Genomic DNA, 71,767 nt, shown 5'->3' with positions numbered 1-71,767 from the left:
ACGATAAGAATATGGTGATTGACAGAGTCGAAAGCCTTGGCAAGGTCGATGAAGACGGCTGCACAGTACTGTCTTTTATCGATGGCGGTTATGATATCATTTAGTACCTTGAGCGTGGCTGAGGTGCACCCGTGACCGGCTCGGAAACCAGATTGCACAGCGGAGAAGGTACGGTGGGATTCGAGATGGTCAGTGACCTGTTTGTTGACTTGGCTTTCGAAGACCTTAGATAGGCAGGGCAGGATGGATATAGGTCTGTAACAGTTTGGGTCCAGGGTGTCTCCCCCTTTGAAGAGGGGGATGACCGTGGCAGCTTTCCAATCCTTGGGGATCTCAGACGATATGAAAGAGAGGTTGAACAGGCTGGTAATAGGGGTTGCGACAATGGCGGTGGATAGTTTCAGAAATAGAGGGTCCAGATTGTCAAGCCCAGCTGATTTGTACGGGTCCAGATTTTGCAGCTCTTTCAGAACATCTGCTATCTGGATTTGGGTAAAGGAGAACCTGGAGAGGCTTGGGCGAGTAGCTGCGGGGGGGGCGGAGCTGTTTGCCGAGGTTGGAGTAGCCAGGCGGAAGGCATGGCCAGCTGTTGAGAAATGCTTGTTGAAGTTTTCGATAATCATGGATTTATCGGTGGTGACCGTGTTACCTAGCCTCAGTGCAGTGGGCAGCTGGGAGGAGGTGCTCTTGTTCTCCATGGACTTCACAGTGTCCCAGAACTTTTTGGAGTTGGAGCTACAGGATGCAAACTTTTGCCTGAAGAAGCTGGCCTTAGCTTTCCTGACTGACTGCGTGTATTGGTTCCTGACTTCCCTGAACAGTTGCATATCGCGGGGACTATTCGATGCTATTGCAGTCCGCCACAGGATATTTTTGTGCTGGTCGGGGGCAGTCAGGTCTGGAGTGAACCAAGGACTGTATCTGTTCTTAGTTCTGCATTTTTTGCACGGAGCATGCTTATCTAAAATGGTGAAGAAGTTACTTTTAAAGAATGACCAGGCATCCTCAACTGACGGGATGAGGTCAATGTCCTTCCAGGATACCCGGGCCAGGTCGATTAGAAAGGCCTGCTCACAGAAGTGTTTTAGTGACAGTGATGAGGGGTGGTCGTTTGACTGCGGCTCCATAGCGGATACAGGCAATGAGGCAGTGATCGCTGAGATCCTGGTTGAAGACAGCGGAGGTGTATTTGGAGGGCCAGTTGGTCAGGATGACGTCTATGAGGGTGCCCTTGTTTACAGATTTAAGGTTGTACCTGGTGGGTTCCTTGATGATTTGTGTGAGATTGAGGGCATCTAGCTTTGATTGTAGGACTGCCGAGGTGTTAAGTATATCCCAGTTTAGGTCACCTAACAGAACAAACTCTGAAGCTAGATAAGGGGCGATCAATTCACAAATGGTGTCCAGGGCACAGCTGGGAGCTGAGGGGGGTCGGTAGCAGGCGGCAACAGTGAGAGACTTATTTCTGGAGAGAGTAATTTTCAAAATTAGTAGTTCGAACTGTTTGGGTATGGACCTGGAAAGTATGACATTACTTTGCAGGCTATCTCTGCAGTAAACTGCAACTCCTCCCCCTTTGGCAGTTCTATCTTGACGGAAAATGTTATAGTTGGGTATGGAAATCTCAGAATTTTTGGTGGCCTTCCTGAGCCAGGATTCAGACACGGCAAGGACATCAGGGTTAGCAGAGTGTGCTAAAGCAGTGAGTAAAACAAACTTAGGGAGGAGGCTTCTGATGTTGACATGCATGAAACCAAGGCTTTTTCGATCACAGAAGACAACAAATGAGGGTGCCTGGGGACATGCAGGGCCTGGGTTCACCTCCACATCACCCGCGGAACAGAGGAGGAGTAGAATGAGGGTGCGGCTAAAGGCTATCAAAACTGGTCGCCTAGAGCGTTGGGGACAGAGAATAAAAGGAGCAGATTTCTGGGCATGGTAGAATATATTCAGGGCATAATGCGCAGACAGGGGTATGGTGGGGTGCGGGTACAGCGGAGGTAAGCCCAGGCACTGGGTGATGATGAGAGAGGTTGTATCTCTGGACATGCTGGTTGTAATGGGTGAGGTCACCGCATGTGTGGGAGGTGGGACAAAGGAGGTATCAGGGGTATGAAGAGTGGAACTAGGGGCTCCATTCATATAGCTGACAACATCTTCACTTTAGCTAATTTGTATACATTGTTACAGGAAAATAATCTCACAACAAGATCAATATTTACAAGTTAATGGTGAGCCAATTACAGAAAATAGCTTAAAGTTGTGAGTGACGAAACAAAAACAGGGTGAACTTTAGAGCTTGGACACTGTCTCGTTGGTGTAACAGTATAGACTTTACGTCCGTCCCCTCGCCCCGACCTGGGCGCGAACCAGGGATGCTCTGCACAAATCCACAGTCACCCTCGAAGCATCGTTACCCATCGCTCCACAAAAGCCACGGCACTTGCAGAGCAAGGGGAACCACTACTTCAAGGTCTCAGAGCAAGTGACGTCACCGATTGAAACGCCACTAGCGCGCACCACCGCTAACTAGCTAGCCATTTCACTTCGGCTACACTCACCCCCCTTTTGACCTCCTCCTCTTTCCGCAGCAACCAGTGATCCGGGTCAACAGCATCAATGTAACAGTATAACTTTAGACCGTCCCCTCGCCCATACCCGGGCGCGAACCAGGGACCCTCTGCACACATCAACAACTGTCACCCACGAAGCATCGTTACCCATCGCTCCACAAAAGCCACGGCCGTTAGAGAGCAAGGGGAACCACTACTTCAAGGTCTCAGAGCAAGTGAAGTCACCGATTGAAACGCCACTAGCGCACACCACCGCTAACTAGCTAGCCATTTCACTTCGGCTACACTGGCCTAACAGTATATCATAATTTGACTTTGGTGCAGGTCATGTTGTTCTTCACATTACTGTGTCTGATAAACACACACTATATATAATAAATTGTATGTTTATTTGTCACATGCACATGATACAGAAGGTGAACACGGTACAGAGAAATTGTTACTTCCATAGTAGGGTATTTTGTTTAGACATAGTAGGGTATTTTGTTTATTGTTTTTAAAACAATGAACCATAATCGGAACTCATAACATTACCAGCCTGCATGAATCTACAGGTAGCTAAAGCTAACCAACTATTAGCTAGCTAAGTTCAATGTTAGCAAGCTAGATAACATTAGGCTATAACTAGTAATGCAAATAGCTCTGAGATATGAATAATATTACTACACAGATCACATAATTAACGTTAGTTAGCGTGCCAGCCAGCTAAGATTAGCTAGCTAACAGTATGCTTTAACTTGCAATGAAAATGACTTTCTGACAAAATTAGAAACTTATAATATTTGAAAATAGAGTAAGCTAGACTCTCTTAACTGTATACATGGATGAACGCTTCTCTCTCTCTGTCACGGATGCCATGGTTGCCCTTAGTTTGAAGATGTAATCCGGAGACAGGTGTTTCATACAACAGCCTCCTGTGTTCTCTTTTTGACTCCCTCCACATTTGCAATCAAAAGTCAGAATTTTCCCCATCTCCTTAGCTATCATACTCTGCTTCATAAGGGCATTCCACTGATTTCAAAACTCGGTCCTCCAGAAAGTACAGAGAACAACACTTATGCAGTTCTGCTATGTGATATGTCTCAAAACAGCTGCGTTTGAAAGGATTACCTACACATACTGACCAGCTCATATTACAGACAGAAGCGAGCTACATGGCAGACCAATCCAAACTCATCTTTTGGCATGTCCAACCCACTCATTATCTCAGCCAATCATGGCTAGCAGGAAGGTTACTGTATTTTTCTGTGGCTAAACCAACTAGGCTCGTAATTGAACAATTGTGTTAGTATTTACAGATGGCATAAAAGTTTGATATTAAGGCACATGAAAGTTCACATGTTCCAGAAGACATTTCGGCCAAAAAACGCATGTTTACATTCAAATGTCTCTCCTGTAAAGTAGTGTTGCGTGACATAGATTCCTGAAACGAGTCACAAATCACCATTGGCCTCCCTTAGCAGTTTCCTTCCTCTCCGGCTACTTCGTTAGAAAGGTCGCCTGTATCTTTGTAGTGACTGGGTGTATTCATACACCACCCAAAGCCTAATTATTAACTTCACCATGCTCAAAGGGATATTCAACGCTATTTTGCATTTTTATACCTCTACCAATCGGTTCTTGGTGAGGCATTGAAAAACCTCCTTGGTCTTTGTAGTTTAATCTGCACCCCACACATTCAATTTCTTATGCGATTTGTTGAGCACGTTTTTACTCCTGAACTTATTTAGGCTTGCCATAACAAAGGGTTTGAATACTTATTGACTCAAGACATTTCAGTGTTACGTTTGTTATGAATATATATTTTTTTAGAATGATAACTTTGTGTGTAGATCAGTGACACAAAATCGAATTGTTTAATTCAAGCTATAACATGTGAAAAAGGGGGTGTGAATACTTTCTGAAGGCACTGTATCAGAACACTTTTACAGCATTAGTTTCATCAACTGTTGTACAATATGATGCAAAACACAGGGAAAACAGCGTTTTGACTGTACTGGGCCTTTAACACTGCGTTTGACTAGTAATATAGAGTAGGTTTATGAAATACTTAAAACAGAGTATTGAGTTTGTAAATATAAGAAAAAGACACCGTTTCACAAAATGTATGTGTTTGATATGGACCGGGTTGTGCACTAATGGGGCATTCCATTGGTTTTCAAGCGGGATCTTTGCTCACCGGTGCCACTGGCGAGCTCAATCAAGCACACCATTGGATTGACCGGGGAAAGAATTAGGAGGAGCGTCACTATAAATCACCAGTATGGAGATGCACCTGTCATCCTTCTGAAGATGTATTTAAACTCCTGACAACCCTACAGGAGGCATTCGGCTGTTGTGCCTCAAAGAGAGAACGTTGTTCGTCTAAACTAACCCAACGGTCAACATGCCCACCACGAGTACTACTGATGACCGTCTGAGCAAGTTCAAGAACAAGGGAAAAGAGCCGTCGGTAAGTCAGCTCCGTAGCCTGGACTTTGATTCTCCAAACTGCCTAGTTGAAGGTCCTTCCCTTTTGTTTTTGTTCTGCATTTTTTTTTTTCCACATTTCGGTTTTGGATCGTTTCCCCCCTCCAACTCCCTTACAGGATGACCGCACGTATAGCCGCCAATCGTAACGATTTTCCGAGAATTTGACGAGTTAAAAAAAGAGAAGAAGCCTGATTGTAGCCTGATCGATGTCTTTTTGTCCGTAGAAGCTCCGTGAGCGGCGGATCGCGGAGTGCGTAGAGCTGCGTAAAGCCGCGAAGAACGAAAACTTCCTCAAGAGGAGGAACATTACCACTCTACCGGAGGATGCGGACCAGTCACCGGAGTTGAACACCGACAACCACGAGGTACATATTTGATGAGTTGTTACAGTAAAGGGATTGTTCTCCCAAATTACAATGACTATTCATTTTACCTAGGCGGTGAAGTCTATGGACAAAGTGTGACCCTGGCTATCCGTATTTTGTCTCCACATTTAACGTTTTATCAACAAGTGGAGTACCAAACCCTTTCAAGTGACGTGATTGGTATTAGAGGATTTGAACGTTTTTGGGCATTGTGTGAAATGCTAAAATTGACTTATGACTTGAATGGTGTTTGTGCACGTGCTGAAACGTCTGAGGAATCTAATTCATGGCTTGATGGCAAACTGTACCTTAAAGTAATCACTAGTTAACAGTCATTTGTGGCCTACAATCAATCACCATGGCTAAGGGATGTTACGAGGAGTGCCTGGACACAGCCCTTAGCTGTGGTATATTGGCCATATACCACCAACCTCTGAGGTGCCTTGCTATTAAACTGGGTACCAACATAATTAAACCAGTAAAAATACATGTTGTCATGCCTGTTTTATATGGTCTGATATACCATGGCTTTCAGCCAATCAGCATTCAGGGCTCGAACCACCCAGTTTATAAGTTGTCTTGGCACCTCCAGGATGTTGGCTTATCAAAGGTAAAACAGCATCCCAAATAACACCCTTCTGTACATGGTTTACACCTTTAGCCTCTATGGCCACTAGTGGAGACTAGGGTGCCATTTGGGAAGCAGATCTGGTCAAGGTTGATCAATTTCAATTCAGGAAGTAACCTCAAATTCCTAAACTACATGTCAGAGTATTGTGGGGATTCTTTTATTGAATGTCAGTTTACTGACTTGAAATTGCCCCTGAATTACTATTTAAAAGGGAATGACTCCACCTCTGCAGGACTATTTCTGTAGAATATTATGGTTGTCATGCTTTGTCTCCAGGTGACTGCGATTACCATCGAGGAGGTTGTTGGTCATGTGAACAGTGACTGCAAGGAGAGACAGACCAGAGGATGTCAGGCTGCCAGGTAAGGTCCAGCATTGGGTTGGTTCCTTAGGTAATTGACCCTGACTTTGGTGTTACCAGCAGCACTTACCAACTGACCTGCATGACCTCTTCTGGTTGACACTTTGGCAGCGGTCTCATTTCTCAACTGTTTTGATAAGTCTTTGCTGTGCATCTCGATTTAGACCAGTCAGTCAAATTATGGTTTGAAGATGGGGTAAGGTCATAATCATGTCCACTGGCAAGAGAACACTGTACCGTTAACATTGATGTATTAGAAACAGTCAATGGCCGTGGGGAAGAGGGATACCACCACCGAATACATTAATTACAGGACTAGGTTGACGAGACCTGCAGGGACGAGGGGTAACTCATCCCCCCCCCCCCCCATAGGAAGCTGCTGTCCCGTGAGTGTAACCCCCCTCTAAAGGAGATTGTGGAGGCAGGGCTGCTATCCAGATTTGTTGAGTTCCTAGGAAGGGATGATGACCCCAGTCTGCAGTTTGAAGCCGCCTGGGCTCTAACCAACATCGCCTCGGGGACCTCCTGGCACACACAACAGGTGCGTGCACACATAGCCCTGGGCTTTCACCATTGCTTCAGGTACATTGTGGAGTCACTCGGCCTGCTGGGGCTCGGCTAACCTGGTGAGTCCCTCTTGGTGGTGAAAGCGTACTAGACTGAAAAAATATAAACGCAACATTTAAAGTGTTGGTTTCATGAGCTGAAATGAAAGATCCTAGAAGTCTTCTAAGCTTATTTCTCAAATGTTGTGCACACAGTTAACATCTGTTAGTGAGCATTTCTCCTTTGGCAAGATATGCCACACCTGTCAGGTGGATGGTTTATCAAGTAGCTGTTTAATCAGCATTATCATTACACAGGTGCACCTTGTGCTGGGGACAATAAAAGGCCACTGTAAAATGTGCTGTTTGTCACAACACAATGCCACATGTCTCAAGTTGAGGTGAGTGCAATTGGCATGCTGACTGCAGGAATGTCAACCAGAGCTGTTGCCAGAACTTAAGATTAATTTCTCTACCATAAGCCGCTCAATATCATTTTAGAATTTGGCAGTATGTCCAACCGGCTTCACAATGGCAGACCACATGTAAACGTGGCAGCCCAGGACTGCTTCACCTGGGGGGGAAGTCTGAAACAGCCACCCTGACAGATGAAACCGAGTATCTAGCTAAAGTGCTTTTGTGGGGGGTGGGAGACACTCTGATTGGCTGGGCCACTGTCCAATCATGTGAAACCCATAGAATAGCGTTTACTACCGTTCCAATTGATTTCCTTATGAATTAACTCGGTCACGTTTGTTTTCAGTGTGTATATCTCTTTCCAAACTGTTGCACTGCTCAGAAACCTCTAGCTGGCACAAGTGGTGCCAGCCTTTTAAACTGCATTGTTTAGGGCTTGTAAGTAAACATTTATTACACCTGTTGTATTTGACCCATGTGATGTAGCCTTTGCTTGGCCTGGCTGTAGTTGACTGGTGTAATGTCTCCCTCTACAGGTGGTAGAGCATGGTGCAGTCCCAGCTTTCATATCTCTGCTGGCATCCCCCATGTTGCACATCAGTGAGCAGGCTGTCTGGGCCCTGGGCAACATAGCAGGTAACACCGAGCCCAGGAAACATGAGGTCCACTGTGCTTGAACAAAAGCCTACATGTTAAGACCCTTTCCTGTTTTCAGGTGATGGACCGGCGTATCGAGATACTCTGATAGAATGTAACGTGATCCCTGCTCTGCTGTCTAGAATCACCCCAGACACACCTGTAAGTTCCCATCCACCTGTAGGGTCCTTAACGTCCACCTGTAGGGTCCTTAACGTTATGGTTTGGCACCTTTGTCACCTGCCATGTTTGAACCAATTTTACATTCTGTTCCTTAACAAATTGTTTTCCTTCTGTTCTGACCCGTAAAATACAATTCTTAACCTCTTCTGACTCAAACTTTAAGATTTCACAATTAGTGCAGCTTTTCTATGGAGTGGGCAAGCTATTTACTGTCATTGAAAATAAGAACTTATTAACTGACTTGCCTAGTAAAATAAAAAGACTGTTCATGCTTTGGCCAGACGAGTAGGGAGCAAGATGCAGGTGAGGGTGGAGGCTTGGCTTTAATGCATGTCATAAGATGCCCAGTGCTGAATTAGGCCTGCGGAATTAGTGTATTGAAAGTAGTCAGACCCCTTGACTTATTCCACGTTCTGTTACATTACTGACTTATTCATTCTGTTCCTACCCTAAATTATAGAATATTGTCCCCCCCATTTTCAGTTTCCTGAACTGGTTACAATTCCTCTCTCCTCTCCAGGTGGGGTACCTTCGTAACTTGACATGGACCCTGTCTAACCTCTGTAGGAACAAGAACCCCTTCCCTCCCCTGTCTGCTGTCCAACAGGTAACCTCCACAAACACACACTGTTGCACTCGGTTCTCTACTTCCTCATCTAGAAGTGTACACTTCCTCCCCCAGGTGCTGCCTTCTCTGATTCAGCTCCTCCACCTGAGTGATCAGGATATCTTGAGTGATGCATGCTGGGCCGTCTCCTACCTGACTGATGGTGCCAACGACCGTATCGATATTGTGGTCCAGACCGGTATTGTCCCCCGTCTGGTGTCCCTCATGAGCTTTGAGGCGCTCACTGTGGTGGTAAATAAAGTGTCTTTAAAAGACTAGTGCTCCTTTACTGTCAGAGGGACTGACCCAGGGCTCGCTGTGGTGGGTGGGACTGACCCAGGGCTCGCTGTGGCGGGTGGGACTGACCCAGGGCTCGCTGTGGCGGGTGGGACTGACCCAGAGCTCGCTGTGGCCACTCTAAACACCACATCTGAAGGCCTGTGGTGTTCTAAAATAACTCCAGCTTCTCTCTCCCTCTCCAGACCCCAGCTCTGCGCTCCATAGGGAACATAGTGAGTGGCTCAGACATCCAGACTCAGGTGACTAACTATGGACTGATACACTTTAGCAGTTAGTGTTTGACCTGTAGTTGCTGTTCATCTCCTCAGCTCTTGCAACCGGTTTTGTCTGTGACCTTGACCAAGGCACTTGACACAAACCTGTTCCAGGTTGCTGTACTCTGGCTGACCCTGTAAAAACACATTTCACAGCACTTAGCCAGTGGTTTTATGGTTGCCTGAAAGCTTTAGCAGTTAATGAATAGTCCCTTGATGAGAATGTAATTACATTTAACTGGCTACTACACTATGATTACAAAGCTTTGTCCATTTGTCTTGTAGTTCATTAGGAAACATTATTTTGATCCGGTGGCGAGGATACTGAACTACCTGTAAGCTTGATTTGAACTTTGACTTTAATAATTGTATTCCTGTCAGGTGGCCATCGACGCCGGGGTGCTGTCTGTCCTGCCTAGTTTAATGAGACACAGCAAACCCAGCGTTCAGAAGGAGGCAACCTGGGCTGTATCTAACATCGCTGCTGGTCCTGCTCAACAGATACAACAACTGCTCACCTGTGGCCTGCTGCCCCCGCTTATTGACCTGCTACGCAACGTTGGTGACACCTCACTACACCTGCACACTAGCCAACTGATACAGCAGCGACTCACCTGTGCTTTCTCAAACTTCCCCTTTGGAACCCCCAGACGTTACAATGTATTTGTAGCCCTGAACTAGAACACCTTAATCAAGGACTTGATGATTAGTTGACAAGTTGTATCAGATGGGCTAGTTCTGGAATGGCTGGCTGGAGGAGAGGTTTGGGAACCACTAGTCTACCGCCTGCACTTATAGACCAGAAGTGTCCTCCGAAGCAGGTTTAAGTTCACAGAAGTTAGCTGGCTGAGTTCAACACGGGATAAACGGTCATACAAATGCTGCTGACCTTTTAGCCAGGTACATGTCTATGGCAACGAATCCTTCACAACAACTCTACTTACCCTGAATGAAGTGTCTGAGTAATTAGTTGAGGACCAAATCAGAGTCCGTCTCCTTCAAAGACTTATCATCGCTTTCATTTGACTAAAAATATTAGATTTTTTTTAAATAGTTCAAATACAATGTTTTAAAGCCTCATGCAGTAACACTTTTGTAAGACATAATAAAATGTATCGACAGGAGTGGGAGGTTTGTCCATTCATCAGCTCAAGTATCAACAATCTGTAATAGACTAACTTCTAAAAGCCTCACTTTAGTTTTAATGTTTCAGCATTCGACTAGCCTTGTGGGACGTGTAGTTACAACCTGCGAGAGGCAATAGCCACATCGTAGTACTGATGAACCCTGGAATGTGAAGCTGGCTAGGTCGCGGTACTGATGAACCCTGGAATGTGAAGCTGGCTAGGTCGCGGTACTGATGAACCCTGGAATGTGAAGCTGGCTAGCTGTAGATCTACTCAGGGTTGAATTTGTACAGGAGGATACCGCTATGTAATGGTAGTTAAACACCACTCGCTCCACATTAGATGCACTCACAGGTGGCAATTTGATGGACTCAACTCTACTGTAAAGGGCATAATCACTTACCCCGTATCTCAGTGACTGATGCAGTGTGGGTCACGACTAACCACCCCAGTCTAATCCCCTATATCTGGTGTTTTCCCAGGGGGACTTTAAGACTCAGCGGGAGGCGGTGTGGGCCATAACTAACTTCACCAGCGGGGGCACTGTGGAGCAAGTTATCCAACTCGTTCAATCAGGAGGCCTGGAGGCCATCCTCAACCTACTGACTGTCAAAGACTCCAAGACCATCCTCGTCATATTGGATGCCATCAACAACCTCTTCATGGTGAGATGCCTCGTGATTGCTGCTACTTTTAAAGTTTAGGGGGTGACCCGCTTTCTCTCCCAGGCAGCGGAGAAGCAGTCTGTTTGAGGAGCTACCTTGTAAAACCTCATTATGTTCTCTCATCCCCTCTTGTTCCAGGCAGCAGAGAAGATGGGTGAGACTGATAAGCTGTGTCTACTGGTTGAGGAGTTGGGAGGCCTGGATAAGATTGAGATGCTACAGAACCATGAGAATGACACCGTGTACCGTACTGCCCAGGCTCTCATAGAGAAGTTCTTCACTGATGTCAGTAAATATCACCTGGAAGTAGTCGCTGTCTGAAAGGTGTTGAAGCAGTCAAGTCCTTGATCCCTCATGTCCCCCCCCCTCGGTGCAATGCTACTCTTCCTCCAATTACCTTTTGCTTGAGAATTCATTGAGTTGACTGCTTTTACACTTCAGACAGAGCCCTAGAACAATTTTTTATTACAATTTGTAGTTTAAAATCGAATTGATTAGGTGAGTCTAACATCTTGCAATGTCCCAGGAGGAGCCTGAGGGTCTGCAGACTGAAGCCACGGAAGCCACTGACACAACCTTTGCCTTCAAGACCCAGGATGTGCAGAAGACCTTCCGGTTTTAATAATCCTACAGGATGTCCAGTGTTAAAATACAACATGATTTTGGAATATTAATAAATATATTTTTTGCACTTTTGGGTCAGCTGACAAGTTTATCAACTCCACTGTAATGTTTCATTGTTTACTAGGGTGGTATCAGATTCCTACCCATCTGTGGGGGGGGGGGGGGTGATATTACAGGCAGCACACATGGTGCTATTTCATACCAAATGTAGCACATTGTCAAGAGGTATTGACTTCTGTAACTAAACCTTGATCTCAAGCCACTTATCTGGCAAGTAAACATAGTTGGCGCATGTCTACTTATCTTGGTTAACTTTAAGAGTTGGGCCAGTAAAGGTCATTTGATTCGTGCCCCTACTACGGTAGGTGAAATCAGATGCTCCCTTCAGCAAATTATATACATGTAGCATGCACCCCCTGAGCTTTTGAGTGGCACAACCCCCTCCAACTTTAATCATACCCTGTTACATGATCTCTTGCACAATCCCATTTGAATACTATTGACGAGCTACTTTGGTTATGGCACGCCATTCCCTACAGGCTGTTTCAAATGAATGTTCAATTGAGCTGACTTGCTTTCCCATTTAATGCAGTAACCCTGAACACCATGCCGTTACATTTCACTGGTGCAGATCTCTGACTTAATGGTTAAAACATGGTTAGAGGTAACTGTCTCACTGGTCCTTATTAGAACTATTGGCACAGTTCCTGATACTTGTTGGTCAATTCAGAATTTAATCTCTAACAAAAGCATGGTCTTCAAATCTACCAATCATGGAACATAAAAGCTTCTATTCGTAGGGGAATTATTGAACGTGAAGATCGGCTGTATTGATGCATTAGCAAGGTTTTCAAACCAATCTTTTCTGGGAGTCCATTTTCACTTCTGTTGGGTGCTTAGTGAGTATGACCAAGATGGCATTTATTCAGCCATTACCCAACCTCTCAGGGGTAGGCAATTTTGGCTCGAGGGCCACATTTGGCGTTACAATTTGTTCAAAAGCAATTCGCAGGCCAGAAAGGCACCGCCATTTACTGGTTAGGTCCATTATGGGCATCTAGTTCCACACTCGTGGCCTGGAGTCCAGCGGGCTGAATCGCCTGGAACATCTGTTTTATATGGATGAGAACCGGCCAATGAGAACCGGCCAATGAGAACCGGCCAACCGTTGTCCTTAATGTCGGCCGTGATTGGAGTCCCATAAGGAGGTGTATAATTGGCCCAGCATCGTCCGGGTTTGGCCGATGTAGTCCGTAATTGTAAATAAGAATTTGTTCTTACCTGACTTGCCTAGTTAAATAAAGGTAACATGTTTTTTTTAAATAGTAGTGGTTTCTTTGCAGCAATTCGAACCATGAAGGCCTGATTCATGCAGTCTCCTTTGAACAGTTGATGTTGAGTCTGTTGCTTGAACTCTGTGAAGCATTTATTTGGGCTGAAATTTCTGAGGCTGGTAACTCTAATGAACTTATCCTCTGCAGCAGAGGTAACTCTGGGTCCTCCTTTCCTGTGGTGGTCTTCATCAGAGCCAGTTTCATCATAGCGCTTGATGGTGTTTGTGACTTCATTTGAAGAAACTTTCAAAGATTCCGTATTGACTGAACTTCATGTCTTAAAGTAATGATGGATTGTCGTTTCTCTTTGCGTATTTGAGCTTTTCTTGACATAATATGGACTTGGTCGTTGACTGCGTGGCTGGTTGACTGGCTGGCTGGTTGACTGAGTGGCTGGTTGACTGAGTAGCTGGTTGACTGACTGACAGGCTGGCTGACTCTGGCTGACCTCTCCTATCCAGAGGCGTTGAGAATAAGGGCTGTCCAGCTTGTCTCCTATCTGACAGCGGTGAGAAGAGTGGAAGAAGGGAGTAACGTTGAACGAACCATGGTAGTTGGATTAGACATCTGTAAATGTTCCTCGCCAACAGGATCCTGACATGTTAAAAAAAGGTGGACTTTGTATTGTTTATAGCATTGGTTATAAACTGCACAGAGCAGAGAGGAAATAGGAGAAAAGAGGCATTGTGGGTGTGGCTGAACGTTTATTTGGGACTCCTTCATCACAGGCCCCTGAGTCTGTATAGGGATGTGATCTGGACTATGACTGAAGGAGTGGGATGGGTTTAAGGATGTATTTTATTTTTTGTGTTCTATTTGTTTTTTCCCATTCCCGCAATGGATTTTTTCCCCCTCAGTTCATAACCCATACAGTAGGTGGCGGCATGCACCTTTAACGTTTGTTTGCGGACCGGCATAACACCACAGAAGAAGAAGGTACGTCCTAGGGATACCGTATAGTACTAACCTGAATGTCAAGCTACTCTTTTCTGTCATATCAACGTGATTATTTTCGGGTTGTATGTTCTCTACATTGTAACTATTATATGTTTTGACGTATTCATACATGAATTGCACATCGTGCGGAGACGTCTTTTTCAGTTCAATATAAACGTAGAGGCTGGCAAGATATTTCAACGCTAACCATTGCAAAGCTAGTGAAGCTAACTAGCCGATTTGGACAGGACGTTACACCATGGAGCCCGAAGCACAAATACGAAACGTAAGTTCATCTCAATGTGACCATGTTTTTTCATCAACGTACATGTTATAGATGTAGCCATGTGATGACTCCCAAGACGAGGCTTTTTTGTGTGTGTTGATCACTATATTTGGTTGTTTTTAGCTACGGGACTTTCTGATGGTCTACAACCGTATGACAGAGATCTGTTTCCAGAGATGCACCAGTAACTTCAACTACAGAAGTCTCACCATGGACGAGGTGAGGCCTGGCTCGTTACATGGCTGTAGGTGAGAGATGGGGCTCGGTAGATCAACTCCTCAGGGACCTGGCTCTGTCTTTACCCAGTGGTGTAGTGATGGTTGTTTTTAGGTGAGAGGGCAAAATCGGTTCCTCATTCAAAGTTTTTGTATTGACGGATGTAGCCTGTTGAATGAATACACACACGTGCACACACATACACACATACACACACACACACACACACACACACACACACACACACACACACACACACACACACACACACACACACACACACACACACACACACAGCATTCGGAAAGTATTCAGACCCCTTGACATTTTCCACATTTTGTTACGTTACAGCCTTATTCTAAAATAGATTTTCTCTTTGCAATCTACACACAATACCCCACACAAAGGAAAAACAGGTTTAGAAATTTGTGCAAATGTATTAAAAATAAAAAACTGAAATATCACATTTAAATAAGTATTCAGACCTTTTACTCAGTACTTTATTGAAGTACCTTTTGACAGAGATTACAGCCTGGAGTCTACTAGATGCTACAAGTTTGGTACACCTGTATTTGGGGAGTTCCTCCCATTCTTCTCTGCAGATCCTCTCAAGCTCTGTCAGGTTGGCTGGGGAGCGTCGCGGAACAGCTATTTTCAGGTCTTTCCAGAGATGCTTGATTGGGTTCAAGTCTGGACATTCAGAGACTTGTCCCGAAGCCACTCCTGTGTTGTCTTGGCTGTGCTTAAGATCATTGTCCTGTTGGAAGGTGAACCTTCGCCCCTAGTCTGAGGTCCTGAGCGCTCTGGAGCAGATTTTCATCAAGGATCTCTCAGTACTTTGCTCTGCTCATCTTTCCCTTGATCCTGACTAGTCTCCCAGTCCCTGCTGCTGAAAAACATCCCTCGCAGCATGATGCTGCCACCACCATGCTTCACCATAGGGATGTTGCCAGGTTTCCTCCAGACAAGACACTTGGCATTCAAGCCAAGGTTTCATCAGACCAGAGAATATTGTTTCTCAGGATCTGAGACTCATTTAGGTGCCTATTGGCAATCTCCATGTGCCTTTTACTGAGTGGCTTCCGTCTGGCCACTCTACCAAAAAGGCCAGATTGGTTGAGTGCTGCAGAGATGGTTGTCATTCTGGAAGGTTCTCCCAAAGAGGAGCTCTGGAGCTCTGTCAGAGTGACTATCGGGTTCTTGATCATCTCCCTGACCAAGGCTCTCCTCCCACGATTGCTCAGTTTGGCTGGGCAGCCAGCTCTAGGAAGAGTATTGGTGGTTCCAAACTTCTTCTATTTAAGAGTGATGGAGACCACTGTGTTCTTGTGGACCTTCAATGCTGCAGACAGTTTTTTGGTACCCTTTGCCAGATCTGTGCCTCGTCATAATTCTGTCTCGGAGCTCTACGGACAATTGCTTCGACCTCATGGCTTGGTTTTTGCTCTGACATGCACTGTCAACTGTGGGACCTTATATTGACAGGTGTGTGCCTTTCCAAATCATGTCCAATCAATTGAATTTACCACAGGAGGACTCCATTCAGGTTGTAGAAACATCTTAACAACAAGTATAGCTTTAATTTGGTGTATTGCATGTGTGATTTCATGAAAGTTTAATTTTTATAGTAATTTATTTGAATTTCTGCATTTTCACTGGATGTTGGCCAGGTGGGACGCTTACCGTCCCACATATCCCAGAGTTAAGGATGATCAATGGAAACAGGATGCACCGGAGCTCAATTCCGTGTCTCATAGCAAAGGGTCTGAATCCTTATGTAAATAATAAATAAGGTGTTTCTGTTTTTTATTTTCTAAAGCATTTGCAAACATTTCTAAAAACCTCTTTGCGTTGTCATTATGGGGTATTGTGATGTCATTGTGGGGTATTGTGATGTCATTGGGTATTGTGATGTCATTATAGGGTATTGTGATGGTATTGTGTGTAGATTTATGAGGAGAAAAAAAAAATCAATTTTAGAATAAGGCTGTAACGTAACAAAATGTGGAAAAAGTGAAGGGGGTCTGAATACATTCCAAATGCACTTTATATACAGTGGGGCAAAAAAAGTATTTAGTCAGCCACCAATTGTGCAAGTTCCCCCCCTTAAAAAGACGAGAGAGGCCTGTAATTTTCATCATAGGTACACTTCAACTATGACAGACAAAATGAGAAGAAAAAAAATCCAGAAAATCACATTGTAGGATTTTTTATGAATTTATTTGCAAATTATGGTGGAAAATAAGTATTTGGTCAATAACAAAAGTTTATCTCAATACTTTGTTATATACCCTTTGTTGGCAATGACAGAGGTCAAACATTTTATGTAAGTCTTCACAAGGTTTTCACACACTGTTGCTGGTATTTTGGCCCATTCCTCCATGCAGATCTCCTCTAGAGCAGTGATGTTTCGGGGCTGTTGCTGGGAAACACGGACTTTCAACTCCCTCCAAAGATTTTCTATGGGGTTGAGATCTGGAGACTGGCTAGGCCACTCCAGGACCTTGAAATGCTTCTTACGAAGCCACTCCACACCGGGCGGTGTGTTTGGGATCATTGTCATGCTGAAAGACCCAGCCAGGTTTCATCTTCAATGCCCTTGCTGATGGAAAGAGGTTTCCACTCAAAATCTCGCGATTCATGGCCCCATTCATTCTTTCCTTTACATGGATCAGTCGTCCTGGTCCCTTTGCAGAAAACCAGTCCCAAAGCATGATGTTTCCACCCCCATGCTTCACAGTAGGTATGATAAGTATTTGTCCTCAGGCCTGGAGGGAAGTCTTTGTCCTCGGGCCTGGAGGGAAGTCTTTGTCCTCGGGCCTGGATGGAAGTCTTTGTCCTCGGGCCTGGATGGAAGTCTTTGTCCTCGGGCCTGGAGGGTAGTCTTTGTCCTCGGGCCTGGAGGGGTAGTCTTTGTCCTCGGGCCTGGAGGGAAGTCTTTGTCCTCGGGCCTGGAGGGAAGTCTTTGTCCTCGGGCCTGGAGGCAAGTCTTTGTCCTCGGGCCTGGAGGCAAGTCTTTGTCCTCGGGCCTGGAGGCAAGTCTTTGTCCTCGGGCCTGGAGGCAAGTCTTTGTCCTCGGGCCTGGAGGCAAGTCTTTGTCCTCGGGCCTGGAGGCAAGTCTTTGTCCTCGGGCCTGGAGGCAAGTCTTTGTCCTCGGGCCTGGAGGCAAGTCTTTGTCCTCGGGCCTGGAGGGCCTGAGTCTTAGTCTTAGCCTCAGTCTTAAAGTCTGCTGTTTTATATTTCTCTGCAGACCTGGGTCTAGCTGCCTCACCCTCCACCCTCTCCTGAACCCCCCATGTACTGCACTGACACAAGTCATTCCATTACCCAAGAGCGGTAAAGCAGCCTTTACTGGTTCTAACAGCAGACCTATCAGCTTGCTGCCAGCTCTTAACAAACTGTTGGAACAAATGGTGTTTGACCAAATACAATGCTATTTCTCTGTAAACAAATGAACAACAGACGTTCAGCACACATATAGAGAAGGGCACTCAACATGTACAGCACTGACACAAATGACTGATGATTGGTTGAAAGAAATTGATAATAATAAGATAGTGGGAGCTGTACTGTTAGATTTCAGTGATACTGAAGGACTCGGTATTTAGAATGAGATGTGTTTAACACCCAGCCTGTGTTTATCCTCCCTTCCTCTAGGAGCGCTGTGCAGACAGCTGTGCCGGGAAGCTGATCCGCTCCAACCACCGTCTGATGGGAACCTATGTCAACCTGATGCCGGGGATGGTGCAGCGCCGCATGGCTGAGATGGAGAAGAAGAACGCTGAGCTGGTCACAGCAGAGGCTGAGGCTGCAGGTGCACTGGAGGGGACACCTGACTTGGCTGATCAAGGCCTACCTATAGCCACAACCGGGGGTAAAGCCTCCGCTCCTGCCCCGGGGACAAGTGAGGCTATGACGGCTTCAGAGGTATCAGTGATGGCTGCCTCAGTCTTAAAGCCTGCTGTTTTAGATTTCTCTGCAGACCTGGGTCCAGCTGCCTCACCCCCCACCCCCTCCTCCACCGAGGTTAAACTAGCAGCTGCCTCACCCTCCACCCCAGCCTCAGAACCACTGGTGCCTTCCTCCCTCTCCCAGGCTGTGAATGGAGTAGGGCTCACCGGGCTGACTTCAGGCCCAAATTTAGAGTTGTCCCCTGTTAGACATGATCAATCCACAGTCACTGCTGCCCCCAGTGCAGCACCAAGTGGTCCCCACCTTAGTAGATAACCAGGCACCAGTAATGTTAGTTCCGCCCACATTTACATATGGTGCCTGTAGAGGCGACACCAGGGCCTACAATAGTGGCTCTTATGGTTACACAGAGGTCAGCCCTAACCCCAGGCCCTGCCCTAACCCCAGGCCCTGCCCTAACCCCAGGCCCTGCCCCAGGCCCAGCCCTAACCCCAACCCCAGACCTAACCCTAGACCCAGCCCTAACCCCAGGCCCTAACCCCAGGTCCATCCCTTACCCCGGCCCTAACCCCAGGCCCAGCCCTCACCCCAGGCCCCAACCCCAGGTACAGCCCTTACCCCAGCCCTAACCCCAGGCCCTGCCCTAACCCCAGGCCCTGCCCTAACCCCAGTTCCATAACTAGCTCCAGTACAGCTTCAGTCATAGTCCCAGCTCCTACCAGTGATGTCCCTCTCTCCCCCAACCATCCACCCTGACCACACAGGACTCTCAGCTGCCATCTTGAGTGTATGTGATCTATACAATTGAACCAAGGATCCTGGAGAACTACTGGAAGTGCAGGGTTTCAATACAGCCCTGCCGAAACATTGTAATAATCAAGGTCTTCAGTCAGCTATAATTGTCTGAATCAAGGGTGTCACCTTACTGCCCTACAGGGTAAGTGTTTGGTCATCAGCAATACAGAGTAGATATGTTGATGATGATTTTACCTTGGTGTTACAACACTGTATTGGCACCATGATGGAAAAATACCTTTCTGTCAAATATTAAACGATTCTGGAGAGGAAGTCGTCATTGTGATTTTTAGAGTTCTTGTCAAACTTCTTTCCTATGATGTGTTTGTCTGCGTGATTTTGAGGAGGAGGGAAATTGTTCGTCCCCTGAAGGAGTTAAAAGCAGTGGAATGGACAAGACAATATTGTTTTTCCTGGTCTGAGTGTCTTTAGGTGCCTTTTGGCAAACTTCAAGCAGGCTGTCATGTGCCTTTAACTGAGGAGTGGCTTCCGTCTGACCACTCTCTACCATAAAAGGCCTGATTGGTGGAGTGCTGCAGAGATGGTTGTCCTTATGAAAGGTTCTCCCATCTCCACAGAGGAACTCTGGAGATCTGTCATATTGACCATTGGGTTATTCTCCCCTGATTGATCAGTTTGGTCAGGCGGCCAGCTCTAGGAAGAGTCTTGGTGTTTCCAAACTGCTTCCATTTAAGAATGATGGAGGCCACTGTGTTCTTAGGGACCTTCATTGCAGCAGACATTTTTGGTACCCTTCCCCAGATCTGTACCTCGACACAATCCTGTTTCAGAGCTCTACAGACAATTCCTTCGACATGGCTTGGTTTTTGACATGCACTGTCAACTGTGGGACCAAACCATGTCCAATTAATTGAGTTTACCACAGGTGGACTCCAATTAAGTTGTGGAAACATCTCCAGGATGATCAATGGAAACAGGAAGCACCTGAGATCAATTACGAGTCTCATAGCAAAGGGTCTGAATACTTCTGTAAATAAGGTATTTCAGTTTAAAAATTTATAATAAGACCTGCTGGGTCTTCTACCTAAACATTTCTAAAAAACCTGTTTTCACTTTGTCATGGGTTATTGTGTGTAGATTGTTGAGGAAAATGTTTAATTAATTTAATCTATTTTAGAATAAGATTGTAACGTAACAAAAATGTGGAAAAATTCAAGGTTTGAAAACTTTCCAAATGCTCTGTATGTACTGGCCCATACAATATTACAGTAAATGAGATATGGGTATATTAAGCTGTAGTATAGAGCTAGGAAGCACGCCTGATGAACCAAACCACTCATCTTTCTGGTAATAGATTTCATCACTTTGCTACAGAAAAATGTAGTGATCTTTCCTGTTATAAATCATCAATTAGAGCTCTGAGGAATCTAGTCGATGTGACTTGGTCCGTTTCATTCACACCAATTGAGATTCTGGCTCTCATTTTGGGGGGTAATATTTCTTATTCTTACTAGTGAAAATAATAAAGTTGGATTTTTACCATTTTTAAAGATAGACATTATCTGTAACCATTCAGAACATTTTCCTGCATTGGCTTCATTAATTATTGAGTCAAAATTCATATGATAAAATCAAATTGGTATTCTATAGCAAAGAGAATGGGAAGCGCGGTAGAAGACCCAGCAGTAAGGTTATTGAAATACATTAGTATGGTAGAAGACCCAGCAGTAAGGTTATTGATATAGATCAGTATGGTAGAAGACCCAGCAGTAAGGTTATTGATATAGATTAGTATGGTAGAAGACCCAGCAGGTTATTGATATAGATTAGTATGGTAGAAGACCCAGCAGTAAGGTTATTGATATAGATTAGTATGGTAGAAGACCCAGCAGTAAGGTTATTGATATAGATTAGTATGGTAGAAGACCCAGCAGATTATTGATATAGATTACTACGGTAGAAGACCCAGCAGTAAGGTTATTGATATAGATTAGTATGGTAGAAGACCCAGCAGGTTATTGATATAGATTAGTATGGTAGAATACCCAGCAGTAAGGTTATTGATATAGATTAGTATGGTAGAAGACCCAGCAGTCAGGTTATTGATATAGATTAGTGTGGTAGAAGACCCAGCAGATTATTGATATTGATTAGTATGTTAGATGACCCAGCAGTCAGGTTATTGATATAGATTAGTATGGTAGAAGACCCAGCAGTCAGGTTATTGATATAGATGAGTAATAACAAAGGTCAAATTATCCAACCCTGTGGCTTACCCTGTACCACAGATGTTGTTGCAGGTGTAGCGAAATGCACACCAAAGGATATCTTTGCACTGGCAGTTTCGCAGCCGCTTGTATAAACACATTGTTCTCTCACATAAACACCGATATGTGTATAATCATGAGAACCTTAGTAATGCAATTTAGTAGGTAATATTTCATGATCAAACGCTTTGGATAAGTCTAAAAAGATACAGAGAGTGTATTCTTTGTTGTTCGGGGCTGTAAAGATTTTGTCCACAAGTTGTAAAAGAGCCACATCTGTGGAGTAGTTTTTACCAAAACCATATTGGTCCTCATAGAATACACTGTGGATTTCAAATGTTTCTCTAGGATTGTAGAAGAATTATGACCGCACAGATATTGGTCAATAATATGTAAAAGGTCTTGGATCCCCAGATTTATAGATGGAATAACTTTGACAATTTTCAAGTCCTTAAGAACAACGCCGGTATGCATATATTTGGTGAAGATATATGTTAGAGGCTCAGTCATTGAGGAAGACACTGATTTCACCAAAGAAGCACAAATCTCATCGTGACCTGCTGCTGATATCTTTAATTTACCTATTACCTCCATCACCTCCATTACAGCAGGATCAAACTGAACCAGAGAAGGGAAATGTCACTTAATTTAATCCAGGGGATTTACATCAGTGTTCTCTCTTTTCTTTGACAGAGATGAACCCACATTCACAAAAAAATATGACATTCCCCGAATACCACAGGTGTAGGCAATACAGTGAAATTCTTACTTACAAACCCTTAACCAATATTGCTTTAAGAAGTTAAGAAAAAAAGAAGTAGAAAAGTAACAAATTATTCAACGGCAGCAGTAAAGAAAACAAGCGAGGCTATATACAGGGTGTACCGGTACAGAGTCAATGTGGAGGCTATATACAGGGTGTACCGGTACAGAGTCAATGTGGAGGCTATATACAGGGTATTACGGTACAGAGTCAATGTGGAGGCTATATACAGGGTGTTACGGTACAGAGTCAATGTGGAGGCTATATACAGGGTATTACGGTACAGAGTCAATGTGGAGGCTATATACAGGGTATTACGGTACAGAGTCAATGTGGAGGCTATATACAGGGTATTACGGTACAGAGTCAATGTGGAGGCTATATACAGGGTGTTACGGTACAGAGTCAATGTGGAGGCTATATACAGGGTATTACGGTACAGAGTCAATGTGGAGGCTATATACAGGGTATTACGGTACAGAGTCAATGTGGAGGCTATATACAGGGTGTTACGGTACAGAGTCAATGTGGAGGCTATATACAGGGTGTTACGGTACAGAGTCAATGTGGAGGCTATATACAGGGTATTACGGTACAGAGTCAATGTGGAGGCTATATACAGGGTATTACGGTACAGAGTCAATGTGGAGGCTATATACAGGGTATTACGGTACAGAGTCAATGTGGAGGCTATATACAGGGTATTACGGTACAGAGTCAATGTGGAGGCTATATACAGGGTGTTACGGTACAGAGTCAATGTGGAGGCTATATACAGGGTGTTACGGTACAGAGTCAATGTGGAGGCTATATACAGGGTATTACGGTACAGAGTCAATGTGGAGGCTATATACAGGGTATTACGGTACAGAGTCAATGTGGAGGCTATATACAGGGTATTACGGTACAGAGTCAATGTGGAGGCTATATACAGGGTATTACGGTACAGAGTCAATGTGGAGGCTATATACAGGGTGTTACGGTACAGAGTCAATGTGGAGGCTATATACAGGGTGTTACGGTAAAGAGTCAATGTGGAGGCTATATACAGGGTATTACGGTACAGAGTCAATGTGGAGGCTATATACAGGGTATTACGGTACAGAGTCAATGTGGAGGCTATATACAGGGTGTTACGGTACAGAGTCAATGTGGAGGCTATATACAGGGTATTACGGTACAGAGTCAATGTGGAGGCTATATACAGGGTGTTACGGTACAGAGTCAATGTGGAGGCTATATACAGGGTATTACGGTACAGAGTCAATGTGGAGGCTATATACAGGGTATTACGGTACAGAGTCAATGTGGAGGCTATATACAGGGTGTACCGGTACAGAGTCAATGTGGAGGCTATATACAGGGTATTACGGTACAGAGTCAATGTGGAGGCTATATACAGGGTGTTACGGTACAGAGTCAATGTGGAGGCTATATACAGGGTATTACGGTACAGAGTCAATGTGGAGGCTATATACAGGGTATTACGGTACAGAGTCAATGTGGAGGCTATATACAGGGTATTACGGTACAGAGTCAATGTGGAGGCTATATACAGGGTGTTACGGTACAGAGTCAGTGTGGAGGCTATATACAGGGTATTACGGTACAGAGTCAATGTGGAGGCTATATACAGGGTATTACGGTACAGAGTCAATGTGGAGGCTATATACAGGGTGTTACGGTACAGAGTCAATGTGGAGGCTATATACAGGGTGTTACGGTACAGAGTCAATGTGGAGGCTATATACAGGGTATTACGGTACAGAGTCAATGTGGAGGCTATATACAGGGTATTACGGTACAGAGTCAATGTGGAGGCTATATACAGGGTATTACGGTACAGAGTCAATGTGGAGGCTATATACAGGGTATTACGGTACAGAGTCAATGTGGAGGCTATATACAGGGTGTTACGGTACAGAGTCAATGTGGAGGCTATATACAGGGTGTTACGGTACAGAGTCAATGTGGAGGCTATATACAGGGTATTACGGTACAGAGTCAATGTGGAGGCTATATACAGGGTATTACGGTACAGAGTCAATGTGGAGGCTATATACAGGGTGTTACGGTACAGAGTCAATGTGGAGGCTATATACAGGGTATTACGGTACAGAGTCAATGTGGAGGCTATATACAGGGTATTACGGTACAGAGTCAATGTGGAGGCTATATACAGGGTATTACGGTACAGAGTCAATGTGGAGGCTATATACAGGGTATTACGGTACAGAGTCAATGTGGAGGCTATATACAGGGTATTACGGTACAGAGTCAATGTGGAGGCTATATACAGGGTGTTACGGTACAGAGTCAATGTGGAGGCTATATACAGGGTATTACGGTACAGAGTCAATGTGGAGGCTATATACAGGGTATTACGGTACAGAGTCAATGTGGAGGCTATATACAGGGTATTACGGTACAGAGTCAATGTGGAGGCTATATACAGGGTATTACGGTACAGAGTCAATGTGGAGGCTATATACAGGGTATTACGGTACAGAGTCAATGTGGAGGCTATATACAGGGTATTACGGTACAGAGTCAATGTGGAGGCTATATACAGGGTATTACGGTACAGAGTCAATGTGGAGGCTATATACAGGGTATTACGGTACAGAGTCAATGTGGAGGCTATATACAGGGTATTACGGTACAGAGTCAATGTGGAGGCTATATACAGGGTATTACGGTACAGAGTCAATGTGGAGGCTATATACAGGGTATTACGGTACAGAGTCAATGTGGAGGCTATATACAGGGTATTACGGTACAGAGTCAATGTGGAGGCTATATACAGGGTATTACGGTACAGAGTCAATGTGGAGGCTATATACAGGGTATTACGGTACAGAGTCAACGTGGAGGCTATATACAGGGTATTACGGTACAGAGTCAATGTGGAGGCTATATACAGGGTATTACGGTACAGAGTCAATGTGGAGGCTATATACAGGGTATTACGGTACAGAGTCAATGTGGAGGCTATATACAGGGTATTACGGTACAGAGTCAATGTGGAGGCTATATACAGGGTATTACGGTACAGAGTCAATGTGGAGGCTATATACAGGGTATTACGGTACAGAGTCAATGTGGAGGCTATATACAAGGTATTACGGTACAGAGTCAATGTGGAGGCTATATACAGGGTATTACGGTACAGAGTCAATGTGGAGGCTATATACAGGGTATTACGGTACAGAGTCAATGTGGAGGCTATATACAGGGTGTTACGGTACAGAGTCAATGTGGAGGCTATATACAGGGTGGTACGGTACAGAGTCAATGTGGAGGCTATATACAGGGTATTACGGTACAGAGTCAATGTGGAGGCTATATACAGGGTATTACGGTACAGAGTCAATGTGGAGGCTATATACAGGGTGTTACGGTACAGAGTCAATGTGGAGGCTATATACAGGGTATTACGGTACAGAGTCAATGTGGAGGCTATATACAGGGTATTACGGTACAGAGTCAATGTGGAGGCTATATACAGGGTATTACAGTACAGAGTCAATGTGGAGGCTATATACAGGCTATTACGGTACAGAGTCAATGTGGAGGCTATATACAGGGGGTACCGGTACAGAGTCAATGTGGGGGGGCACCAGTTAGTTGAGGTAATATGTACCTGTAGGTAGAGTTATTTAAGTGATTATGCATAGATAATAAACCGAGAGTAGCAGCAAAGTATAGGAGGGGTCTCGGTAGCCCTTTGATTAGCTGTTCAGGATCTGTTTGGGCGGTATGCAAATTGGAGTGGGTCTAGGGTTTCTGTAATAATGGTGTTGATGTGAGCCATGACCAGTCTTTCAAAGCACTTCATGGCTACAGACATGAGCGCTACAGGTCGGTAGTTATTTCGGCAGGTTGCCTTTGTGTTCTTGGGCACAGGGACTATGGCGGTCTGATTGAACCATGTTAGATGTCAGCAAAGGCTATTTTTCAGATGTTGCCCTACCAGAGTTACACAGTAATAGCGTCACTGCTATTAGTTTCACGACTGACATTTAGACAAGCGATATCAGCCCCATGCGCCTGCTGAGTCTGACAGCACAGTGGGTCGTCGAGGAAGTCGTACTGAGGAAAGCCGTATTGCTCATGAATATGCTGGTTGTCGTACCGCTGCTGCCATTTCAACGCCATTTGAGAACATGTTTGAAACTAGGGAACATGAACACACACTCCTAGCTCTGTTCAAACAACTGACTGTAGAAAGAAGCTCATCAGCAGCGCCTGCAGGAGACGTGATGCCCTCTGTCATGGCGTTGAAATATGGAACGACGTTTGGCTCTTTGAAAAAAAAAAGATGCACGTAAAATAACACTATTTGTCGTGTCAAATAAGCTTGTCGACCAATCAGGACCTGCATATGACTGCACGTCACATAATAATTTAGTGCATTATTCCTTTTTTGTTTACATAGTTATTACACATTGATTACACTATCACTCGTATTTCATATGTCACAGGGATTAATCGGTACGTATGCTATGATGCTGGTAAAGTTGTCTCACTCAGCTACAGTGCTGCTCATTAAAAAAGCAGCCTAGCTCATTGGATGCAAACAATATTCTTCCCCCAAAACAAGGACATCTGTTTCAGTAGCTATAGCTAGCTAACTATATACAGTGGGGCAAAAAAGTATATCTGTACTGTATCTGCTCTGTACTGTATCTGCTCTGTACTGTATCTGCTCTGTATCTGCTCTGTACTGTATCTGCTCTGTACTGTATCTGCTCTGTATCTGCTGTACTGTATCTGCTCTGTATCTGCTCTGTATCTGCTCTGTACTGTATCTGCTCTGTACTGTATCTGCCTCTGTACTGTATCTGCTCTGTACTGTATCTGCTCTGTACTGTATCTGCTCTGTACTGTATCTGCTCTGTACTGTATCTGTACTGTATCTGCTCTGTACTGTATCTGCTCTGTACTGTATCTGCTCTGTATCTGCTCTGTACTGTATCTGCTCTGTATCTGCTCTGTACTGTATCTGCTCTGTACTGTATCTGCTCTGTACGGTATCTGCTCTGTATCTGCTCTGTATCTGTATCTGCTCTGTACGGTATCTGCTCTGTATCTGCTCTGTACTGTATCTGCTCTGTACTGTATCTGTAATCTGCTCTGTATCTGCTCTGTACTGTATCTGCTCTGTACTGTATCTGCTCTGTATCTGCTCTGTATCTGCTCTGTACTGTATCTGCTCTGTATCTGCTCTGTATCTGCTCTGTATCTGCTCTGTACTGTATCTGCTCTGTATCTGCTCTGTACTGTATCTGCTCTGTACTGTATCTGTACTGTATCTGCTCTGTACTGTATCTGCTCTGTATCTGCTCTGTACTGTATCTGCTCTGTACTGTATCTGCTCTGTATCTGCTCTGTACTGTATCTGCTCTGTACTGTATCTGCTCTGTACTGTATCTGCTCTGTATCTGTATCTGTATCTGCTCTGCTCTGAATCTGCTCTGTACTGTATCTGTATCTGCTCTGTACGGTATCTGCTCTGTACTGTATCTGTATCTGCTCTGTACTGTATCTGTATCTGCTCTGTACGGTATCTGCTCTGTACTGTATCTGTATCTGCTCTGTACTGTATCTGTATCTGCTCTGTATCTGCTCTGTACTGTATCTGCTCTGTACTGTATCTGCTCTGTACTGTATCTGTATCTGCTCTGCTCTGTATCTGCTCTGTACTGTATCTGCTCTGTACTGTATCTGCTCTGTACTGTATCTGCTCTGTACTGTATCTGCTCTGTATCTGCTCTGTACTGTATCTGCTCTGTACTGTATCTGCTCTGTACTGTATCTGCTCTGTACGGTATCTGCTCTGTATCTGCTCTGTACTGTATCTGCTCTGCTCTGTATCTGCTCTGTACTGTATCTGCTCTGTACTGTATCTGCTCTGTATCTGCTCTGTACTGTATCTGCTCTGAATCTGCTCTGTACTGTATCTGCACTGTACTGTATCTGCTCTGTACTGTATCTGCTCTGTACTGTATCTGTATCTGCTCTGTACTGTATCTGCTCTGTACTGTATCTGCACTGAATCTGCTCTGTACTGTATCTGCTCTGTACTGTATCTGCTCTGTACTGTATCTGCTCTGTACTGTATCTGCTCTGTACTGTATCTGCTCTGTACTGTATCTGTACTGTATCTGCTCTGTACTGTATCTGCTCTGTATCTGCTCTGTACTGTATCTGCTCTGTACTGTATCTGCTCTGTACTGTATCTGCTCTGTACTGTATCTGTACTGTATCTGCTCTGTACTGTATCTGTACTGTATCTGCTCTGTACTGTATCTGCTCTGTACTGTATCTGCTCTGTATCTGCTCTGTACTGTATCTGCTCTGTACTGTATCTGCTCTGTACTGTATCTGCTCTGTACTGTATCTGCTCTGTATCTGCTCTGTACTGTATCTGCTCTGTACTGTATCTGCTCTGTACTGTATCTGCTCTGTATCTGCTCTGTACTGTATCTGCTCTGTACTGTATCTGCTCTGTACTGTATCTGCTCTGTACTGTATCTGCTCTGTACTGTATCTGCTCTGTACTGTATCTGCTCTGTATCTGCTCTGTACTGTATCTGCTCTGTACTGTATCTGTACTGTATCTGCTCTGTACTGTATCTGCTCTGTACTGTATCTGCTCTGTACTGTATCTGCTCTGTATCTGCTCTGTATCTGCTCTGTACTGTATCTGCTCTGTACTGTATCTGCTCTGTATCTGCTCTGTATCTGCTCTGTATCTGCTCTGTATCTGCTCTGTACTGTATCTGCTCTGTACTGTATCTGTACTGTATCTGCCAAAGTGGATGACATTTAGATTTGTTCGTCAAATTAATTTAAAATGATAATGTCTTGAGTCAAGTATTTAACCCCCTTTGTTTTGGCCTAAATACATCCACACTTGAGGACAATGGTGACTTTAAAACAGTAACAGAGTTTAATGTCTGAGACAACGGAGGATGGATCAACAACATTGTAGTTACTCCACAATATTAACATAAATGACAGAGTGAAAGGAAGGAAGCCTGTACAGAATAAAAATATTCCAAACATGCATCCTGTTTACAATAAGGCACTACAGTAAAACTATAAATATAAATATGGCAAAGAAATTAACTTTAAGTCCTGAATACAAAGTGTTATGTTTGGGGTAAATCCAGCACTTAATATTTTCAAGCATGGCGGTGGCTGCATCATGTTATGGGTATGCTTGTCATCGGCAAAGGAGTTTTTTTTGTATAAAAATAAATGGAATAGAGTTAAGCTCAGGCAAACTTTTAAGAGGAAAACCTGCTTCAATCTGCTGTCCAACAGAAACTGGGAGACAAATTCACCTTTCAGCAGGAAAATAACCTAAAACACAAGGCCAAATAAACACTGATGTAGCTTACCAATATGACATTGAATGTTCCAGAGTGACCCAGTTTTGACTGAAATTGGCTTGGAAAACTATGGCAAGACTTTAAAATAGCTGTCTAACAATGATCAACAACCAATTTGACAGAGCTTGAAGAATTTTCAAAACAAATAATGTGCAAATATTGTACAATACTGGTGTGCAAAGTTTTTAGAGAGAATTACCCTGAAAGACTCACAGCTGTAATCGCTGCCAAAGGTGTTGGTGACATCATACGGTGTAGTTATAGCACGTCCTTAGCTTTTAACTTATACATAAATGCTTCCAAAATGTTAAAAAAGATGTTAGTCGATGAAGATTATCTCATAGAACAAAACGTATCAGATCTCCTAAGCCTGTGTTTACCACAGAACTTATTTTTCGTCATTTATCCAAAAACCCTTTTCATTTCCCCACGAGTAATTTCACACACTGCCTGCTTCGATCTGGAAGTATACAGCCTTGTGACTGTTAAAGACAGTTCAAAGGAGCTTACCCACAAAAACGGGTTAAATCAACATTGTTTCCATGTCAATTTAAACAAAAATAATCTATGGGATGACGTTGAATCAAAGTGGAAATGTAACTGGATTTTGAAAAAGTAATCAATGTAAAGGTAATCAATGTAAAGGTAATCAATGTAAAGGTAATCAATGTAAAGGTAATCAATGTAAAGGTAATCAATGTAAAGGTAATCAATGTAAAGGTAATCAATGTAAAGGTAATCAATGTAAAGGTAATCAATGTAAAAGTAATCAATGTAAAGGTAATCAATGTAAAGGTAATCAATGTAAAGGTAATCAATGTAAAGGTAATCAATGTAAAGGTAATCAATGTAAAGGTAATCAATGTAAAGGTAATCAATGTAAAGGTAATCAATGTAAGTATCAATGTAAAGGTAATCAATGTAAGGTAATCAATGTAAAGGTAATCATGTAAAGGCATTTCGTCTTTTTTTTCACCCAACTTTGACAACTCAACCAAGTGTAAATCAAAACTAGACGTTATCTAGTCGGTGGGTCTAGTCACTGTTCGAGAAGTTATTGGTTTTCAGTCTGCTCCTCTCCTCCCTGTTCCTCTTGTAGGTCTCACCTAGTAGTCCCCCTGCTCTGCGCTTCACCTCAAATGGGCTCCATTTCACATGGAAGAAACGTAGACTCCCTTTAATACAGTGAATATGCCAATAAAAGTGTGATGTATCTTTTCACACTATTTTTTTCCTCAGTTGCAGCTGGTAAGGATTCTGAGAAAACATCTGGACTCAATAACTGGAATGACTGGTTCTGTTGATGGAAAAAAAAACACAGAAAACACAGAAAACTAAAAGAACACTTCCATTTCAAATGTAGGATGATGCATCATGTTGTTTCCAGGACCAGACAGAGTGGTAGGATGATGCATCATGTTGTTTCCAGGACCAGACAGAGTGGTAGGATGATGCATCATGTTGTTTCCAGGACAAGACAGAGTGGTAGGATGATGCATCATGTTGTTTCCAGGACCAGACAGAGTGGTAGGATGATGCATCATGTGTTTCCAGGACCAGACAGAGTGGTAGGATGATGCATCATGTTGTTTCCAGGACCAGACAGAGTGGTAGGATGATGCATCATGTGTTTCCAGGACCAGACAGAGTGGTAGGATGATGCCTCATGTGTTTCCAGGACCAGACAGAGTGGTAGGATGATGCATCATGTGTTTCCAGGACCAGACAGAGTGGTAGGATGATGCATCATGTGTTTCCAGGACCAGACAGAGTGGTAGGATGATGCATCATGTTGTTTCCAGGAGCAGCCGGAGTTGTAGGATGATGCATCATGTTGTTTCCAGGACCAGACTGAGTAGTAGGATGATGCATCATGTGTTTTCAGGACCAGACAGAGTGGTAGGATGATGCATCATGTGTTTCCAGGACCAGACAGAGTGGTAGGATGATGCCTCATGTGTTTCCAGGACCAGACAGAGTGGTAGGATGATGCATCATGTGTTTCCAGGACCAGACAGAGTGGTAGGATGATGCCTCATGTGTTTCCAGGACCAGACAGAGTGGTAAGATGATGCATCATGTGTTTCCAGGACCAGACAGAGTGGTAGGATGATGCATCATGTGTTTCCAGGACCAGACAGAGTGGTAGGATGATGCATCATGTTGTTTCCAGGACCAGACAGAGTTGTAGGATGATGCATCATGTTGTTTCCAGGACCAGACTGAGTAGTAGGATGATGCATCATGTGTTTCCAGGACCAGACAGAGTGGTAGGATGATGCATCATGTGTTTCCAGGACCAGACAGAGTGGTAGGATGATGCCTCATGTGTTTCCAGGACCAGACAGAGTGGTAGGATGATGCATCATGTGTTTCCAGGACCAGACAGAGTGGTAGGATGATGCCTCATGTGTTTCCAGGACCAGACAGAGTGGTAGGATGATGCATCATGTGTTTCCAGGACCAGACAGAGTGGTAGGATGATGCATCATGTTGTTTCCAGAACCATACAGAGGAGAGTGGTAGGATGATGCATCATGTGTTTCCAGGACCATACTGAGGAGAGTGGTAGGATGATACATCATGTTGTTTCCAGGACCAGACTGAGGAGAGTGGTAGGATGATGCATCATGTTGTTTCCAGGACCAGACAGAGGAGAGTGGTAGGATGATGCATCATGTTGTTTCCAGGACCAGACAGAGGAGAGTGGTAGGATGATGTATCATGTGTTTCCCATTACCAGACTGAGGAGAGTGGTAGAATGATATATCATGCTGTTTCCAGGACCAGACTGAGTGGTAGGATGATGCACAATGTGTTTCCAGGACCAGACTGAGTGGTAGGATGATGCACAATGTGTTTCCAGGACCAGACTGAGTGGTAGGATGATGCATCATGTTGTTTCCAGGACCAGACTGAGTGGTAGGATGATGCATCATGTTGTTTCCAGGACCATACAGAGGAGAGTGGTAGGATGATGCATGATGTGTTTCCAGGACCATACTGAGGAGAGTGGTAGGATGATACATCATGTTGTTTCCAGGACCAGACTGAGGAGAGTGGTAGGATGATGCATCATGTTGTTTCCAGGACCAGACAGAGGAGAGTGGTAGGATGATGCATCATGTTTTTCCAGGACCAGACAGAGGAGAGTGGTAGGATGATTGATGCATCATGTTTTTCCAGGACCAGACTGAGAAGAGTGGTAGGATGATGCATCATGTTGTTTCCAGGACCAGACTGAGGAGAGTGGTAGGATGATACATCATGTTTTTCCAGGACCAGACTGAGTGGTAGGATGATAAATAATGTTGTTTCCAGGACCAGACTGAGGAGAGTGGTAGGATGATGCATCATGTTGTTTCCAGGACCAGACTGAGGAGAGTGGTAGGATGATACATCATGTTGTTTCCAGGACCAGACTGAGGAGAGTGGTAGGATGATGCATCATGTTGTTTCCAGGACCAGACAGAGGAGAGTGGTAGGATGATACATCATGTGTTTCCAGGACCAGACTGAGGAGAGTGGTAGGATGATGCATCATGTTGTTTCCAGGACCAGACTGAGGAGAGTGGTAGGATGATGCATCATGTTTTTCCAGGACCAGACTGAGGAGAGTGGTAGGATGATGCATCATGTTGTTTCCAGGACCAGACAGAGGAGAGTGGTAGGATGATGCATCATGTGTTTCCAGGACCATACTGAGGAGAGTGGTATGTGAAACATGTTGTTTCATGTGTCCCAAATGGTGTCCCAAATGGAACTCTATTCCCTACTTAGTGCACTCCGTTTGATCAAAGCGCTATGGGCCCTGGTCAAACGTACTACACCACATAAAAAATTGGGACAATCCTCAAATCTTCCCCACAGAGGAGCAGCCAGCCTCGACACAGGTGGTCGGTGGGGTCACTGATCTGAGATCAGCGTATCCACACCAACTCCCTACCTTGACCACCAGGGGGAGAAGGCAAACTGATCTTCCATCAGATTTCTTGCGTAACCCCATTCTTCTCTTTCTCTTAACGTGAACCATGCGGAACCAAGCAGACCGCGTCTGGGCTGATAAATCACCGATTTATCAGTATCTGAACACACTGCACCTAGACGACAGACCTTCTTCAACTCACCAACGGAAGAAACGCTGAAGAAGTTAAGGTAGGCTCTAGATATCCATGTTTCTGTTTTTATAAACTTTATGTTAAATGAGAAATATTAAACTATTTCATATATTCCATTCTATGTAATGTAGCCTAATATCAGTGTTACTTTTTAGCCTAGATACAGAGCATTCGGAAAGTATACAGACCCCTTGGCTTTTTCCACAGTTTGTTACCTCACAGCCTTATTTTAAAATGTATTACATAGTTTTTTTCAATCTACACACAATACCCCATAATGACAAAGCAAAAACTGAAATATCCCATTTACGTAAATATTCAGACCCTTTACTCAGTACTTTGTTGAAGCACCTTTGGCAGTGATTACAGCATGGATTCTTCTTGGGTCTGACGCTACAAGCTTGGCGCACCTGTATTTGGGGAGTTTCTCCCATTCTTCTGCAAGGCTGGAAGGGGAGCGTCGTTGCACAGCTGTTTTCAGGTCTCCCCAGAGATGCTCCATCGGGTTCAAGTCCAGACTCTGGCCGGGCCACTCAAGAACATTCAGAGACTTGTCCTGAAGCCAGTCCTGCGTTGTCTTGGCTGTGTGCTTAGGGCCATTGTCCTGTTGGAAGGTGAACCTTCCAGTTTTCATCAAGGATCTCTCTGTACTTTTCTCCGTTCGTCTTTCCCTCAATTCTGACAAGTCTCCCAGACCCTGCCGCTGAAAAACATCCCTACAGCATGACGCTGATCCACCATGCTTCACCGTAGGGATGGTGCCAGGTTTCCTCCAGACGTGACACTTATAATTCAGGCCAAAGACTTCAGTCATGGTTTCATGAGACCAGAGAATCTTGTATCTCTTGGTATTAGAGTCTTTAGGTTCCTTTTGGCAAACTCCAAGCGGGCTGTCATGTGTCTTTTACTAAGGAGTGGCTTTCGTCTGGGCACTTTACCATAAAGGCCTGATTGGCGGAGTGCTGCAGAGATGTTTGTCCTTCTGGAAGGTTCTCCCATCTCCACAGAGGAACTCTGGAGCTCTGTTAGAGTGACCATCGGGTTCTTGGTCATCTCCCTGACTGCTCAGTTTGGCCAGGCAGCCAGCTTTAGGAAGTCTTGGTGGTTCCAAACTTCTTCCATTTAAGAATGATGGAGGCCACTGTGTTCTTGGGGACCTTCAATGCTGCAGAAATGTGTTTCGGTACCCTTCCCCAGATCTGTGCCTCGACACAATCCTGTCTCGGAGCTCTACGGACAATTACTTCGACCTCATGGCCTGTTTTTTGCTCTGACATGCACTGTCAACTGTAAGACCTTATATAGACAGGTGCCTTTCCAAAAAATGTCCAATCAATTGAATTTACCACAGGTGGAAAAAACATCTCTATGATGATCAATGGAAACAGGATGCACCTGAGCTCAATGTAGAGTCTAATAGCAAAGGATCTGAATACTAATGTAAGAAGGGTATTTCTGTGGTAAAAACATCTCTATGATGATCAATGGAAACAGGATGCACCTGAGCTCAATGTAGAGTCTAATAGCAAAGGATCTGAATACTAGTGTAAGAAGGGTATTTCTGTGGTAAAAACATCTCTATGATGATCAATGGAAACAGGATGCACCTGAGCTCAATGTATAGTCTAATAGCAAAGGATCTGAATACTAGTGTAAGAAGGGTATTTCTGTGGTAAAAACATCTCTATGATGATCAATGGAAACAGGATGCACCTGAGCTCAATGTATAGTCTAATAGCAAAGGATCTGAATACTAGTGTAAGGTATTTCTGTTGTTTACTTTTTATACATTTTCGCTTATTCATTATGGGGTATTGTGTGATGAGGTAAAAACATTTATTTAATCCATTTTAGAATAAGGCGTAACAAAATGTGGAGAAAGTGAAGGGGTCTGAATACTTCCTGAATGCCCTGTACCTGCTACGTAGCCCAGTTGATAGATGAAATATACTTGGATTAGTTATTGGACGTGTCCTTTGCCTGCATATATTGAGTGAGTTTAGCCTTTCATATTCGTTATTATTTTATCTTGTTATAGACTTCTAACTGAAGATCATGTCTCTGATGCTACTGCTGGTGTTGGTGTGCCAAACCATGGCGTCACCTCGACTCTCAGTACGTACCAATCACTGTGGGGAGCATTCTACGCATACCATTCGCTGACTCTGTAGTCTTCCTTAGGCCCAGCTTCCTTTCAACAAGAAAGGGTGCTTTTGGGAAGCTTCTGTTTACTGCATACAAAGCCAATTTCTCTTTGGGGACACCATGAATTGATTTATTGATTGATTGAGTGAGTGATTGATTTAAATGTCCTCTATCTCCCACGAGGCATCAGACCCCTGTATTCTAGAACTAGAGGAGTTGAGACGTGATGTCCGTATTCTGGAGAACAAACTGTTGATCGGAGTGTGGCAGCTCAACCATGTCAAGACACACAGCTACATCATCACCCCCCCACTACCCAGGTGTAGCATGACACACTACTTCTCTGTAGCTTGTATTCTGTTGAATCTCCCTGAACATAACATTATGGAGTCTTCCCTTCTAATCAACCCTGACCCCAACCCTGCATCTGACCCTGACCCCAACCCTGACCCCAACCCTGCCTCTGACCCTGACCCCAACCCTGACCCCAACCCTGACCTCAACCCTGTCTCTGACCCCAACCCTGCCTCTGACCCCAACCCTGCCTCTGACCCCAACCCTGCCTCTGACCTCAACCCTGACCCCCGAACCTGACCCCAACCCTGCCTCTGACCCTAACCCCAATCCTGCCTCTGACACTGACCCCAATCCTGACCCCAATCCTGCCTCTGACCCCAACCCTGACCCCAACCCTGCCTCTGACCCTGACCCCAACCCTGACCCCAACCCTGCCTCTGACCCCAACCCTGACCCCAACCCTGCCTCCGACCTTAACCCCAATCCTGCCTCTGACCCTGACCCCAACCCTGCATCTGACCCTGACCCCAACCCTGACCCCAACCCTGCCTCTGACCCTGACCCCAACCCTGACCCCAACCCTTCCTCTGACCCTGACCCCAACCCTGACCTCAACCCTGACCCCGACCCTGACCCCAACCCTGCCTCTGACCCTGACCCCAACCCTGCCTCTGACCCTAACCCCAATCCTGCCTCTGACACTGACCCCAATCCTGACCCCAACCCTGCCTCTGACCCCAACCCTGACCCCAACCCTGCCTCTGACCCTGACCCCAACCCTGACCCCAACCCTGCCTCTGACCCTGACCCCGACCCTAACCCCAACCCTGCCTCTGACCCTGACCCTAACTCTAACCAGTATTTCAATCTTTCGGGGAGAATTGGATATGGAAAAAAGCTAATTTCCTTTGCTTTATGCATGAACAATAAAGTAATATTCTTCTTCTTCCTGACCAGTAACTCTACCTTCAACCTAACAGAGGAATACAGGACAGGAGCCTCTCTGCCTCCAGCAGGAAGCCTCATCGTACATGACAAAGGTGAGAGATTCATAGCCTTGTTTTGCCAACTCCTACAGTATAGTCATCATTGTCAATGACGAAGACAACACTTAAACTGATTTGGGATCAGGCTAAGAGGCTACATCCTCCGTTAGCTAACAGATCTGACCCACTGGCTTACAGCTGCGCTAGGGTCGGACAATGAGAAATGTGTTGTTCTCCGAATTGTCTAGCAGTCATTCAATATTCTCGGTGTAACGGTTGGGATAATGGGACAATTCGGAGTACAAAGCATTTCTCATCCCTCTATTGAGGTACGTTTTCCCGAGCCGTATGTTGTGCTGGCTCCGTGGTGTCCTAATCTACACAGGAAGCCTGTCTGACCCTAGTGCAGCTGTAAGCAAGCGGATCTGCTAGCTACATCCTCCGGGAACCTTTCAACATTGTCTACTGTATGGCTGTGTCACCAGTATCTTCTGAGAACACAATATGGACACAAGGAGACGCTACCAGGTGTAGAAAGAGTTGAACAGCTCTGTTCTGTTCCAGGCCACACTATTCTATAACACCTCATGACAACAGGAGGTGTAGAATCACCAAATCTATTCTTGTGTTTCTCATTCAAAACATTTCAGGCTATTTGTGTCTATTTCTATTTCAACTATTTCAGTTGACTTTATACAGTGGGGCAAAAAATTATTTAGTCAGCCACCAATTGTGCAAGTTCTCCCACTTAAAAAGATGAGAGGCCTGTAATTTTCATCATAGGTACACTTCAACTATGACAGACAAAAGGATAAAAAAAATCCTGAAAATCACATTGTAGGATTTTTAATGAATTTATTTGCAAATTATGGTGGAAAATAAGTATTTGGTCACCTAAAAACAAGCAAGATTTCTGGCTCTCATAGACCTTCTTTTTAAGAGGCTCCTCTGTCCTCCACTCGTTACCTGTATTAATGGCACCTGTTTGAACTTGTATCAGTATAAAAGACACCTGTCCACAACCTCCAACAGTCCAAATCTCAGACTGGCCAATAAAAATAAAAGATTAAGATGGATAAAAGAACACAGACACTGGACAGAGGAACTCTGACTAGAAGGCCAGCATCCTGGAGACGCCTCTTCACTGTTGATGTTTAGACTGGTGTTTTGTGGGTACTATTTAATGAAGCTGCCAGTTGAGGACTTGTGAGGCGTCTGTTTCTAAAACTAGACACTCTAATGTACTTGTCCTCTTGCTCAGTTGTGCACCGGGGCCTCCCACTCCTCTTTCCATTCTGGTTAGAGACAGTTTGCACTGTTCTGTGAAGGGAGTAGTACACAGCGTTGTACGAGATCTTCAGTTTCTTGTGATTTTCTTGCATGGAAAAGCCTTCATTTCTCAGAACAAGAAAAGACTGACGAGTTTCAGAAGAAAGGTCTTTGTTTCTGGCCATTTTGAGCCTGTAATCGAACCCACAAATGCTGATGCTCCAGATACTCAACTAATCTTTAAAAAGGCCCGTTTTATTGCTTCTTTAATCAAGACAACAGATTTCAGCTGTGCTAACATAATTGCAAAAGGGTTTTCTAATGATCAATGAGCCTTTTAATGATAAACTTGAATTAGCTAACGCAACGTACCATTGGAACACAGGAGTGATAATGGGCCTCTGTACTCCTATGTAGATATTCCATAAAAATAAAATCTGCCGTTTCCAGCTACAATAGTCATTTACAATACTAACAATGTCTACACTGTATTTCTGATCAATTCGATGTGATTTTAATGGACAAAGAAATAGATTTTCTTTCTAAAACAAGGACATTTATAAGTGATCCCAAACTTTTGAACGGTAGTGTACAGATACAATACAGGAACATGGACACAAGCATACTTTCATGTACACACCAGAGGAGGCTGGTGGAGGAGCTATAGGAGGATGTGCTCATTGTAAAAACTGGAATGGAATGAATGGAACGGCATCAAACACATCATTTATTCCATTCCAGCCATTACAATGAGCCTGTCCTCCTATAACTCCTCCCACCAGTCTCCTCTGCTCCTCTTGGAAACGTCTCTGTTTCTGGTAAAAGAGAATTTGAGAGTACCACATCCTGTTTTTGTCAATTTTGCTTGCCAAATTTCTACAACTTCTGCCAAATTTCTACATAGTTTGTTCTAAAAAAATATCTAATCAAATACGCTACCGGTCAAAAGTTTTAGAACACCTACTCATTCAAGGGTTTTTCTTTATTTTTACTATCTTTTTCATTGTAGAATAATAGTGAAGACATCAAAACTATGAAATAACACATATGGAATCATGTAGTAACCAATAAAGTGTTAAACAAATCAAATTATATTTCATTTGATGTCGCGCTTGTCTCTGATCCACCTCTACGCATACGCCACCATTCTGTATACTTCTGGCCCTTCTTTGAACACTGTGTTAACAAACCTCCAGACGAGCTTCAATGCCATACAATACTCCATACATGGCCTCCAGCTGCTCTTAAATGCAAGTAAAACTAAATACATGCTATTCAACCAATCACTGCCGCACCTGCTCGCCCGTCCAGCATCACTACTCTGGACGGTTCTGACTTAGAATATGTGGACAACTACAAATACCTAGGTGTCTGGTTAGACTGTAAACTCTCCTTCCAGACTCACATCAAACATCTCCAATCCAAAGTTAAATCTAGGATTGGCTTCCTATTTCGCAACAAAGCATCCTTCACTCATGCTGCCAAACATACCATCGTAAAACTGACCATCCTACCGATCCTCGACTTCGGCAATGTCATTTACAAAATAGCCTCCAATACCCTACTCAACAAATTGGATGCAATCTATCACAGTGCCATCCGTTTTGTCACCAAAGCCCCATATACTACCCACTACTGCGACCTGTACGCTCTCGTTGGCTGGCCCTCGCTTCGTACTCATCGCCAAACCCACTGGCTCCAGGTCATCTACAAGACCCTGCTAGGTAAAGTCCCCCTTATCTCAGCTCGCTGGTCACCATAGCAGCACCCACCTGTAGCACGCGCTCCAGCAGGTATATCTCTCTGGTCACCCCCAAAACCATTTCTTCCTTTGGCCGCCTCTCCTTCCAGTTCTCTGCTGCCAATGACTGGAACGAACTACAAAAATCTCTGAAACTGGAAACACTTATCTCCCTTACTAGCTTTAAGCACCAGCTGTCAGAGCAGCTCACAGATCACTGCACCTGTACATAGCCCATCTATAATTTAGCCCAAACAACTACCCCTTCCCCTACTGTATTTATTTATTTATTTTGCTCCTTTGCACCCCATTATTTTTATCTCTACTTTGCACATTCTTCAACTGCAAATATACCATTCCAGTGTTTTACTTGCTATATTGTATTTACTTCGTCACCATGTCCTTTTTTTTGCCTTTACCTCCCTTATCTCACCTCATTTGCTCACATCGTATATAGACTTATTTTTCTACTGTATTATTGACTGTATGTTTGTTTTACTCCATGTGTAACTCTGTGTCGTTTTATCTGTCGAACTGCTTTGCTTTATCTTGGCCAGGTCGCAATTGTAAATGAGAACTTGTTCTCAACTTGCCTACCTGGTCAAATAAAGGTGTTCTCAACTAGCCTACCTGGTTAAATAAAGGTGTTCTCAACCAGCCTACCTGGTTAAATAAAGGTGAAATAAATAAATAAATACAAACGTTCGTGATGAACTCAACTGGTGAGCCTCTTTATCAGCTGGTTCCATGGACACACTGATTTCAATGTCCTTCGCCAAGGTCAGATTACTTTCAGTTAACAGTCTCTTTTGTGTAGCTTCACTCCGTAGCCCACATTCTAGTCTGTCTCTAATGATGTCATTTAGAACACCATTAAACTCACAGTGATCTGATAGTTTCTTTAATGCAGCATCAAACATTGTCCCTGATTCTCCCTCTTCCTGATGTCTCCTGTGGAGCCTGAACCTTTCAGCATTAACTAGTGGTTCTGGTGAAAAATATCCTTTAAGTTTCTCCACAATATCCCCGTACGTCGTATTGACACACAATTGGCCCAGCGTCGTCCGGGTTAGGGAGGGTTTGGCCGGTAAGGGAAATCCTTGTCTCATCGCGCACCAGCGACTCCCGTCAGGTGCACGGTGTTTCCTCTGACACATTGGTGCGGCTGGCTTCCGGGTTGGATGGCACCTGTTCTTTCTGGCTGTGGCAGGCTGCCTAGTAAATTACATTTATTTCGCCCCAATACACAAAAAAAAATGTGGGCACAATGTGGTCCTCATCAATGTCATTTACAAGAACAAAATATTTAAACCGTTCTGGATATGAGCTCCACTGCTCAATAGTTTCATCAATCTGTCCGATGTTTCCAACAATTACAGCTCCTGATTCTCACTCGCTTCAATAGTTTCCTCAGTCACGTGATCTTCATTCACTTCAGTATGGTCCTCAACCAGATCAATAGTTTCCTCAGTCACGTGATCTTCATTCACTTCAGTATGGTCCTCAACCAGATCAATATGTTCCTCAGTCACGTGATCTTCATTCACTTCAGTATGGTCCTCAACCAGATCAATAGTTTCCTCAGTCACGTGATCTTCATTCACTTCAGTATTGTCCTCAACCACAGCAATATGTTCCTCAGTCACGTGATCTTCATTCACCTCAGTATGGTCCTCAACCAGATCAATATGTTCCTCAGTCACGTGATCTTCATTCACTTCAGTATGGTCCTCAACCAGATCAATAGTTTCCTCAGTCACGTGATCTTCATTCACTTCAGTATTGTCCTCAACCACAGCAATATGTTCCTCAGTCATGTGATCTTCATTCACTTCAGTATGGTCCTCAACCAGATCAATAGTTTCCTCAGTCACGTGATCTTCATTCACTTCAGTATGGTCCTCAACCAGATCAATAGTTTCCTCAGTCACGTGATCTTCATTCACTTCAGTATGGTCCTCAACCAGATCAGTAGTTTCCTCAGTCACGTGATCTTCATTCACTTCAGTATGGTCCTCAACCAGATCAATAGTTTCCTCAGTCACGTGATCTTCATTCACTTCAGTATGGTCCTCAACCAGATCAATAGTTTCCTCAGTCACGTGATCTTCATTCACTTCAGTATGGTCCTCAACCAGATCAATAGTTTCCTCAGTCACGTGATCTTCATTCACTTCAGTATGGTCCTCAACCACAGCAATATGTTCCTCAGTCACGTGATCTTCATTCACTTCAGTATGGTCCTCAACCAGATCAATAGTTTCCTCAATCACGTGATCTTCATTCACTTCAGTATGGTCCTCAACCACAGCAATATGTTCCTCAGTCACGTGATCTTCATTCACTTCACTCATTGACGTTTCCCCCTCAAGTTCGCTCATTTAGCAGTTTTTAATTCCAAAGTTCGTCCTCACAGTTGAATAAATGTCCTTTCTGTTAATCGCTGTTTTTATTGGTTCCTTTTTAATCACGTTATTTTCCCGCTCCGACGTTTGTCTCGAGTCTTTTTCTGCCGTCCATGACGATGTTAACTCTCTCTGTCTTAGCTAGCTCGGCTATGTACTTGCCTCTGCTAGCAATACACTGTGCTAACATTAGCCTAGACTGGACCACAGAAAATAACCGTTTTAAACAGTTGAAGAAAATGACTTCTTCCAGACAGAATAGTTCCTGTAGATTCAGACCTACTCATCTTCCAGACAGAATAGTTCCTGTAGATTCAGACTTACTCATCTTCCAGACAGAATAGTTCCTGTAGATTCAGACTTACTCATCTTCCAGACAGAATAGTTCCTGTAGATTCAGACCTACTCATCTTCCAGACAGAATAGTTCCTGTAGATTCAGACTTACTCATCTTCCAGATAGAATAGTTCCTGTAGATTCAGACCTACTCATCTTCCAGACAGAATAGTTCCTGTAGATTCAGACCTACTCATCTTCCAGACAGAATAGTTCCTGTAGATTCAGACTTACTCATCTTCCAGACAGAATAGTTCCTGTAGATTCAGACTTACTCATCTTCCAGACAGAATAGTTCCTGTAGATTCAGACCTACTCATCTTCCAGACAGAATAGTTCCTGTAGATTCAGACTTACTCATCTTCCAGATAGAATAGTTCCTGTAGATTCAGACCTACTCATCTTCCAGACAGAATAGTTCCTGTAGATTCAGACTTACTCATCTTCCAGACAGAATAGTTCCTGTAGATTCAGACCTACTCATCTTCCAGACAGAATAGTTCCTGTAGATTCAGACCTACTCATCTTCCAGACAGAATAGTTCCTGTAGATTCAGACCTACTCATCTTCCAGACAGAATAGTTCCTGTAGATTCAGACCTACTCATCTTCCAGACAGAATAGTTCCTGTAGATTCAGACCTACTCATCTTCCAGACAGAATAGTTCCTGTAGATTCAGACCTACTCATCTTCCAGACAGAATAGTTCCTGTAGATTCAGACCTACTCATCTTCCAGACAGAATAGTTCCTGTAGATTCAGACCTACTCATCTTCCAGACAGAATAGTTCCTGTAGATTCAGACTTACTCATCTTCCAGACAGAATAGTTCCTGTAGATTCAGACCTACTCATCTTCCAGACAGAATAGTTCCTGTAGATTCAGACCTACTCATCTTCCAGACAGAATAGTTCCTGTAGATTCAGACTTACTCATCTTCCAGACAGATTAGTTCCTGTAGATTCAGACTTACTCATCTTCCAGACAGAATAGTTCCTGTAGATTCAGACCTACTCATCTTCCAGACAGAATAGTTCCTGTAGATTCAGACCTACTCATCTTCCAGACAGAATAGTTCCTGTAGATTCAGACTTACTCATCTTCCAGACAGAATAGTTCCTGTAGATTCAGACCTACTCATCTTCCAGACAGAATAGTTCCTGTAGATTCAGACCTACTCATCTTCCAGACAGAATAGTTCCTGTAGATTCAGACTTACTCATCTTCCAGACAGAATAGTTCCTGTAGATTCAGACTTACTCATCTTCCAGACAGAATAGTTCCTGTAGATTCAGACCTACTCATCTTCCAGACAGAATAGTTCCTGTAGATTCAGACCTACTCATCTTCCAGACAGAATAGTTCCTGTAGATTCAGACTTACTCATCTTCCAGACAGAATAGTTCCTGTAGATTCAGACTTACTCATCTTCCAGACAGAATAGTTCCTGTAGATTCAGACCTACTCATCTTCCAGACAGAATAGTTCCTGTAGATTCAGACTTACTCATCTTCCAGACAGAATAGTTCCTGTAGATTCAGACCTACTCATCTTCCAGACAGAATAGTTCCTGTAGATTCAGACCTACTCATCTTCCAGACAGAATAGTTCCTGTAGATTCAGACCTACTCATCTTCCAGACAGAATAGTTCCTGTAGATTCAGACCTACTCATCTTCCAGACAGAATAGTTCCTGTAGATTCAGACTTACTCATCTTCCAGACAGAATAGTTCCTGTAGATTCAGACCTACTCATCTTCCAGACAGAATAGTTCCTGTAGATTCAGACTTACTCATCTTCCAGACAGAATAGTTCCTGTAGATTCAGACCTACTCATCTTCCAGACAGAATAGTTCCTGTAGATTCAGACCTACTCATCTTCCAGACAGAATAGTTCCTGTAGATTCAGACCTACTCATCTTCCAGACAGAATAGTTCCTGTAGATTCAGACCTACTCATCTTCCAGACAGAATAGTTCCTGTAGATTCAGACTTACTCATCTTCCAGACAGAATAGTTCCTGTAGATTCAGACTTACTCATCTTCCAGACAGAATAGTTCCTGTAGATTCAGACCTACTCATCTTCCAGACAGAATAGTTCCTGTAGATTCAGACTTACTCATCTTCCAGACAGAATAGTTCCTGTAGATTCAGACCTACTCATCTTCCAGACAGAATAGTTCCTGTAGATTCAGACTTACTCATCTTCCAGACAGAATAGTTCCTGTAGATTCAGACCTACTCATCTTCCAGACAGAATAGTTCCTGTAGATTCAGACTTACTCATCTTCCAGACAGAATAGTTCCTGTAGATTCAGACCTACTCATCTTCCAGACAGAATAGTTCCTGTAGATTCAGACCTACTCATCTTCCAGACAGAATAGTTCCTGTAGATTCAGACCTACTCATCTTCCAGACAGAATAGTTCCTGTAGATTCAGACTTACTCATCTTCCAGACAGAATAGTTCCTGTAGATTCAGACTTACTCATCTTCCAGACAGAATAGTTCCTGTAGATTCAGACCTACTCATCTTCCAGACAGAATAGTTCCTGTAGATTCAGACTTACTCATCTTCCAGACAGAATAGTTCCTGTAGATTCAGACCTACTCATCTTCCAGACAGAATAGTTCCTGTAGATTCAGACTTACTCATCTTCCAGACAGAATAGTTCCTGTAGATTCAGACCTACTCATCTTCCAGACAGAATAGTTCCTGTAGATTCAGACTTACTCATCTTCCAGACAGAATAGTTCCTGTAGATTCAGACCTACTCATCTTCCAGACAGAATAGTTCCTGTAGATTCAGACCTACTCATCTTCCAGACAGAATAGTTCCTGTAGATTCAGACCTACTCATCTTCCAGACAGAATAGTTCCTGTAGATTCAGACCTACTCATCTTCCAGATAGAATAGTTCCTGTAGATTCAGACTTACTCATCTTCCAGACAGAATAGTTCCTGTAGATTCAGACCTACTCATCTTCCAGACAGAATAGTTCCTGTAGATTCAGACCTACTCATCTTCCAGACAGAATAGTTCCTGTAGATTCAGACCTACTCATCTTCCAGACAGAATAGTTCCTGTAGATTCAGACTTACTCATCTTCCAGACAGAATAGTTCCTGTAGATTCAGACCTACTCATCTTCCAGACAGAATAGTTCCTGTAGATTCAGACCTACTCATCTTCCAGACAGAATAGTTCCTGTAGATTCAGACCTACTCATCTTCCAGACAGAATAGTTCCTGTAGATTCAGACCTACTCATCTTCCAGATAGAATAGTTCCTGTAGATTCAGACTTACTCATCTTCCAGACAGAATAGTTCCTGTAGATTCAGACCTACTCATCTTCCAGACAGAATAGTTCCTGTAGATTCAGACTTACTCATCTTCCAGACAGAATAGTTCCTGTAGATTCAGACCTACTCATCTTCCAGACAGAATAGTTCCTGTAGATTCAGACCTACTCATCTTCCAGACAGAATAGTTTCTGTAGATTCAGACTTACTCATCTTCAATTCAATAACGATGAGACGGGAGACAGGAATCAGTTCAACCATTTATCTGGAATGTGATCACCTCAACACATATACAAACCCCCATGATGCTCTGCAGCACAAGCCCAATATACAACAAATACTTAAATAAATATGTGAATGGCCACTAAACAAAACTCATAGAGGAATTTAAATGTTCGGTTTTTGAAAGTAGGGTCATGGGACAGGGTCAGAAAGGTCAGTTACATAAGGTCCATTATAACACAGTGAAGTAGGGCCATGGGACAGGGTCAGAAAGGTCAGTATGTTTGATACCTGGTTACAGAGGTGACATTAACAAGCATCGGGTCCATTATAACACAGTGAAGTAGAGGTGGGAGCTAAAAGCAGACATGGACAGTGAGACGGTGTGAGGAGGTCAGGTGTCAAACACTAGATCAGGACAGGTAGAAATGGCAGGGCTGGAAATAGACAGAGACACATTCTGATCATGGCTCAGACCTGACCTGAGACACCCAAACAGAAGATATTATAGAAAAGTCATGTCCAATAGGCTATATGCTATTGTAGCGACCCGCACAGACAGCTGTGTGTTATGTGTTAGGCTATTAGTTGGTTGTGTTGTACTTATCAGTACCCAGTGTTCACGGGGTCTGACATGCCAATCAACCTGCTATCTGCCAATCACGGGAATGCCTGGAATGTTCTGATGCTGGGCATCCTGGCGGTTGGCGGAGTGGCGTGGAGGGGGGTTGGGCAGGGGGATGGAGCATTGGAAGTTAAGACCAGGTTTAACCTTTGTTCTCTCTCTTACGTCTGGCCTTCAAAAGAGAAAGTCACGGTTGGTTTGTGGGGTATCTTTCATTTATTTGGCGTGGGCTACAGCCAAACAGTAGCCTGTGTATAGCTGGGTTAATTAACCGTCAATTCGTAAACTCAATTCTCTGTCTGGACAATTGTTCCTTTATGATCTAGTCAGGTCATTACACTATATTCTATTCTACTGTATTTTAGTCAATACCACTCCGACATTGCTCATTCTAATACTTATGTATTTCTTAATTCCATTCTTTCATTTTTAGATTCATGTTTATTGTGGTATGTTGTTAGGTATTACTGCACTGTTGGAGATAGGAACACAAGCATTTCACCTGCAATAACATCTGCTAAATACCTGTATGTGACCAATAAAATGTGATTTTATTTGTTTAAATAATATAATATATTTTTTATGGTAATTGAGTGTTACACCTTTTCAATAAAATGTGCCTTCATAGTAAGTTGTGATAATATCTCTGCGTGTGTCACCTCTCACCTCCAGACTGCTCTGAGCTGTATGACAGACAGAGGCCAGACTCCGGGTTTTACCGGATCAGACCTAGAGTGGATCAGGAGCCGGTCCTAGTCTTCTGTGACATGGAAGATGGAGGGGGATGGACTGTTATACAGCGACGAAGACATGGCAGGGTTGACTTCAACAGGTGTGTGTGTGTGTGTGTGCGATCTTTGGAAAGCTGACCTGTTTAACCTCTGCAATCAGCTAGTAGTTTATCACATCAGCACTGTGGCATCCAGCTGCTGTTTCAAATCAAATTGTATTAGTCCTCCTCCTTTCCCTGTAGTCCACAATCATCTCCTTTGTTTTGATCACATCAGCATAGTGATGCAAGGGGAAGCAGCAAGTGGGAGACTTTAACCAGTGAATGTTCTCTCCTCCATAGAGACTGAACCAGTGCATGTTCTCTCCTCCATAGAGACTGAACCAGTGAATGTTCTCTCCTCCATAGAGACTGAACCAGTGAATGTTCTCTCCTCCATAGAGACCGAACCAGTGAATGTTCTCTCCTCCATAGAGACTGAACCAGTGCATGTTCTCTCCTCCATAGAGACTGAACCAGTGAATGTTCTCTCCTCCATAGAGACTGAACCAGTGCATGTTCTCTCCTCAAGTAGAGACTGAACCAGTGCATGTTCTCTCCTCCATAGAGACCAAACCAGTGAATGTTCTCTCCTCCATAGAGACTGAACCAGTGCATGTTCTCTCCTCCATAGAGACTGAACCAGTGAATGTTCTCTCCTCCATAGAGACTTTAACCAGTGCATGTTCTCTCCTCCATAGAGACTGAACCAGTGAATGTTCTCTCCTCAAGTAGAGACTGAACCAGTGAATGTTCTCTCCTCCATAGAGACTGAACCAGTGAATGTTCTCTCCTCCATAGAGACTGAACCTGTGAAGGTTCTCTCCTCCATAGAGACCGGACCTGTGAATGTTCTTTCCTCCATAGACTGAACCAGTGAATGTTCTCTCCTCCATAGAGACCAGTGAATGTTCTCTCCTCCATAGAGACCAGTGAATGTTCTCTCCTCCATAGAGACTGAACCAGTGAATGTTCTCTCCTCCATAGAGACTGAACCAGTGCATGTTCTCTCCCCCATAGAGGCTGAACCAGTGAATGTTCTAGACTGACCCAGTGAATGTTCTCTCCTCCATAGAGACTGAACCAGTGAATGTTCTCTCCTCCATAGAGACTGACCCAGTGAATGTTCTCTCCTCCGTAGAGACTGAACCAGTGAATGTTCTAGACTGACCCAGTGAATGTTCTCTCCTCCATAGAGACTGAACCAGTGAATGTTCTCTCCTCCATAGAGACTGACCCAGTGAATGTTCTAGACTGAACATGTGAATGTTCTCTCCTCCATAGAGACTGAACCAGTGCATTTTCTAGACTGACCCAGTGAATGTTCTAGACTGAACCAGTGCATGTTCTCTCCTCCATAGAGACTGAACCAGTGAATGTTCTAGACTGAACCAGTGAATGTTCTAGACTGACCCAGTGAATGTTCTCTCCTCCATAGAGACTGAACCACTGAATGTTCTAGACTGAACCAGTGAATGTTCTAGACTGACCCAGTGAATGTTCTCTCCTCCATAGAGACTAACCCAGTGAATATTCTAGACTGACCCAGTGAATGTTCTCTCCTCCATAGAGACTGAACCAGTGAATGTTCTCTCCTCCATAGAGACTGACCCAGTGAATGTTCTAGATTGACCCAGTGAATGCTCTCTCCTCCATAGAGACTGGGTGGACTACAGAGACGGGTTTGGAGACTTTAAGCTGTGGAACGATGAATTCTGGCTGGGCAATGAACACATCCATTCTCTGGTGAAGGAAGGTAAGATCTGGGGCCATATGTAGGCTGTCAACCCTAACACAATGAGAGGCTTGATACATATGGCCCCAGAACACATTCACTCTCTGGTTTTAGTGCGGCAGATAGCCTAACGGTTAAGGGCCAGTAAGAGCCGTTAAGGGCCATTAAAAGCCAGTAAGAGCCGGTAAGAGCCGGTAAGGGCCGGTAAGAGCCGGTAAGGGCCATTAAAAGCCAGCAAGGGCCAGTAAGAGCCGGTAAGGGCCAGTAAGAGCCGGTAAGGGCCGGTAAGAGCCGGTAAGGGCCGGTACGGGCCAGTAAGGACCGGTAAGAGCCGGTAAGGGCCGGTAAGGGATGGTAAGAGCCGGTAAGGGCCAGTAAGGGCCAGTAAGGCCAGTAAGCGCCGGTAAGAGCTGGTAAGGGCCAGTAAGGGCCAGTAAGGGCCAGTAAGGGCCAGTAAGGCCAGTAAGGGCCAGTAAGGGGCGGCAGGGTAGCCTAGTGGTTAGAGCTGTTGGACTAGTAACCGGAAGGTTGCAAGTTCAAACGCCAGAGCTGACAAGGTACAAATCTGTCGTTCTGCCCCTGAACAGGCAGTTAACCCAATGTTCCTAGGCCGTCATTGAAAATAAGAATTTGTTCTTAACTGACTTGCCTAGTTAAATAAAGGTAAAACAAAACAAACAAAGGGATGCTAAGAGCTGGTAAGGGCCGGTAAGGGCCGGTAAGGGCCAGTAAGGACCGGTAAGGGCCGGTAAGGACCGGTAAGGGACGGTAAGGGACGGTAAGGGACAGTAACGGACAGTAAGAGCCAGTAAGGGACAGTAAGAGCCAGTAAGGGACAGTAAGGGACAGTAAGGGACAGTAAGAGACAGTAAGGGACAGTAAGGGACAGTAAGAGCCAGTAAGGGACAGTAAGGGACAGTAAGGACCAATAAGATCCAGTAAGGGACAGTAAGAGACAGTAAGAGCCAGTAAGGGAAACAGTAAGAGACAGTAAGAGCAAGTAAGGGACAGTAAGGGACAGTAAGAGCCAGTAAGGGACAGTAAGAGACAGTAAGGACCAGTAAGAGGCAGGAAGGGACAGTAAGAGCCAGTGAGGGACAGTAAGGGCCAGTAAGAGCCAGTAAGGGACAGTAAGAGTCAGTAACAGACAGTAAGAACCAGTAAGGGACAGTAAGGGACAGTAAGGGACAGTAAGAGCCAGTAAGGACCAGTAAGGGACAGTAAGAGCCAGTAAGAGCCAGTAAGGGACAGTAAGGACCAGTAAGAGGCAGGAAGGGACAGTAAGAGCCAGTGAGGGACAGTAAGGGACAGTAAGAGTCAGTAAGGGACAGTAAGAGTCAGTAACAGACAGTAAGAACCAGTAAGGGACAGTAAGGGACAGTAAGAGCCAGTAAGGACCAGTAAGGGACAGTAAGAGCCAGTAAGGGACAGTAAGGGACAGTAAGGACCAGTAAGGGACAGTAAGGGACAGTAAGGGACAGTAAGAGCCAGTAAGGGCCAGTAAGAGCCAGTAAGGGCCAGTAAGAGCCAGTAAGAGACAGTAAGGGACAGTAAGAGACAGTAAGAGCCAGTAAGGGACAGTAAGAGACATTAAGAGCCAGTAAGGGACAGTAAGGGACAGTAAGAGACAGTAAGGGACAGTAAGGACCAGTAAGAGCCAGGAAGGGACAGTAAGAGCCAGTAAGAGCCAGTAAGGGACAGTAAGGGACAGTAAGAGCCAGTAAGGGACAGTAAGAGCCAGTAAGGACCAGTAAGGGACAGTAAGAGCCAGTAAGAGCCAGTAAGGGACAGTAAGAGACAGTAAGAGCCGGTAAGGGACAGTAAGGGACAGTAAGAGCCAGTAAGGGACAGTAAGAGACAGTAAGAGCCAGTAAGGGACAGTAAGGACCAGTAAGAGCCAGGAAGGGACAGTAAGAGCCAGTAAGAGCCAGTAAGGGACAGTAAGGGACAGTAAGAGCCAGTAAGGACCAGTAAGGGACAGTAAGAGCCAGTAAGAGCCAGTAAGGGACAGTAAGGACCAGTAAGAGGCAGGAAGGGACAGTAAGAGCCAGTGAGGGACAGTAAGGGACAGTAAGAGTCAGTAAGGGACAGTAAGAGTCAGTAACAGACAGTAAGAACCAGTAAGGGACAGTAAGGGACAGTAAGAGCCAGTAAGGACCAGTAAGGGACAGTAAGAGCCAGTAAGGGACAGTAAGGGACAGTAAGGACCAGTAAGGGACAGTAAGGGACAGTAAGGGACAGTAAGAGCCAGTAAGGGCCAGTAAGAGCCAGTAAGGGCCAGTAAGAGCCAGTAAGAGACAGTAAGGGACAGTAAGAGACAGTAAGAGCCAGTAAGGGACAGTAAGAGACATTAAGAGCCAGTAAGGGACAGTAAGGGACAGTAAGAGACAGTAAGGGACAGTAAGGACCAGTAAGAGCCAGGAAGGGACAGTAAGAGCCAGTAAGAGCCAGTAAGGGACAGTAAGGGACAGTAAGAGCCAGTAAGGGACAGTAAGAGCCAGTAAGGACCAGTAAGGGACAGTAAGAGACAGTAAGAGCCAGTAAGGGACAGTAAGAGACAGTAAGAGCCGGTAAGGGACAGTAAGGGACAGTAAGAGCCAGTAAGGGACAGTAAGAGACAGTAAGAGCCAGTAAGGGACAGTAAGGACCAGTAAGAGCCAGGAAGGGACAGTAAGAGCCAGTAAGAGCCAGTAAGGGACAGTAAGGGACAGTAAGAGCCAGTAAGGACCAGTAAGGGACAGTAAGAGCCAGTAAGGGACAGTAAGAGACAGTAAGGGACAGTAAGGACCAGTAAGAGGCAGGAAGGGACAGTAAGAGCCAGTGAGGGACAGTAAGGGACAGTAAGAGCCAGTAAGGGACAGTAAGAGTCAGTAACAGACAGTAAGAACCAGTAAGGGACAGTAAGGGACAGTAAGAGCCAGTAAGGACAGTAAGAGCCAGTAAGGACCAGTAAGGGACAGTAAGAGCCAGTAAGAGCCAGTAAGGGACAGTAAGGGACAGTAAGGACCAGTAAGGGACAGTAAGGGACAGTAAGGGACAGTAAGAGCCAGTAAGGGCCAGTAAGAGCCAGTAAGGGCCAGTAAGAGCCAGTAAGAGACAGTAAGGGACAGTAAGAGACAGTAAGAGCCAGTAAGGGACAGTAAGAGACATTAAGAGCCAGTAAGGGACAGTAAGGGACAGTAAGAGACAGTAAGGGACAGTAAGAGACAGTAAGAGCCAGTAAGGGACAGTAAGGACCAGTAAGAGCCAGGAAGGGACAGTAAGAGCCAGTAAGAGCCAGTAAGGGACAGTAAGGGACAGTAAGAGCCAGTAAGGGACAGTAAGAGCCAGTAAGGACCAGTAAGGGACAGTAAGAGCCAGTAAGAGCCAGTAAGGGACAGTAAGAGACAGTAAGAGCCGGTAAGGGACAGTAAGGGACAGTAAGAGCCAGTAAGGGACAGTAAGAGACAGTAAGAGCCAGTAAGGGACAGTAAGGACCAGTAAGAGCCAGGAAGGGACAGTAAGAGCCAGTAAGAGCCAGTAAGGGACAGTAAGGGACAGTAAGAGCCAGTAAGGGACAGTAAGAGTCAGTAAGGGACAGTAAGGACCAGTAAGGGACAGTAAGGGACAGTAAGGGACAGTAAGGGACAGTAAGAGCCAGTAAGAGCCAGTAAGGGACAGTAAGGACCAGTAAGGGACAGTAAGGGACAGTAAGAGCCAGTAAGGGCCAGTAAGGGCCAGTAAGAGCCAGTAAGAGCCAGTAAGAGCCAGTAAGAGACAGTAAGAGCCAGTAAGGGCCAGTAAGAGCCAGTAAGGGCCAGTAAGGGACAGTAAGGGCCAGTAAGAGCCAGTAAGAGCCAGTAAGGGCCAGTAAGGGACAGTAAGGGCCAGTAAGAGCCAGTAAGAGCCAGTAAGGGACAGTAAGGGACAGTAAGAGCCAGTTAGAGCCAGTAAGGGACAGTAAGGGACAGTAAGAGCCAGTAAGGGCCAGTAAGGGACAGTAAGAGCCAGTAAGGGACAGTAAGGACCAGTAAGGACCAGTAAGAGACAGTAAGGGACAGTAAGGGCCGGTAAGGGCCAGTAAGCGAAGGTTCACTGGTTTGAACCCCTGAGCCATCAAGGTGGAAAAATCTGCCGTTCTGCCCTTAAGCAAGGCAATTAACTCTCAAGCTGATGGCAATGATTAAGGCAGTCACCCCATACTGCTCTGATTCAGAGGGGTTAAATGCAGACACATTTCAGTTGAATGCATTCAGATGTGCAACTGAATTAGGTGTCCCCCTTCCCTTTCCCTCTAGAAGGGGAGAGAAGTTCACTCAACAAGAGATTACTTACAGTAACAGCCATGACTCAGACCTCCATCAACAGCAAAGTCCCCAGACAGTGATCACATGTGAGAGTGCTGATCTGGATCACATCTCTCTAGCCCTAATAAACACTGGATCACAAGATAATTGAACAGGCTACTGATTGTTGTGTGTTTTTTTGTGTGTGAGTAATAATGTGTGTATGTATGTTTTAATAGTGTGTGTCTGTGTGTAATAATGTGTGTATGTGTGTACAGTGGTTCCTACTTTAAAAGTTCCGAGGTTATACCGCGGGACTTAGAGGTAACTACAAACCTCAGATTTCCCACTTCCTGGTTGGATTTTTTCTCAGGTTTTCGCCTGCCATATGAGTTCTGTTATACTCACAGACATCATTAAAACAGTTTTAGAAACTTCAGAGCGTTTCCTATCCAACACTACTAATAATATGCATGTATTAGCAACTGGGACTGAGTAGCAGGCAGTTTACTCTGGGCACCTTATTCATCCAAGCTACTCAATACTGCCCCCAGCCATAAGAAGTTAGAGGTACCCAGCATCACGGCTTCATTGCTCCAGACCACCACCAGGGGGAGGTAGAGCACTCATTATGCATTTGGGTCCCAAGGTTTTGATATGACTAATCATATAGAGTGACTCCAATGACGAATTTGACTTCGTCGCTGGTGATTTTCGTCAGCAAATATGTCTGACAAAAACATTACGGTGGAAGCAAATGTAAGTAATTCTAACGTTTTTTAGCTTTATTTTACTAGGCAAGTCAGTTAAGAACAAATTCTTATTTTCAATGACGGCCTGGGAACAGTGGGTTAACTGCCTGTTCAGGGGCAGAATGACAGATTTTTACCTTGTCCGCTCAGGGATTCGAGCTTGCAACCTTTCGGTTACTAGTCCAACACTCTAACCACTAGGCTACCCTGCCACCCCGTCATAATGAATCATTCAAAAAATTTACAATTGAGAGGAATATGTTAGTTAATGTAGAGACAAACGATTGTGCATATTTTTTTGTCATAAAGTTAACTTACAAAAACCGCTATTTAGCAAGTTGTTTTCCAGTCATATCCAATACCAGGTGTATCAAACTCCATTCTTTGAATGGTGCTGTGTCTGCATGTATGTATTACAATTATACACTTCAACAGTGTTTACCACTCCTGCTCCTGGGACATCAATGACTTCACATTGTAACTATGCAATAGACTAGAAACATGATTTAAGTAAAGGCTGATTTGTCATTCATATATACAGAATAAAAAACAGTAAGCTACACTTCCTATGCATATCTAACTCCCTTCATCTGCATTAATCTGAGGAGGTTCTCCCAGCCATGTAGACGATTGAATACAGGGTAGCTAAGTATATTTGTCACCAGAGCAGTTTAGAGCATTTTACTATTTGCCTGTGAAAAACTAGACCTTCATATAAACTTGCTATACTGAATTCTTGACTCACAACCGAAGGTGCTGCCATATCCTGCCAGCACTCCCACAAGCGAGCCACTCAGGTGGAGAATGACATGTGGAAGAGGGCGAGGAATGAGATGGGAGTAACAATCCAGGCTATTTGCTCACAGACCGGCATAATAATGTAATGAAACAAGCAGGGAGCAGGTTTAGAACCCTCAACATTCTAGTCCATCCAGCATGCTGTGCCAAAATGTATTAATTGGGGTTGGGACTGAATGTGGCAGAAAACACTTTATCTATTGGAATCTTTAACATGTGGACAGGGGAGAAAGTATTATCATTAGTATTTCACCAGGGTAGCAGGATGGGCTATTAGCTAAACAATAGACTATTCAACCTTTACTAAAGAATTGTCTAATAGCTGAGCTAGGTGTGACCCCCCCCTCCCCAACTTGAGCTAGGTGTGAACCCCTCCCCCCAACTTGAGCTAGGTGTGACCCCCCCCTCCCCAACTTGAGCTAGGTGTGAACCCCCCTCCCCAACTTGAGCTAGGTGTGACCCCCCCCCCTCCCCAACTTAGCTGTAGGCCTACCGTAGGCAACATGAGTCTCACTAGTGGTGAGTAATGTGCTGTTAAAAGTGGGGTAGGTCTTATTTATTTAAAGAGCATATTGAAGTTAGAAACAATATGATTTGAAGCAAAAGCCTACAACTATTTTAGCACCCTTTCACTCTGCTCTGAGACAAGCATGGGGACTGGTCTTGATAAATCAATGGGGACTGGTCTTGATAAATTAATGAGATTTTTATTTTCACTGAATCTCCGTTTGGGTATTGGTTCGACTAGAATTTGAAAATCAGGGTGCAGAAATGTTATGCTCTTAGTGTAACCCTTAATTACCTAGGCACGTCAGTTAAGAACAAATTCTTATTTACAAGGACAGCCTATTCCTTCCCCCCCCATCTGGAAATTGAACCCAGGTCTACCGTGTCCCCGCATGCTCTCCCTTATGTAAGGAATTAGGCATTTTCCCATGTTTACTACAGTATGTACTGTAGTCTATGTTTACCTGTCAGATTGCACAGTAGCCTAATAAACAAATGTAGGTGGCTTATATCTTCAAGATGCTTCAAATGCTTTATTATCCAAATGTAAAAGCATATACTGAACAGTACTGTATTTCTTCATCAGCATCTTTATGCTTCGTTAATAAAATAATGATAAAAATACTCTTTCAAAATGTAGATGTTGGTTTAGTTATGGATCCATAATGAATTACTATGGGAAGAAATATCACTGATTTACAGAAATATTGGAACAAAGTTGTCTAATGAAGGTAAACAATTTAGAATCCTCCAATCCTCTTCTGCTGTAGCCTACTCCCGACCATCACGTTGTACAGCGCCATATTTTCCATTCCATCCTAACGGAAACCCTGAGGATTTCGTTTTTCTCGGGAATAAAAACACCATAATATTAATCAAATGAATTAAGCCAAGTTTCTTAAAATCAGTCCCATATACTATGTTATTTCAAAACAGGTTTTATATTCTCTGGTAATGCCAATATGGGAGACTATCAAATGCTTCTCAAAGATGCCCTTTGGTGGTCAAACTAGCACTAACTAGCATTAATGGTAAAAATGGCCGACAATTAAAAAAGGTGCTGAATGCTGCAGAAGCACACAAGGTGCAGTATGGCGCAACTTTTAAAGGAGGAACCACTGTGTGTGTGTGTAATAGTGTGTGTGTGTGTGTGTGTAATAATGTGTATGTGTGTGTGTAATAATGTGTGTGTGTAATAATGTGTGTCTGTGTGTGTGTGTTTAATAGTGTGTGTGTGTGTAATAGTGTGTGTGTGTGTAATAACGTGTATGTGTGTGTGTGTGTGTGTAAAAATATGCGTGTGTAATATGTGTGTGTGTGTGTGTGTGTAATAGTGTGTGTGTGTAATAGTGTGTGTGTGTGTAATAACGTGTGTGTGTGTGTGTAAAATATGTGTGTGTGTGTGTGTGTAATATATGTGTGTGTGTGTGTAATATATATGTGTGTGTGTGTAATATATGTGTGTGTGTGTGTAATAACTTGTATGTGTAATAGTGTGTGTGTAATAGTGTGTGTGTGTGTGTGTAATAATATGTGTGTGTGTGTAATATATGTGTGTGTGTGTGTAATATATGTGTGTGTGTGTGTAATATGTGTGTGTGTGTGTGTGTGTGTAATATGTGTGTGTGTAATATGTGTGTGTGTAATATGTGTGTGTGTAATGTGTGTGTGTGTGTGTAATAATGTGTGTGTGTGTGTGTGTAATAATGTTTGTGTGTGTGTGTGTGTATTATGTGTGTGTGTGTGTGTGTAATAATGTGTGTGTGTAATAGTGTCTGTGTAATATGTGTGTGTGTGTGTAATAATGTTTGTGTGTGTGTGTAATATGTGTGTGTGTGTGTGTGTGTGTAATATGTGTGTGTGTAATATGTGTGTGTGTAATATGTGTGTATGTGTGTAATAATGTTTGTGTGTGTGTGTAATAATGTATGTGTGTGTGTATTATGTGTGTGTGTGTGTGTGTAATAATGTTTAATAATGTGTGTGTAATAATGTGTGTGTGTGTGTGTGTAATATGTATGTATGTGTATGTGTGTGTAATGTGTGTGTGTGTGTGTGTAATGTGTATGTATGTGTGGGTTTGAGGTGAGAACCTGGTGAAGATAGATCTGATGGACTGGAGCGGAGCCAAGACTCATACCTACTACCAGAACTTCAGGATCACAGATGAGAAGGTAATACACTGTGTATAGTCTGGGGGAGGGGAAGGTAAGACACTGAGTATAGTCTGGGGGAGGGGAAGGTAAGACACTCAGAACACTGTGTATAGTCTGGGGGAGGAGAAGGTAAGACACTGTGTATAGTCTGGGGGAGGAGAAGGTAAGACACTCAGAACACTGTGTATAGTCTGGGGGAGGAGAAGGTAAGACACTCAGAACACTGTGTATAGTCTGGGGGAGGAGAAGTTAAGACACTCTGAACACTGTGTATAGTCTGGGGGAGGAGAAGGTAAGACACTGTGTATAGTCTGGGGGAGGAGAAGGTAAGACACTCAGAACACTGTGTATAGTCTGGGGGAGGAGAAGGTAAGACACTCAGAACACTGTGTATAGTCTGGGGGATGAGAAGGTAAGACACTCAGAACACTGTGTATAGTCTGGGGGAGGAGAAGGTAAGACACTGTGTATAGTCTGGGGGAGGAGAAGGTAAGACACTCTGAACACTGTGTATAGTCTGGGGGAGGAGAAGGTAAGACACTGTGTATAGTCTGGGGGAGGAGAAGGTAAGACACTCAGAACACTGTGTATAGTCTGGGGGAGGAGAAGGTAAGACACTCAGAACACTGTGTATAGTCTGGGGGAGGGGAAGGTAAGACACTGTGTATAGTCTGGGGGAGGAGAAGGTAAGACACTGTGTATAGTCTGGGGGATGAGAAGGTAAGACACTCAGAACACTGTGTATAGTCTGGGGGAGGAGAAGGTAAGACACTCAGAACACTGTGTATAGTCTGGGGGAGGAGAAGGTAAGACACTCAGAACACTGTGTATAGTCTGGGGGAGGAGAAGGTAAGACACTCAGAACACTGTGTATAGTCTGGGGGATGAGAAGGTAAGACACTGGCTGGTAACAGGCTGTGGGATGGCTGGTAACAGGCTGTGGGATGGTTTGTAACAGACTTTGGGATGGCTGGTAACAGTCTGTGGGATGGCTGGTAACAGGCTGTGGGATGGCTGGTAACAGGCTGTGGGATGGTTTGTAACAGACTTTGGGATGGCTGGTAACAGTCTGTGGGATGGCTAGTAACAGGCTGTGGGATGGCTGGTAACAGGCTGTGGGATGGTTTGTAACAGACTTTGGGATGGCTGGTAACAGACTTTGGGATGGCTGGTAACAGGCTGTGGGATGGCTGGTAACAGTCTGTGGGATGGCTGGTAACAGGCTGTGGGATGGCTGGTAACAGTCTGTGGGATGGCTGGTAACAGTCTGTGGGATGGCTGGTAACAGTCTGTGGGATGGCTGGTAACAGGCTGTGGGATGGCTGGTAACGGTCTGTGGGATGGCGGGTAACGGTCTGTGGGATCTCTGGTAACATACTTTGGGATGGCTGGTAACAGGCTGTGGATGGCTGGTAACAGGCTGTGGGGTGGTTTGTAACAGACTTTGGGATGGCTGGTAAACAGGCTGTGGGGTGGTTTGTAACAGACTTTGGGATGGCTGGTAACAGGCTGGGGGGTGGTTTGTAACAGACTTTGGGATGGCTGGTAAACAGGCTGTGGGGTGGTTTGTAACAGACTTTGGGATGGCTGGTAAACAGGCTGTGGGGTGGTTTGTAACAGACTTTGGGATGGCTGGTAACAGGCTGTGGGGTGGTTTGTAACAGCCTTTGGGATGGCTGGTAAACAGGCTGTGGGGTGGTTTGTAACAGACTTTGGGATGGCTGGTAAACAGGCTGTGGGATGGTTTGTAACAGACTTTGGGATGGCTGGTAACAGGCTGTGGGATGGCTGGTAACAGGCTGTGGGGTGGTTTGTAACAGACTTTGGGATGGCTGGTAAACAGGCTGTGGGGTGGTTTGTAACAGACTTTGGGATGGCTGGTAACAGGCTGTGGGATGGTTTGTAACAGACTTTGGGATGGCTGGTAGCAGGCTGTGGGGTGGTTTGTAACAGGCTGTGGGATGGCTGGTAACAGGCTGTGGGATGGTTTGTAACAGACTTTGGGATGGCTGGTAACAGACTGTGTACTTCTGATTTAACTAATTTCATTATCTTTAGTAGTCGTAGGGGCTACTCTGTCAGGTGGACAGAAAGTATTTAAAAGACAGATCTGTCTGACACTTACTTTTAATTAATTTGTACAAATTTCCACTTTGACATTATAGGGTACTGTGTGTCGGCCAGTCACGAAAGAACATCTAAATTTAAGCTATTTTAATATCAGGCTGTAACACAACAAAATGTGTGAAAAGTCAAGGTGTGTGAATATTTTCTGAAAAGCCTCTACTTCCTGTAGATTATACACATGTTCTGATCTCTTTGAAGTTCAAATCGCTGGAGACGTGAAACCAGTCATACAATATGGCAGCATATTGAAACACGTTAGCACGTTAGCACGTTAGCTTTCACACAGTAAAGTATAGGAAATGCATGGGCCATTATGCATAATTTAAATTATACGGCCTTTTCACTTGCAGAAATGTCTTAATTTATTGGCTACCGCGACTTTCTCTGTTTCCTTTAACTATCGTGTTCAATATCAGTCACTATCAGTATCGACCGTCAGTAGGTCTGATAACAAATATTCAACTGCCAATCGACTGTTAGTTCCCTTCAGTTGGCATAGCCTACATGGTACCACTGTACTCTAACCATAACTATCTACCCCCTGTACCTCCCTTCCCTTTCCTCCCCTCTCTCTCCCTCTCTCTCCCTCTCCTCCCCTCCTCCCCAGGATAGCTATCGTCTATGGTACGGTGTGCATAGCGGTCGTGGAGGAGATGCTTTATCAGGAGGAAGGGGGATGGTGGAGCAGTGGTCTTCCTCTCTCAATGGGATGCAGTTCAGCACCAGAGACCAGGTTAGTCACAGCTATCTAATCAATCATTCCCAGATTAGTCGCAGCTAACTAATCAATCAATCATTCCCAGGTTAGTCACATCTACCCAATCAATAAATAATTCCCAGGTTAGTCACAGCTATCTAAAACATCATTCCCAGGTTAGTCACAGCTACCTAATCAATACATCATTACCAGGTTAGTCACAGCTACATAATCAATACATCATTACCAGGTTAGTCACAGCTATCTAATCAATACATCATTACCAGGTTAGTCAAATCAAATCAAATCAAATCAAATTTATTTATATAGCCCTTCGTACATCAGCTGATATCTCAAAGTGCTGTACAGAAACCCAGCCTAAAACCCCAAACAGCAAGCAATGCAGGTGTAGAAGCACGGTGGCTAGGAAAAACTCCCTAGAAAGGCCAATACCTAGGAAGAAACCTAGAGAGGAACCAGGCTATGTGGGGTGGCCAGTCCTCTTCTGGCTGTGTCGGGTGGAGATTATAACAGAACATGGCCAAGATGTTCAAATGTTCATAAATGACCAGCATGGTCGAATAATAATAAGGCAGAACAGTTGAAACTGGAGCAGCAGCACAGTCAGGTGGAAGTTGAAACTGGAGCAGCAGCAAGGCCAGGTGGACTGGGGACAGCAAGGAGTCATCATGTCAGGTAGTCCTGGGGCATGGTCCTAGGGCTCAGGTCAGTTGAAACTGGAACAGCAGCATGGCCAGGTGGACTGGGGACAGCAAGGAGTCATCATGTCAGGTAGTCCTGGGGCATGGTCCTAGGGCTCAGGTCCTCCGAGAGAGAGAAAGAAAGAGAGAAGGAGAGAATTAGAGAACGCACACTTAGATTCACACAGGACACCGAATAGGACAGGAGAAGTACTCCAGATATAACAAACTGACCCCAGCCCCCCGACACAAACTACTGCAGCATAAATACTGGAGGCTGAGACAGGAGGGGTCAGGAGACACTGTGGCCCCATCCGAGGACACCCCCGGACAGGGCCAAACAGGAAGGATATAACCCCACCCACTTTGCCAAAGCACAGCCCCCACACCACTAGAGGGATATCTTCAACCACCAACTTACCATCCTGAGACAAGGCTGAGTATAGCCCACAAAGATCTCCGCCACGGCACAACCCAAGGGGGGGGCGCCAACCCAGACAGGATGACCACAACAGTGAATCAACCCACTCAGGTGACGCAGCCCCTCCAGGGACGGCATGAGAGAGCCCCAGCAAGCCAGTGACTCAGCCCCTGTAATAGGGTTAGAGGCAGAGAATCCCAGTGGAAAGAGGGGAACCGGCCAGGCAGAGACAGCAAGGGCGGTTCGTTGCTCCAGAGCCTTTCCGTTCACCTTCCCACTCCTGGGCCAGACTACACTCAATCATATGACCCACTGAAGAGATGAGTCTTCAGTAAAGACTTAAAGGTTGAGACCGAGTTTGCGTCTCTGACATGGGTAGGCAGACCGTTCCATAAAAATGGAGCTCTATAGGAGAAAGCCCTGCCTCCAGCAGTTTGCTTAGAAATTCTAGGGACAATTAGGAGGCCTGCGTCTTGTGACCGTAGCGTACGTGTAGGTATGTACGGCAGGACCAAATCAGAGAGATAGGTAGGAGCAAGCCCATGTAATGCTTTGTAGGTTAGCAGTAAAACCTTGAAATCAGCCCTTGCTTTGACAGGAAGCCAGTGTAGAGAGGCTAGCACTGGAGTAATATGATCAAATTTTTTGGTTCTAGTCAGGATTCTAGCAGCCGTATTTAGCACTAACTGAAGTTTATTTAGTGCTTTATCCGGGTAGCCGGAAAATAGAGCATTGCAGTAGTCTAACCTAGAAGTGACAAAAGCATGGATAAATTTTTCTGCATCATTTTTGGACAGAAAGTTTCTGATTTTTGCAATGTTACGTAGATGGAAAAAAGCTGTCCTAGAAATGGTCTTGATATGTTCTTCAAAAGAGAGATCAGGGTCCAGAGTAACGCCGAGGTCCTTCACAGTTTTATTTGAGACGACTGTACAACCATTAAGATTAATTGTCAGATTCAACAGAAGATCTCTTTGTTTCTTGGGACCTAGAACAAGCATCTCTGTTTTGTCCGAGTTTAATAGTAGAAAGTTTGCAGCCATCCACTTCCTTATGTCTGAAACACATGCTTCTAGCGAGGGCAATTTTGGGGCTTCACCATGTTTCATTGAAATGTACAGCTGTGTGTCACCCGCATAGCAGTGAAAGTTTACATTATGTTTTCGAATAACATCCCCAAGAGGTAAAATATATAGTGAAAACAATAGTGGTCCTAAAACGGAACCTTGAGGAACACCGAAATTTACAGTTGATTGGTCAGAGGACAAACCATTCACAGAGACAAACTGATATCTTTCCGACAGATAAGATCTAAACCAGGCCAGAACATGTCCGTGTAGACCAATTTGGGTTTCCAATCTCTCCAAAAGAATGTGGTGATCGATGGTATCAAAAGCAGCACTAAGGTCTAGGAGCACGAGGACAGATGCAGAGCCTCGGTCCGATGCCATTAAAATGTCATTTACCACCTTCACAAGTGCCGTCTCAGTGCTATGATGGGGTCTAAAACCAGACTGAAGCATTTCGTATACATTGTTTGTCTTCAGGAAGGCAGTGAGTTGCTGCGCAACAGCCTTCTCAAACATTTTTGAGAGGAATGGAAGATTCGATATAGGCCGATAGTTTTTTATATTTTCTGGGTCAAGGTTTGGCTTTTTCAAGAGAGGCTTTATTACTGCCACTTTTAGTGAGTTTGGTACACATCCAGTGGATAGAGAGCCGTTTATTATGTTCAACATAGGAGGGCCAAGCACAGGAAGCAGCTTAGTCACAGCTAACTAATCAATACATCATTACCAGGTTAGTCACAGCTATCTAATCAATACATCATTACCAGGTTAGTCACAACTACCTAATCAATCATTACCAGGTTAGTCACAGCTACATAATCAATACATCATTACCAGGTTAGTCACAGCTATCTAATCAATACATCATTACCAGGTTAGTCACATCTATCTAATCAATACATCATTACCAGGTTAGTCACATCTACATAATCAATACATCATTACCGGGTTAGTCACAGCTATCTAATCAATACATCATTACCAGGTTAGTCACAAGCCAATATGTGATGAAGGTATTTCTTATTGTAGACACATTTGGAGACACTCATAGTGTATTGAGCACAGTGAAGACACTCAGTTTATTGAGCACAGTGAAAACACTCATAGTGTATTGAGCACAGTGAAGACACTCATAGTGTATTGAGCACAGTGAAGACACTTAGTGTATTGAGCACAGTGAAAACACTCATAGTGTTTTGAGCACAGTGAAGACATTCATAGTGTATTGAGCACAGTGAAGACACTCATAGTGTATTGAGCACAGTGAAGACACTCAGTGTATTGAGCAGGGTAAAAACACTCAGTGTATTGAGCACAGTGAAAAAACTCAGTGTATTGAGCACAGTGAAAACACTCATAGTGTTTTGAGCACAGTGAAGACATTCATAGTGTATTGAGCACAGTGAAGACACTCATAGTGTATTGAGCACAGTGAAGACACTCAGTGTATTGAGCAGGGTAAAAACACTCAGTGTATTGAGCACAGTGAAAAAACTCAGTGTATTGAGCACAGTGAAAACACTCATAGTGTTTTGAGCACAGTGAAGACATTCATAGTGTATTGAGCACAGTGAAGACACTCATAGTGTATTGAGCACAGTGAAGACACTCAGTGTATTGAGCAGGGTAAAAACACTCAGTGTATTGAGCACAGTGAAAAAACTCAGTGTATTGAGCACAGTGAAGACACTCATAGTGTATTGAGCACAGTGAAAAAACTCAGTGTATTGAGCACAGTGAAGACACTCAGTGTATTGAGCACAGTGAAGACAATCAGTGTATTGAGCACAGTGAAAACACTCATAGTGTATTGAGCAGAGTGAAGACACTCATAGTGTATTGAGCACAGTGAAGACACTTGGTGTATTGAGCAAAGTGAAGACACTCATAGTGTATTGAGCACAGTGAAGACACTCATAGTGTATTGAGCACAGTGAAGACACTCAGTGTATTGAGCACAGTGAAGACACTCAGTGTATTTAGCACAGTGAAGACACTCATCGTGTATTGAGCACAGTGAAGACACTCATAGTGTATTGAGCACAGTGAAGACACTCAGTGTATTGAGCACAGTGAAAACACTCATAGTGTATTGAGCACAGTGAAGACACTCAGTGTATTGAGCACAGTGAAGACACTCATAGTGTATTGAGCACAGTGAAGACACTCATAGTGTATTGAGCACAGTGAAGACACTCAGTGTATTGAGCACAGTGAAATATTGAGCACAGTGAAAACACTCATAATGTATTGAGCACAGTGAAGACACTCAGTGTATTGTGCACAGTGAAAACACTCATAGTGTATTGAGCACAGTGAAGACATTCATAGTGTATTGAGCACAGTGAAGACACTCATAGTGTATTGAGCACAGTGAAGACACTCATAGTGTATTGAGCACAGTGAAGACACTCAGTGTATTGAGCACAGTGAAAACACTCATAGTGTATTGAGCACAGTGAAGACACTCAGTGTATTGAGCACAGTGAAATATTGAGCACAGTGAAAACACTCATAATGTATTGAGCACAGTGAAGACACTCATAGTGTATTGAGCAAAGTGAAGACACTCATAGTGTATTGAGCACAGTGAAGACACTCATAGTGTATTGAGCACAGTGAAGACACTCATAGTGTATTGAGCACAGTGAAGACACTCAGTGTATTGAGCACAGTGAAGACACTCAGTGTATTGAGCACAGTGAAGACACTCATCGTGTATTGAGCACAGTGAAGACACTCAGTGTATTGAGCACAGTGAAGACACTCAGTGTTTTGAGCACAGTGAAGACACTTAGTGTTTTGAGCACAGTGAAGACACTCATAGTGTATTTAGCACAGTGAAGACACTCATAGTGTATTGAGCACAGTGAAGACACTCATAGTGTATTGAGCACAGTGAAGACACTCAGTGTATTGAGCACAGTGAAATATTGAGCACAGTGAAGACACTCAGTGTATTGAGCACAGTGAAAACACTCATAGTGTATTGAGCACAGTGAAGACATTCATAGTGTATTGAGCACAGTGAAGACACTCATAGTGTATTGAGCACAGTGAAGACACTCATAGTGTATTGAGCACAGTGAAGACACTCAGTGTATTGAGCACAGTGAAAACACTCATAGTGTATTGAGCACAGTGAAGACACTCAGTGTATTGAGCACAGTGAAATATTGAGCACAGTGAAAACACTCATAGTGTATTGAGCACAGTGAAGACACTCAGTGTATTGAGCACAGTGAAGACACTTTCACAAAGTGCCAGTAAAAAGCAGAATGTAAACATGTGTAATCCTGATGATTCCTATAGGACCATGACCGCTACCTACAGGGCAGCTGTGCCCAGGAGAACAGAGGAGGCTGGTGGTACAACAGGTGGGTGAGGAGACTAATGTAGCCTCTCGCTTCTCACATTTCAGCTTTTTCATTTGTAAATAATTAGTAAACGTTTCTAAAAACACACATTAATTCCACTTTGACATTATGGGGTGTTGTGAGAAGGTCAGTGACAAAACATCTCAACGTCATCCATTTGAAAAGTTGTAACACAACTAAATGTGTAAAAAGTCAAGGGGTGTGAATACTTTTTGAAGTCACTGTACATCATCTAATTAGACTATATTGGGTTTGCAGTCATCATCAGCTATTGTTTCAATTCAGATTCCAGATTTCAACAAAAAATGGACCATATATATACACGTCTAGGGTTTGAAGCTCTGGTAGATTTAAAATGGACAATATATATACGTCTAGGGTTTGAAGCTCTGGTAGATTTCAAATGGAATCTTCAAGTTAATGGTCAATATGTTCTATGTAAACTCAATCTCAAAAATGTCAAACAAAATGTTCGAATTTTTGTCAAATATATCATAAATGTGACTGGTGGAGTTGTCACACACACAGCTAACGACAACATATGTAAATGTCTGCTCTACCCAAAATTACTACCAAATAATTGCAGCATTACCACAGAAACGGAAGAGGCAAGTGGAAGGAGGAAAAAGTAAGGAACTTGTCTGTCGGCATTAAAGACTATAATTGGTTAAAATTAAAGAAAATTGTGATAAATAAAAAAGTATACCGGTTTCATTTAAGGACCAATAAATTGACAGCTGTGCCATATAGATTGCATATAGTTGGGAAGAGATTTTCGATATGCCGATTCCATGGCACATGATTTACGAACTGGTACGCAAAACAACACCAGATTCAAAACTTAGTTTTCTAATTTAAATTATTATACAAACTTCTCTATATGGGGAATACAACCTTTCCAGCTCTGCCTATTTTGTTGTGAAGAGACAGAATCATTAGATCATTTGTTTTGGTACCGTCCTTATGTAGCTAGTTTTTGGATCGATGTTCAGGAATGGCTGAAGATATGTAATATTTACCTGGAGCTAACTCTGCAGACAGCACTTCTGGGTGATCTGGAAGGTCAATAATATAATAATACACTTTCTAAATGTAATATTTACCTGGAGCTAACTCTGCAGACAGCACTTCTGGGTGATCTGGAAGGTCAATAATATAATAATACACTTTCTAAATGTAATATTTACCTGGAGCTAACTCTGCAGACAGCACTACTGGGTGATCTGGAAGGTCAATAATATAATAATACACTTTCTAAATGTAATATTTACCTGGAGCTAACTCTGCAGACAGCACTACTGGGTGATCTGGAAGGTCAATAATATAATAATACACTTTCTAAATGTAATATTTACCTGGAGCTAACTCTGCAGACAGCACTACTGGGTGATCTGGAAGGTCAATAATATAATAATACACTTTCTAAATGTAATATTTACCTGGAGCTAACTCTGCAGACAGCACTACTGGGTGATCTGGAAGGTCAATAATATAATAATACACTTTCTAAATGTAATATTTACCTGGAGCTAACTCTGCAGATAACACTACTGGGTGATCTGGAAGGTCATAATCAATCAATCAATTATATAATAATACTTTTAGTAAAAATCTGAATCTTCAATGTAGAATCTGTAGAAAGTATGAGAATGGAAAGGTTCAAGACTTTTGCCAAACATTACATCATAGTTATATACAGTGTGGCAATTACATTGATAGAACCAACAAGCTATCTGCAATATTAACATCAACATATTAGCATTTAAAGTTTCATTTGATTCAGTACTTTTGATTTTAGTTGAGATAGAGACGTGAAATTATTAATGTGTATAGACAAACTGATTCTATAATTGTGTTTGGTTGTCAACGCAACCAAATATCACCATTTGAAGGAGATGTATCTTCTGATTGGATAGTTCCAACTGTACCACTGACTTAGTTGTGATTGGATAGTTCCATCTGTACCACTGAGTTAGTTGTGATTGGATAGTTCCATCTGTACCACTGACTTAGTTGTGATTGGATAGTTCCATCTGTACCACTGAGTTAGTTCTGATTGGATAGTTCCATCTGTACTACTGACTTAGTTGTGATTGGATAGTTCCATCTGTACCACTGAGTTAGTTCTGATTGGATAGTTCCATCTGTACCACTGACTTAGTTGTGATTGGATAGTTCCATCTGTACCACTGACTTAGTTCTGATTGGATAGTTCCATCTGTACTACTGACTTAGTTCTGATTGGATAGTTCCATCTGTACCACTGAGTTAGTTCTGATTGGAATCTTTGATCTCATTGATCAACGCCTCAACCAAATATGACCCACATTTCCACGTTGAAATGCCGTGGTATGCCCAGTTCCACGTTGAAATGCCGTGGTATGCCCAGTGGGAGATATTTCCACGTTGAAATGACGTGGTATGCCCAGTTCCACGTTGAAATGCCGTGGTATGCCCAGTTCCACGTTGAAATGCCGTGGTATGCCCAGTGGGAGATATTTCCTCCATATAAATAGCCATAAATCCATCAGATCGTCGGCGATCCGACTTAGTAAATCATAATTTGTCAAAAGTCAGTTTTACCTTAACCTCAGCTCAGTGTTGCTCAGCCTCTGAGCGCCGTAGGGAAATCATACTTATATCTCTGTGATCGGCATGGTTGCTCCATTCCTGTGCAGGAAGTAGTTTGTTTGCAATAGTTATAAGTCAAAGGTCAAAGTCAAATTGCAGGTCAAAATTTACTTCAGAACGGTTTAGCTCAGCCTCTGAGCATCATAGGGAAATCATACTTATACAGTATAGATGTGATCAGCACGGTTGCACCATTCCTGTGCAAATGGACGTGGAACCTACGGAAAGGGAGGAGCCTAGCACTATGGAACATTAAGAAAGGGAGGAGCCTAGCACTATAGAACATAAGGAAAGTGAGGAGCCTAGCACTATAGAACATAAGGAAAGGGAGGAGCCTAGCACTATTGAACATAAGGAAAGGGAGGAGCCTAGCACTATGGAACATAAGGAAAGGGAGGAGCCTAGCACTATGGAACATAAGGAAAGGGAGGAGCCTAGCACTATTGAACATAAGGAAAGGGAGGAGCCTAGCACTATGGAACATACAGAAAGGGAGGAGCCTTGCACTATAGAAGATAAGGAAAGGGAGGAGCCTAGCACTATTGAACATAAGGAAAGGGAGGAGCCTAGCACTATAGAACATAAGGAAAGGGAGGAGCCTAGCACTATGGAACATAAGGAAAGGGAGGAGCCTAGCTCTATGGAACATACAGAAAGGGAGGAGCCTAGCACTATGGAACATTAAGAAAGGGAGGAGCCTAGCACTATTGAACATAAGGAAAGGGAGGAGCCTATCTCTATGGAACATACAGAAAGGGAGGAGCCTAGCACTATGGAACATAAGGAAAGGGAGGAGCCTAGCACTATAGAACATAAGGAAAGGGAGGAGCCTAGCACTATGGAACATAAGGAAAGGGAGGAGCCTAGCACTATAGAAGATAAGGAAAGGGAGGAGCCTAGCACTATGGAACATAAGGAAAGGGAGTAGCACTATGGAACATAAGAAAGGGAGTAGCACTATGGAACATAAGAAAGGGAGTAGCACTATGGAACATAAGAAAGGGAGGAGCACTATGGAACATAAGAAAGGGAGGAGCACTATGGAACATAAGAAAGGGAGTAGCACTATGGAACATAAGAAAGGGAGTAGCACTATGGAACATAAGAAAGGGAGTAGCACTATGGAACATACGGAAAGGGAGTAGCACTATGGAACATAAGGAAAGGGAGGAGCCTAGCACTATGGGATATAAGGAAAGGGAGGAGCCTTACACTATGGAACATACAGAAAGGGAGGAGCCTAGCACTATGGAACATACGGAAAGGAAGGAGCCTAGCACTATGGAACATACGGAAAGGGAGAAGACTAGCACTATGGAACATACGGAAAGGGAGGAGCCTAGCACTATGGGACATAAGGAAAGGGAGGAGCCTAGCACTATGGAACATACGGAAAGGGAGGAGCCTAGCACTATGGAACATTTGGAAAGGGAGGAACATATGGCTCTTTGTCCATCTCTTTCTCTTGGCTGGGCTTAACAGAGCATAACATTATAAATGTCTATGTCCCCCTCTGTGTATCCAATCAGATCTCCCTCCTGGCAGCGCTGGGCAAACCTAGTGCTCCAACTCTGTACATGTTGTGTCCCTTTCCTCCTCCCTGTCCAGCTGTCATGTCTTCCTGTCTGTCACTCTCTCTTTATCCATATTGCTTACTATCTCTTGGCTGCACTTGATAAGCTCTAACACTGTAATGTATTTCTCTCGCCCTGTACTCAGAACTCAGTACGTGTTGTTCACCTGTCTCTCCAGGTGTCATGCAGCCAACCTGAATGGGAAGTTCTACCGCGGCGGAGTCTACAAGGGTCTCTATGACAACGGTGTGGTGTGGGGCACCTGGAGAGGCCTCTGGTACTCCCTCCGACACACCACCATCAAAATACGGCCCCTGCTCTCCCTGGACAGCCTGGCAGGCAGCGGAGCAGGGCCAGATGGGTAGAGGGTCCAGGAAATACTGAGGCTTCAGCCAGCGCTAGGCCTCAACACATGGAGCCAGTCAACCACCGAATCACCTGCAGTAGAAAATATTAGAGGCTTTAAAAAAACATTATTTTAAAAATATATTTTCATTTATCATTTGTTATTTTCCAATTTTTTGTCAAATTCTTTGTAAATATATAAAATGTTAATGAGGCTTTGTCTTCCCAGTTTCATAGTATCGTTGACACATTAAGGTCACAGCAGGGAAATGATGTAGTTCAGACGTATATGTTTTGAACTAAATGCAATTATGCAATAATAATAAATGAGAGTTATAAACTAACACGTCTCCCTGATGTTTAAATGAGCAGTATAAACTAACACGTCTCCCTGATGTTTACATGAGCAGTATAAACTAACACGTCTCCCTGATGTTTAAATGAGAGTTATAAACTAACACGTCTCCCTGATGTTTACATGAGCAGTATAAACTAACACGTCTCCCTGATGTTTACATGAGCAGTATAAACTAACACGTCTCCCTGATGTTTACATGAGCAGTATAAACTAACACGTCTCCCTGATGTTTACATGAGCAGTATAAACTAACACGTCTCCCTGATGTTTACATGAGCAGTATAAACTAACACGTCTCCCTGATGTTTACATGAGCAGTATAAACTAACACGTCTCCCTGATGTTTACATGAGCAGTATAAACTAACACGTCTCCCTGATGTTTACATGAGCAGTATAAACTAAC

General features: G+C 43.9%; 3 protein-coding genes across 4 annotated transcripts; all 3 read left to right on the top strand.

Annotated features, from left to right (window-relative positions):
* Positions 1-4,717: 4,717 nt before the first annotated feature.
* On the top strand, positions 4,718-11,827 carry kpna7 (karyopherin alpha 7 (importin alpha 8)). The gene is made up of 13 exons (XM_020474974.2): positions 4,718-5,025; positions 5,270-5,410; positions 6,318-6,403; positions 6,775-6,943; positions 7,901-8,000; positions 8,080-8,162; positions 8,704-8,790; positions 8,866-9,042; positions 9,273-9,329; positions 9,726-9,902; positions 10,954-11,136; positions 11,275-11,421; positions 11,663-11,827. Exons 1-13 carry the CDS (start codon positions 4,960-4,962, stop codon positions 11,756-11,758), a joined length of 1,569 nt encoding a protein of 522 aa, XP_020330563.1. The 5' UTR covers positions 4,718-4,959; the 3' UTR covers positions 11,759-11,827.
* A 2,186-nt stretch (positions 11,828-14,013) lies between these two features.
* Positions 14,014-19,512, top strand: timm10b (translocase of inner mitochondrial membrane 10 homolog B (yeast)). Its single transcript, XM_020474978.2, has 3 exons — positions 14,014-14,316; positions 14,440-14,535; positions 18,190-19,512. The coding sequence occupies exons 1-3, from the start codon at positions 14,290-14,292 to the stop codon at positions 18,757-18,759; spliced, it is 693 nt and encodes a 230-aa protein (XP_020330567.1). The 5' UTR covers positions 14,014-14,289; the 3' UTR covers positions 18,760-19,512.
* An 11,457-nt stretch (positions 19,513-30,969) lies between these two features.
* On the top strand, positions 30,970-71,348 carry fgl1b (fibrinogen like 1B). Of its 2 annotated transcripts, XM_031808516.1 has the most exons (10): positions 30,989-33,785; positions 35,787-35,863; positions 36,077-36,213; positions 37,148-37,230; positions 47,752-47,911; positions 49,507-49,604; positions 57,991-58,079; positions 60,796-60,921; positions 66,390-66,454; positions 70,838-71,348. In XM_031808516.1, exons 2-10 carry the CDS (start codon positions 35,804-35,806, stop codon positions 71,022-71,024), a joined length of 1,005 nt encoding a protein of 334 aa, XP_031664376.1. In that variant the 5' UTR covers positions 30,989-33,785; positions 35,787-35,803; the 3' UTR covers positions 71,025-71,348. The 2 variants fall into 2 exon arrangements, with proteins under 2 accessions (XP_031664377.1, XP_031664376.1); XM_031808517.1 differs by lacking the exon at positions 66,390-66,454 and having other exon boundaries at positions 30,970-33,785; positions 70,838-71,016.
* The last annotated feature ends 419 nt before the right edge of the window (positions 71,349-71,767 follow it).

The sequence above is a fragment of the Oncorhynchus kisutch genome, linkage group LG28, assembly GCF_002021735.2.
Source record: "Oncorhynchus kisutch isolate 150728-3 linkage group LG28, Okis_V2, whole genome shotgun sequence".
Classification (NCBI taxonomy): Eukaryota; Metazoa; Chordata; class Actinopteri; order Salmoniformes; family Salmonidae; genus Oncorhynchus; species Oncorhynchus kisutch.
The sequence above is the reverse complement of the archived record's forward strand: the minus strand, read 5'-3'. Positions and strand labels throughout refer to the sequence as shown.

Excerpts from the sequence above, each read along its gene's own strand:
- kpna7 (XM_020474974.2), top strand. The coding sequence starts at position 4,960 with ATGCCCACCACGAGTACTACTGATGACCGTCTGAGCAAGTTCAAGAAC. Across the intron at positions 6,404-6,774 it reads AGAGGATGTCAGGCTGCCAG|GAAGCTGCTGTCCCGTGAGT; the intron begins GTAAGGTCCAGC and ends CCCCCCCCATAG. Across the intron at positions 8,163-8,703 it reads GAATCACCCCAGACACACCT|GTGGGGTACCTTCGTAACTT; the intron begins GTAAGTTCCCAT and ends TCTCCTCTCCAG.
- fgl1b (XM_031808516.1), top strand. The coding sequence starts at position 35,804 with ATGTCTCTGATGCTACTGCTGGTGTTGGTGTGCCAAACCATGGCGTCA. Across the intron at positions 35,864-36,076 it reads TGGCGTCACCTCGACTCTCA|GCATCAGACCCCTGTATTCT; the intron begins GTACGTACCAAT and ends ATCTCCCACGAG. Across the intron at positions 36,214-37,147 it reads ATCACCCCCCCACTACCCAG|TAACTCTACCTTCAACCTAA; the intron begins GTGTAGCATGAC and ends CTTCCTGACCAG.
- timm10b (XM_020474978.2), top strand. The coding sequence starts at position 14,290 with ATGGAGCCCGAAGCACAAATACGAAAC. Across the intron at positions 14,317-14,439 it reads CCGAAGCACAAATACGAAAC|CTACGGGACTTTCTGATGGT; the intron begins GTAAGTTCATCT and ends GGTTGTTTTTAG. Across the intron at positions 14,536-18,189 it reads GAAGTCTCACCATGGACGAG|GAGCGCTGTGCAGACAGCTG; the intron begins GTGAGGCCTGGC and ends CCCTTCCTCTAG.